Source organism: Rhineura floridana, chromosome 1, assembly GCF_030035675.1.
Source record: "Rhineura floridana isolate rRhiFlo1 chromosome 1, rRhiFlo1.hap2, whole genome shotgun sequence".
Classification (NCBI taxonomy): Eukaryota; Metazoa; Chordata; class Lepidosauria; order Squamata; family Rhineuridae; genus Rhineura; species Rhineura floridana.
This window is the reverse complement of record NC_084480.1, coordinates 87,617,247-87,689,335: the sequence shown is the minus strand read 5'-3', so window position 1 is coordinate 87,689,335 and position 72,089 is coordinate 87,617,247. Positions and strand designations below refer to the sequence as shown.

At 40.9% G+C, this 72,089-nt stretch overlaps 1 protein-coding gene across 1 annotated transcript; it reads right to left on the bottom strand.

The window, feature by feature from the left end:
- Positions 1 to 15,950: 15,950 nt before the first annotated feature.
- On the bottom strand, positions 15,951 to 65,296 carry SPTLC1 (serine palmitoyltransferase long chain base subunit 1). Its single transcript, XM_061625644.1, has 15 exons — positions 65,107 to 65,296; positions 62,881 to 62,988; positions 54,078 to 54,172; positions 46,768 to 46,861; positions 46,175 to 46,247; positions 42,179 to 42,311; positions 32,211 to 32,340; positions 31,413 to 31,502; positions 28,127 to 28,234; positions 26,652 to 26,747; positions 25,826 to 25,922; positions 24,607 to 24,661; positions 19,420 to 19,537; positions 18,006 to 18,079; positions 15,951 to 17,401 (listed from the first exon to the last, which is right to left on the bottom strand). Exons 1-15 carry the CDS (start codon positions 65,170 to 65,172, stop codon positions 17,308 to 17,310), a joined length of 1,431 nt encoding a protein of 476 aa, XP_061481628.1. The 5' UTR covers positions 65,173 to 65,296; the 3' UTR covers positions 15,951 to 17,307.
- Between the last annotated feature and the right edge of the window lie 6,793 nt (positions 65,297 to 72,089).

Sequence of the window (72,089 nt, the reverse complement as noted above, 5' to 3'; positions counted from 1 at the left end):
CTGATTATGTGGAGATAGGCATACAGGCATTCAAAGTCACATTCAATGCACGTACCAGAGGGAGGGAGGCTCCACCTCTGACCTGTGTGTGTTCATTTTAATGCCTGTCATGAAAAGAGCCCCTATACATACCACAATACACGTGGCAACTTTATTTTATTTTTATTTTGAAAAAAAATTATAAACCACTTAACATTTAAGAAAAATTACAAAGCTGCATACATATAATAAATATATCAGCACATAATAAAATAATACAATAAAATAAAAATAACATAATAAAATAAAAATACAGTCATTTCACATATCCATTGTACCCAGCTGTATACTCGACCCAAAGACTAATCCCACAGAAAGCCTGGGTCAAACGAAATGTTTTTAGCATGCACTCAGAGCACATAATCGTTGGCAGATGCTTTGTTTCCAGGGGAAGGATGCTCCAAATAGCAGAAGCAACTGGATGAATGGCTCTGTACCAGGTAACTCTTAGCATCCAAGGCAGGATTGGGGCACTCCTCCCTCCCCCTGCAGTGCCCCACACTGCTCAGGAGCCTGCCCACCCAAACCTCAAACTCAACAGAGGCTTTTCTGCTGGAAGACTGGGTGGGAAACTTTCCTTCAGTGAACTTCTTTAAGTTAACTTATCTTCACATCCTTGCCACTGTCTTCTTGAACAGCAGTTCTCCTCAGCACCGCATTAAAAAATAAATTAGTTATTGCTCATGTAATGTCAGTGCAAAATAAAGCCTATAGTTTTATCTCCCTTGCTTATCATTTTCAGTTGGCTCTATAATACAAATGAAAATCAGAGAGAAACTTTGTGGGATCATTCAACAGAATTGCCAAATCTTTCCCACTAGTATGCCTACTGTTATGAGTAATCTTGCATTCTTAAGCATTTTGATATAATGGATCCAGAGAAGTCTATTGTCCCCATTTTCAAATAATGTGCTCAAAATGTGCTCTCTAATCAGAGTTTCAGAGAGAGGGGTCCAAAAAGAGAGTGGACGGCATGCTAAGAAATGGTAAGAACCCTGGGAGACTGCCTCTCAGCTTCATGAAAACCCTATTCGTAGGGTCGCCATAAGTCGGAATCGACTTGAAGGCAGTACATACATACATAACCATGCAATTATGATTAAAAATAATTAAATCTTTTCTTATTTAAAACTTTTCAGAATCTTAAAATTAGGAATATTTTCAACCATAGGCATGAGAAGATGCACACACTTCTGGAGTCATAGTTTTGGATTTAAATAATGACCAATTGTTACACACACACACACAAGTTTTGTTTTCACTGAGTAAGAATGTAAGTTTAGGGCTTTTGTGCTTTGTTCTCTCCTGGTAGAAATGTGTTCTGTATTAAAGTTCCCGAATAAACTTGAACAGTCCCGAATCTCAACCTTCAGCTTTGTATATCACAAGAGCTAAGGAAAGATAGTGAATGTGGTTTTATGACCAACAGATGGTGTAATTGGTGTCAGAGATATTTTTATGTTAAGGGGTCGTAGGTTCAGCTTCCATCTGGAACCTTCTCAGATCTACTGTACATCTAAATGATTAAAGGAGCTACGTGTATACAAGGTCAAAGACATAACCACTTGCCTGGAGGGGGGAAAGTGTTACTTTTTCAATTTGGCAATTAATTAAACTTCAGTTATGCTCCATCCACTCCCTAGGATAGACCCTCTGTGTTTGCACTCCAAGAACAAGTCTTCTGTCCCAAATGAATGATCCCATGTGCATTATTTCTTTTTACAGGAAAGTGAGGGGAAAATCTTAAAGTTGTAATTTCCGATCCCAGGACAACTTTAGCCACAGTCATGTCTCAAATGAATTCATGGACCAATGGAAAATTTAATTACAACTAATTTCAGTCCCATTAGGATTTAGGATCCAACCTTGTGCAGATTTACTTGTGAGCAAGCTCCACTGAACTAAGCGGAGCTTCTGGCCAAGTTAACAGGCATGGGATGGCACTGCATATGACAATTTAATTTTAGCTAAACTGAAGCCATGGATTTTAAGATTGGTTGTTACACTGAGCAAATGATCCAAATGACTAGAAAATAGAATCCATTTCTGGAAAAATAAGGGCCAGTTCACTTATTGCATATTAGGGTATTGGTGGACTGGCTAAGACCTACAGGAGAGGCCCTACTTGTGGTTCACCTGGGTGAGTATGGCCAAGGGGTTCACTACTCTACATAGGGCCTTCTCAGTGATGGCACCCAGCCCATGAAACTCACTTCCTGTACAGGTCCTCCATGCTATTTTTTTGTTCAACTTAAGACCCATTTATTTTTACTGGCCTTTGGGGCATAGTAAGGTGAATATTGATATCTACATTGCTGAACTGTATTGCTGATTGTTTTATAATGGAGTTTGGTTCATGGTTTTTAATTCTGTTTTTAATGGGTATAGATGCTGTCAGCTGCCCTGAGCTCTGTATGAGGAAGGATGGGATTCAAGAAAATCAGCAGAAGCTGCCTTATATACCCAAAGAGCTTCAGATGGCCACTCCCCATCACATGTATATTGTTGGAGTGAAATAAACACATAGATCCACCTCATACAATATGGATTACATGATATACACTCTCTGTGTGTATATAACTTAAATATTTAATGTGTCGGACAGCTCTCAGCTCTTTATTAAAAACAGCTACATTTCAATACTTGCTAAACAGATACTGCTAGTGGACATTAGTTTTCTGGCATACCAGTCTTGCAGTGCAATCCTAGGTGTACTGTCAAGTATCATTATGTTCAATGGGACTCATTTCCTAGTGTGTTGTGGATTGCAGCCTACTATATAGTGATAGGGAATTCCAAAAAAAGACATCTTATGTTTCTACCTGCCACGCTTCTCACCTGTCCCACTTGTCACTAGGGTTGCCATTGTCACTAACACATACTGATGTCTCCTGTCAAAGATATATTTCTCAACCAAATATTGAAGCCAGTTTATCATTCTATGGAGAATTATGCATTTCCACATTTTTTTTCTTTCATTTTTCAATTTGAGTCATTAAAGATAAAAGATAGGAAAACTATAATGCATATTACAGACTGTAAATTATTATGGCATAACACAAAAAAATGAAAAAAGAATCACTCCAACAAAGCATTTTAAATCTTATAAATCGAAAAAGAGCTATCACAAATGATTTGAATAATCCATGCATAATATTGAGAAAACCACCATACCCACTAGTATAAAGAAATGTATCTGACTCTTGGAGGGACATTCTACTTTTCCTCTGGAGATTCTAGTCGCTTAAAAAAGGGAAAGCAAATTTGGAGGGCACACCTTTCATGTCCACTCCTGCCTTTGACTGGTTCATGACCATTGGACCCTACAACTTATTCATACAATCAAGATAAGCGTGTGCACTAGCCCACATAATTTTGGCAGCTAATTTATTTAAAAAGTATATCTTTGTGATGCATAAAGGTATAGTCAGTATCCATGCAGTTGTAAAGTAGCCTGTTATGAATTGCCACCCCCCCAAAAAAGAAGAGGATTTGCTTCACCAAAAAAGATGAAAGTGGGCAGCAATTTGCATAAAATTTGCATATGGCAATTTATAAGCATAGGCTCAGATTTAGAAATTGTGATGATTGATAAATCTAACCATAGGGGGGGAGACATCAGGTAACTTTTATTTATTTATTTATTTTATTTATTTATTTAATTTAATTTAATTTATATACCGCCCTAAGCCCGAAGGCTCTCTGGGCGGTGTACATAAAAGATAAAACAAGTGCAGTGTAAAAATACAATAAATACAATAAATCAAAAACCAAAAACAAACAAACAAAAAAGAACCAAACAATGTCCAAAATGCAAAATAATAGTGAAATACAGTTAAAATACACTTTAAAATGCCTGGGAGTATAAAAAGGTTTTCACCTGGTGCCGAAAAGATAGTAACGTCGGCGCCAGGCGCACCTCATCAGGGAGACTGTTCCACAGTTTGGGGGCCACCACTGAAAAGGCCCTGGTTCTGGTCACCACCCTCCGAGCTTCTCGACGGGATGGCACTCGGAGGAGGGCCTTAGATGTTGAGCGCAGTGTACGGGTAGGTTCATATTGGGAGAGGCGTTCCACCAGGTATTGCGGTCCCATGCCATGTAGGGCTTTATAGGTCAAAACCAGCACTTTGAATCTAGCCCGGAAACAAATAGGAAGCCAGTGCAGTTGGGCCAGAACAGGTGTTATGTGAGCGGACCTTCTGGTACACGTCAGCAATCTGGCCGCTGTAGTTTCCGAACAGTCTTCAAGGGCAGCCCAACGTAAAGCGCATTGCAGTAGTCCAATCTAGAAGTTACCGGAGCATGAACAACTGAGGCGAGGTCGGCGCCGTCCAGATAGGGACGTAGCTGGGCTACCAATCGAAGATGGTAAAAAGCATTCCGTGCCACCGAGGCCACCTGGGCCTCAACAGACAAGGAAGGATTGAAAAGAACTCCCAAGCTACGAACCTGTTCCTTCAAGGGGAGTGTAACCCCATCAAGAACAGGATGAACATCCACCATCTGGGCAGAGAAGGCACTCACCACCAGCGTCTCAGTCTTGTCTGGATTGAGCTTCAGTCTGTTAGCTCCCATCCAGTCCATTATCGCGGCCAGGCAACGGTTTAGCACGTTAACAGCCTCACCTGAAGAAGATGGGAAGGAGAAATAGAGCTGCGTGTCATCAGTGTACTGATGACAACGCACCCCAAAACTCCTGATGACCGCACCCAGCGGCTTCATGTAGATGTTAAAAAGCATGGGGGACAGTACCGATCCCTGCGGGACTCCACAATGGAGAGTCCAGGGTATCGAGCAATGTTCCCCTAGCACTACCCTCTGGTGATGACCCACCAAGTAGGAGCGGAGCCACTGCCAAGCAGTACCTCCAACTCCCAACTCCGTGAGTCTTCCCAGAAGGATACCATGGTCGATGGTATCAAAAGCAGCTGAGAGATCAAGGAGAATCAACAGAGTCACACTCTTTTGTGCTTGCTTGGTCTGCTTACCAGGTGCTTCTAACTGTTGATGGGCTACTTCAAGACTTCTGTTCCCTTTTCATGGTTCCTTATTGTAAACCAGATTTGGACTGTCCTTAGTAAAGTAGGACACATGGCCACCCTATGTAGTGGCGACCTATCAGTCTAGGACTGTTCTCCATAAGGTAGTACAAGATGTTACCACCCATTCCTAGAATTTGATCCCAAAATTTCTGCAGTACAGGCAGCCTCACCAAACCATCAAAGAAATTATATTCCTGTCTGACCACACTATTTCCTGTATTTCAAACTGTAATGTTTCTACAGTCTAGAAGATGCACAGAAATCATGTATCACCCCTTGCAATCTTTGCACAAAGAGTCAAGAGCCTTACTTTCCAATTAAAGTTCAAAATCCATGTCATGAGCAGCTATGTCTGAGATACAGCCTGAAGTCACAGAAATGCTTAGATAGTGCAATGTTTGAGAGCAAAAAGTAATTATTTGAACAAACCATCTGTAAATTTGGTTCAAACCCATTTCTCAGTTTACCACCCTTTCAAGATCTAAGGTAATGTGGTAGCTGCCACATCTTGAAGACAAAAAATCTCAAATTAAGTTTAACCATGTTTTAAAAACACAGAGACTAGTTTCCTTCCGTTATGTTTTAGAGTGGCCATAAAATATCTGCTTGTAAACATGATAAACTTTGAATATCTCTGTAGGATCTAGAAAAGCTTTATTGAGTTGGCTCCTTAGACATTAGGATATAATTTACTTATTCTTAATTCTACTGCAGACATGTTTGGTTTGGCAGACATAGTCTGCTGTTCGCTATAGTCAGGGCAAAGTTCCCTTGGATTGGCTCCTTCCTACCCTACATCAGTAGGCCACCGGACCCAGAGAATTACCTGGTGGCAGGCAGCAGCACTTTGATGGCATCATTCTGGGCAATGTAGAAAAACGAAATGATGAAACTCACACCCCATCACCCAGTCCTCATCAGAATGGAGTATCAGCTGCATAGGGGCCAAGTAGACAGCATGTGGGCTCTGTGAGGGTGCTGGAGCTCCAACAGCTTCCTGAGGATGCAATGCGCCAAGATCCAGCCTATACAATTGCCTACACTGGCTTTGCCTTATCTGCTTCAGAGTGTTATTTTATTTATTACATTTACACCTCGCCTTTCTTTTCATGATAGAAACCCAAGGCGGCTTACATATGGTTCCCAGGCACTTCCCATCCAGGCACTGACCAGACCTGACCCTGCTTAGCTTCAGCTGGGAGCTGGCCTCATGTGCCTTCAGACCATAGCCCAGGACCCATTAAAGTACTGTGAAGAGTTAATAAAGTCTGGGATGAGGAAAACAAGCAATGCACAAAAGGGAATCGAGATGAGTCTGTAGAGATGCTCAGTTCAATATTTACTCTTTTAGCCGTTGTATATAAAAGAGAGAGATCGATGTATGGTGGGTGGGGTGGGGACAGATGTTATGTATAAGGTTTATAAAAATCAATAAAATATATTTAAAAAATAAAGAGAAAAGTTAAAATTGAAATTATAGACTATGACTGATCTGCATGCCACTTTTAAACCATAGTTTAAAGTAAATTATGATTGAATGTGAACAAGCAGCAGATTTTGCACACTACTCAAAATCCTGCACTTTGCTACCTCTCTGCTCTTGCTTGTTCTCAGGCTTGAGGAAACAATCTTGAGGCTGGCTTTGCCTTACGTGCAAACCAGTGCTTATAGTTTGTTTCCTCCAAACAAACCACAAACAGGAAGCTAAGAACAAACTGCTTAATATGGGGCCAGTCTCTGGCCTATTTCACTACAGCTGAGAACAGGCAGGAGGGGAGGAGCAAAGACCCTAGGATTTCAGCAGTATGCACTGCCCTACTCCTATGGTTTAAAGTGATTTTGAAACCGGGGCAATATGTAACTATATAAAAGGCATGACAACTCCATCCCCTGGGAACTGAACATGTTATTTGAACTTCAACCAAATAATGTGTTTTGTCACATTTCACTGCAAGCAGCTACCCACCTACCTGCATGGTCAACCTGTAAGAACACAAAATATTCAGAGCCCTGGCTATAGGAACAGAGGATGCTGCCTTATATCTGGTCAGATTATTTGCCCAACCAGCTCAGTACTCTCCGCTCTGACTGGCACTGGCCCTCCAAGGTCTTCGGCAGAGATCTTTCTCATCACCTCTGACCTAGTCCTATTTGAGTGGAGAGGTCAAGCACTCAACCTGGGACCTTCGCTATGCAAAGCATGTGCTCTCCCACAGTTATTTGCTCCACTCAAAACTGACACAAGGGATCAGAGACCCAAGCCTTAGCTGTTGCAGTGATTGTGTTGTTCTGCAGTTCTGGTGGAAGACGTTTTGCCAGCTCGTGCAGCTGTTAATACCTCATTGAAGAGCCATATTTTAGCTTGCCTCATTAACATTGCAAGAGAAGCCTCTCTCAGTTTGCACACAGCTTTCTGACAGCTCTTCCATGCCAGGACTAGAACATGGCATGTTAAGTCTCTTCATTGTGCTGACAGTACGAACCCAAGCAACTGCTTGGGTTGTTTGAGGGAGCTGGTTCTTGTACCCCATACTGCTCTCTCTTGTAACAGAAGGTGTGTAAAGACCATTAACTCCCTTCCATTGTCCAGCTCATCACCATGCAATCATGTAGCTGAGGGAATGCCTAGGGGCCAGAGGCTGAAACACTCAAGGTGGCAATAGGCTGAAGATGAGCCATCAGTGTGGAAAAAGGCTAGAGATGGGCTGTCAAGGAGGAAACAGCAGCCTTTCTTCAGCTCTTGGATGTGATTCCTCATTAAGACAAAGGAAGAACAAGAAATGATGGCAATCTTAAAATGACAAGTGGTCATAAATAAGGCATGTGTGACATCTGTCTTTAGCCTGCCTTTAGTTATGTCCTCTTTGGGGAACGGGCTGCTTCTCAGTGGACACATGCTTTGTAAGCAGAAGGATCCAGTTAAATCTTGGAATCTTGTTCAAATATGGGTTGGGGACCTGTGGCTCTTCAGACGTTGCTGGACTACAGTTCCCATGATCCCTGACTATCAGTCCTGCTCCCTGGGGCTGACAGGAGCTAGAGTTCAACAGCATTTGGAGGTCCACAAATGTTCCTCACCCCCAGAGTAAGGCAACATGTGATGTGAAAGACTTCTCTACCTGAAATCCTGGAAAGCCATGGCCTGTCAAGGGTAGGCAAGACTGGCATAAGGCAGCTCCCCATTTATCACAAGTCTTTTTAAGAAGCAATGCGGTTTCTTGCAGCATGCCTATGATCGCTTCTTTTTCTTTGATCCACAGAAGTGAGTGCAAAGGTGAGTAAGTAGGCAAACCACACCATTCTGTCTCACAGAATTTTGAGATGATCATCTGCAGTGTGGTGCCTGTCAGAACTCACTGCATGGTATTTGCTTTATAGCATTTAAAAATCCTACTCTTCCTCCAAGAAGCTCAGGGTGGTGCACTTGGTGCTCCTGCCTATGACAGAGATTTGTTTAGCAGGGGGATTTCTTTATTTATACATTCTGCACTGTCAGTGTCCATGATGCTTTGCATAAGCAAAACATTGCCAGCCTTTCCTTCCAAGATGATTACAGATTGAAATTTGACAGTAGGAGGGAGGACTCAGGAAAGAGTAGGCCAGAAAAGGTTAGGGGAGGAAAGGATTAATTTGAGGAAATGCACTTATACGTACTGAAATTCATACCTCTTTGCTGTTTTGAAGGCTAAGGCCTCATCTGCACTATACATTTCAGCACTCTTATGCCACTTTAAACAGTCATGAGTTTCCCCAAACAAACCTGGAAGCTGCAGTTTGTGAAGGGTGCTGAGAGTTGTTAAGAGACCCCTATTCCCATCGGATAGATACAATTCCCAGAGTTCCCTGGGAAGACAGATTGATAGTTAAACCTCTCTGAGAAATGTAGGTCTGTGAGGGGAACTGGGGTCTCCTAAGCACCCTCAGTACCTTTAAAAAGCAACAGTTCCCAAGATTCTTTAGGGGAAGCCATGACTGCTAAAAGTGGTATAATAGTTCTTTAAATGTATAATGCAGATGGGGCCTGAGTAAGGGATTTGCACATAGAACACAATGCATGGATGCAAGTGTTGAACTCAGAGGCACCCAATAGCTAATTGGTACACAAGATCTGCAAAATTAAAAATATTACCATCCTCTGCATGGTAGCTTTGTGCCATTGCAGTAATGACTTGTGGGTCTGTGAACGTAGGCTCAGCCTGGCCTCATACCTTTTACCTCTTGCTCTACAAACAAGACAATAAGCCACATTTGTTGTTAGGACAAAAATGACCTATATACATACATGCAAAACTATGGCAGGAAAAACAAGTGTTTTATCTCACTGTTCTCAAGTTGTAATTTAACTTGTCAAGTTTCTGGCTAAAAGAGAAAGCAAACCTGAAACAAATTCCAGAAGGATGTTTCAAGCCAAGCAGAGGATAAAAGTTTTTTAAAAGCCCGTTTCCTCACAAAAGAGATTTAAAAATAAAGTTGAAGTCTATCACAACTAAACCAAAATATAAACAGCCTGGCTGTTAAATCAGCATAGAAACAGTTTTTCCCAAGAACAATTTTCTGTAACGATTGTGTTTGAAAATGGCATGCTACCAACACAGCTGAGCATATTTAATGTGAACACAATTCTGTTTAGTGTCGCTTTGGGTCACACTGCTTTCTGCTTGCTTTGTCTTGTACAGTAATACCTCACAGGACAAAGAAATCCTCCAGGAAATAAGCTTCTTTTAACAAAAACGTTTTTGGGTGCAGCCAGGGTGTGTGGGTGCACACTCTGAAACAGTCAGAATGTGGCTCCTTGTCTACTGGATTGAGGCTGCTGCAGGCAGCTCTCTCATGCATGGCTAGAATGGTGCTCCATGTCTGTGGCACAGGCACCCCTCCACAGTAAACAGTGCTTCTCTTCGGGTGCTCTGGAAGGAGAGAGAGAGAGAGAGAGAGAGAGAGAGAGAGAGAGAGACAGAGAGAGAGAGAGAGAGACCAAGCACAGGGTGGTAGTAGCGGTGGTGGCTACCCCTTGCCTGACTGCTCAAGTGTATGGAGAGGAGAACTGCGCTCAAAGCTTTAGATTGCTATAGCAAATTGTGTTTTAAATTGTTTTTAAAAGATGTGTTTTTAAATTTGTACATTTGTTTTAATGTTTTTAGTTACTCTAAACCGCCCAGAGAACTTCGGCTATGGGGCAGTATATAAGTACAATCAATCAATCAATAAAAGTCTAAGACTTTTAAAGTCTAATACATGAGGATAAGCCACTTTAAGACAGGCATGCCAACTCTAAACATTTGCGCCAGCATTTGTGGCTACAATATGAATGCTGCCATGCTGGTGTAACATGATTGTGAAGTAATGTTGGGATAGCTGTTGACTCCTCTCAAGTTTGTGCAGGCTCTCTGTTTCCCATGCTCTGTTTCAACGCCTTCTTCTAAAAGTGATGTCTGATACAATGTAATAATTGACTTAATAGTGTAACACCATGTTGAATAAATGATAATAGAAGTATATTAACCCATGGACTGAGTGGTTTTGGCATTCTAGGTGTTGTAGCATTATGCATGGAAGATGTAATTAAAATTGTGTGATATTAGCAGATAGGAAAAATGCAATAATCAGCTACATCCTGCCTGATGGGTGCAAACCTTGAAAGAAAGAAAAGATGGTTCTCCTGGGCCATGCTACCAGCAGTCCTCTAATATTGGAAATCACAGACCACACCAAACATCAAAAATTGTCTGCAAGACCTCCAACAACTCACAGCCCATGAGAAAATGTAGCTCAATAAACTACACAAGCTTCCAAGAGATCTAGAGTGAAATTTTAGAGTTCTTTGTCAAGTAATTCCCAAAGCCAGTAGAAGTAGGAGGTCCACTGCAGGGACTAAAAGTCTTCCATCCCAGACTTTACTTAGCTGGACTTTCAGCAAAACACTGATATTCTCCCTGTCTCAATTCTAACTTGAACATGTCAACCTGTACAATGTGTCAAATGGCTCCACAGCAGAAAGGAAAACACTATTCCCAACAGAAGGAAAGGGGGGAGGGGAAGAAGGGATGGAACTGGTTTACTGTAAAAAGAGTAAAACCCTCATAAAAGTACAAATAAATTTTAAAAATTGGCTGAATACTTCCGGTATAGGGAACCTGTAGCTCTCAGCCTGAATTCACACGCACTACAGAGATGGGGTGGGAGAAAGTGTTTATGCAATCTAGCCCTAATTGATTTATTATGGCATATTTCTGGCTTACGTTTATTGTGCATGCTTTGAATGAATCTGTCTATAGATGAAAGACCTTTGAACAAACTGGTCATTTTAAAACATAGGCTCTTCATACTGTGAGCAGAACATGTACACTACAGACATTTTCTTTTATTGGAGCTCTGAAATTGTTCAATACGCAAATGATTAGGGTTAAGTTAACGTTAAGTATTTCTTTTGCTAGAGTAGCATTTATAGCTCCTGTACGTTTTGTGAATCATCACAGGATGCAAGCTTGGTTTGCAGTAGCAACTTCAGAGTTCAGCAAACACCAACACCCCAGAACCCTTTTTGAAATAATAAAGACCAGATGGTGTGACAAAAAGAAAAGATGAAGACAGTCTACCATTCTTTGCAGTGACCAGGATCACATTTCAAAAGTGCAAAAGGAAAAGAAATGCTTTTGCAGCCTATCACCACTTCAAAATTAGTATTTTCATTGGGCATTATAGCTCTTAATCTTCAAACAAGCATCAATTGAGGATTATCAGCTTCACCTTTAAAAATCCCATCATTATTTTCCAAATGTTTATATTTACTTAGTTTTTAGGCACTGAGATGGTAAGAAACAAGGACACTCTCATTCACTTGCAAAAGAACTTCTGGCATCAGCTAGCTAGCGTCAGTGAAGCATTGACATTTTAAACATTTGCTGTCAAGTCTAGCTGCTGCTACAAAGCAATTAAAGCAAGGACTAGTAAATCTGTGGACAGATTTACCCACAAATATCTTACAGTGACTATCTCTTTGAAAATACTTCTAGTCATCTAGTATTTATCTAGATGGAAGTCCATACCGTTATATTTATTTTTGGCATTTATATACAATCCAATTAACTATGTCCTCTGGCTCATTCAGAAATTAAGCCCCACATAAATGCCACAATAACACAATCAAACCTAAAAACGATACGAAAACTATACACGCACAAAGATAATACTAAACCAGCATAAAAGCCATCAGGAGGCAGCATAAGATCATAAAACAATAAATCAGGACTTAGAATTGTTATTTTTGCTGAGTCTAAAAACTAAGCCTTAAATTATTAAAAAGCCTGGGAGAATAAAAAAGTCTTCACCAGGTACAAAAACTATTTTCATGAAAACGCCAGACAAGCCTCCCTGGGGGAGAGCATTCTGGAGCCAGGATGCTATCATTGAAAAGGTCTTATCCTACACTACACTGAAATGTATAGTTCCTTTTGGTCAAGTGGTTTTAACAATTAACTGCAGAGATGGAACCATTTTACTCACCAAAAGGGTGTTTCTCTGGGGGCACTAGGATATTGCCAAGGGGGTACTGTTTCCTCTCCTCTTGCTTGAGGCAGAAAAGAGTTAACACGCCAAAGGACTCTCATCTCAGCCCCTCCCACAGAGTATATTAGGTAATAAAACATGCATGAAAAACTCTGATTTCATGAAGCCAAACAGTAGCAGAGGCAGTTACAATCATAAAGTTGTCCAAGCATATATTATGGGCATCCCAGTACATTAAATGTGGCCTCCTAACACAGGGGTGGCCAATGTGGTGCCCTCTAGATATTTGGACTACTATCATCCCTGGCCACTGGTCATGCTGGTGGGAGTTGTAGTCCACAACATCTAGAGGACACCATGTGGTTGTCATTATTAATATTAATTCAGCTTATATCCTACACTTCCTTCCAAAGGAGCCACGGGTGACAAACACATCAACAACAAAACAAGTCTTTAAAAATCATTCTAAAAGCAGTTAAAAACATTCTCTCAGCCAGTGACTTCATGGTTGTCAGGAACAGTATCTTTCGACCATCAAATGCCAGGGTAAACAGGAATTTAATAATTTTTTCCCTGAAAGTCAATAATGAGGGAGATGGACACACCTCAATAGGGAGGTCATTCCACGAATGGGGAACTGTCACCAAAAAGGCCCTGACACATGTCAATGCCAACTGGGCAGCCCCTAGTTGCACCACCACCTCCAAGGCCTCACCTGCAGATCATAGGATCCAACATGCTTGAAACTGAGGAAGGAATTTGGGTCCCGTGCCATTTAGGGCTTTACATACTAGTACTAACATCTGGAATTTGGCCCAGTAGCTCACTGATAGCCAGTGCAGCGCTTTTAGGACCAGGGACATATGGTCCTGTTGGGCTACCCCATTTATCAACCTAGCAGCCACATTCTGTACTAGTTGCAGCCTCTTCAAGGGCAGCCTACACATTACAGTAGTCCAAGCTGGAGGCCACATGAACAACTAAGCCTAGGATACCCTAGTCCAGGAATGGTCATGGCTGGCAAATCAGCCTAAACTGAGCATAAGCACTCCTAGCCTCAGAAGTCACTCAAGACTAGAGACAAATTAGAATGTTGATTATCCAATGACATCCTAGGACAGTAGCTTCCAGTAAACCTGTCTAAGATCGTTGACAGATCATTCATCCTACTATTGGAAATTACTTATCTACATTTGTCTCAAGTTCCAATTGCAGAACTGTCATTCTTCTACTGAATTACACCTAAGCAATAAATCGTGCACCCGACTTTAGGGGTTGTTTTGGGCTCACAGCCAAAGAATCTTGGCTTAATCCCGAGTTTTGGCACTGAAGTATGTTAGCCCAAGTTCCCAAGTGAGCGTAGGTCAAATCTTCACTGAATGCCACATTAAACCTGGCAAATTGAGGACAGCAATTCCAATGTATAGTGAGGCAAGAGGAGGAAACAAACACCACTACCAAAATCCCAGAGTCACAAAGTCAGGCTGTGCAAAAGGAAGATACCAGCCTAGGGAATGCCTTCAGGCTAGCACTCCTCCTCAGGACTCCTCCAGAGTAGGCCAGATGGAAAATGAACTAGGGGTGATATCCAAACAAGTCATACTCAGAGTAGACCCACTGAATTCAATAGCCTTAAGTCCACTGATCTCAGTATATTTACCCAGACTATAACACTGGACATCACTTTAATGTCCATAGACATCATCGGACATTGTTAATATTCCTATCATGGAGCAGGGGTTTGGCTCAAGTTGTGCCAATTAAGACCAATAAGACCAATACTGAACTGTGTTGTGCAAATCAGGCATATTATCGGCTTCCACTCCTCTTTTGCTCGAGATAGTATCTTGCATGTTTAGGAATGGGGTGAGAGTACCCTGTCCTGGTGTTTTATGAATGCATGTATTGTCTTGACTATTTTCTGCATGGAGAACTTAGGGTGCAAGATGTTTTTGTTCTACTTCTGGGCTTCTAACTTCTGCTGATTAACATATGGGGCGGAGGGAGGAAATGGACTTCCAGGATGCCATTTAGTTGCCCAGGTGCTCCATTTGGGTGAGAGAAAATGTGGACAAATGAAAGAAAATTCTTAAAAGACAAATGGGTTAAAAACAATGCATGACATCCCAGGGAAAACTACCAGGGCAGCAAGAGAAGCTGTTGATTCTGGACAAAGAGTAAGGAACATAGGAAAACTGCCTTATACCGAGTAAGATTATTGGTCCATCTAGCTCAGTATTGTCTACCCTGATTGGCAGTGGCTCTCCAGGGTTTCAGGCAGCGGCTCTCCAGGGTTTCAGGCAGCAGTCTCTCCCAGTCCCACCTGGAGATGCTGAGGACTGAACATGGTACCTTCTGTATGCAAAGCTCTACCACAGCATTGTGGACCCTTCCTGTTGCTCCCATAGGCCTGTCTAAGAGCACATCTAGAGGTCACCTAGGCCCCTGTTGTTAGGGCAGATCTGCCTCCTTGAGGGCAAGTCCCTCTCCATCATGAGAAGCTTGGTTGAAAATGCAAAACTCTTGGCCCAACTGGACAGAAAAAGCACACCAGCTGCCAAGGTGTTGACAGAAAAAGCACACCAGCTGCCAAGGTGTTGGGGGAAGGACACACTGACTGCCCTGCACATAGATATTTCTGTTTTCCCTATTGTTAAAAGTCAATGGGGTTAGAATGGGGCAATTCAAAGCTTGCAACAAACATTGCTATTTTAGACACCTGGCTGTTAGCCATGTTGTTTTGTTCCATTTTGTCTTAAATGTTTATTAGGAGTCCTCACAACCCCAAGAAACAACTCTGTCCAAAGGCATAAAATTGACTGGACAGAAGAGTGGGACCTCTGAAATGAGACGTCTCCTGGCCCTGGAGGTTGGAGCCTTCTCTAGACTAGCTGATGTTTGCTAGTCTAAACTAGCTTAGACTAACCTAGTTGTTTCCACAAGAAAAGTTGGCAATCCACAATCCCCAAACGGTAAAGTATTTTCAGTTTACAATTTATTTATTTATTTTATTTATTATTTGATTTATATCTTGCCTTCCTCCCAGCAGGTAGGAATTTGCACAACCTTAAGCAGCTGATAAAGTTACACTAGACTATGACATATTTGGCCACAATCCTGAAACCAGAAACTTATCAGCGTAGCAAGTTAAGTAGCTTAGATATTGACACCACTGAGTCTCTCACTATATGGAAGGGCAGTAGCCAGATTTTATACCTCAAAGTACTGAAAGACAAGTCTTATACTCATCTCAAGTTAAACTGAAGCACTTTAAACTGATTTAGCCCCACTAAGTTCAGGGACTATAGCTTTCATCCCTTAAAAAGATGACAATATACGAAGAAATAAGGATGACAAAAATGGAATCAAATATACACATTTATTTTTTAAAAAAAATATGTGTCAAATAGAGGACTGGAATCCAAGTAGCAGCAACCAAAAAAGGCACAGGAGTGTAGAAACAACCCAGACATAACAGAAAGTCTTTAAAACAACAGTCTTCACCAGAAATCTAGAACATTTATTATGGCCATTCATAATATGCCAACTTTTTAAAGGGCAGAAGAAGTTCTCCGTCTCTAGGTAGCTTACTGAAACTTCTGCAGTATGAGTAACTGCTGCTTTATCTGTATTCGACGGCACATCTTTACCGCAGACCAAAATGGTGGTCTCAGGCAAGTCATTTCAGGAGAGATGGTTTGGAACTTCTTGATTGCAAGAGGGGTATGTGCCCATGCAACTAAATGCTAAGCATTCCTAATTTAGTCAAGATTTTGTACTGAGCAACAAGCATGAAGACAGAGATCATTACTGACCTAATTTGCTGATCAATTTATGCACCTATCAGATTATGGTAAGAGATCAGTATTTGCTTGGTTGGTTGAAGACATTCTCCCAGCATCTCATGTCTCATGTACACACAGATTGGATATGCTGGTTCTCTGACTCTATCCAATGAAGAGTGCCCAGTCCAATGAAACAAATATGGAGCTTGGTATCCACATTACAGCTCCAATGGCTGCATAGCATTGGTGACCAGGACACTGATATAAAAGTTAAATGCATGGGCAAATCAAGGAAGAGGCCAACAAGTATGGGGTAAAGGCACTGGCATGAAATGAGACATTTGATGTAAAACTGACAAATAGAAAAACCGCTTCTTTGGGGAATTTCAAACATTAAAAGGTCTAAAAAAAGTAAGTGTATAAAATTCCCATATACCCAGTGTAATAAAAGCTAAGTACATCATTCAAAAGCATAATTCCATAACAACATTTAACTGTCCAGTTTGACAGTAATAGGAACCCTTTTTATTTTTGAAAAATGTTATTAAAATAATACATTTTATTGAGAGGTTATATTAATGATATTCTTTAAGTTTTTACATCTTTTTCATGTTCATTAGCTTTACACATAAACTTAAAAATAGCTTGGTTTGTTTTACACATTTAGAGAACTAGGGAAAGGAATAGGGCCCTTAAGACTGGGGTGATCTCCAATTTAAGTAGTACTGAGTTCTGTATATAACAGCATATGTTTAGTATTTCCATATTTGTGACTTTTTTGTTCTGGAATGGCTCAGGGGAAGTTGACCTTTCCGTTCCATCAGATGATAAATCAAAGAGCTTGAACTTTTGGAGTGCAAGCCAATCCACCATACAGAAGAAAATTGGTATCCCAGTGTTGTGTGAGAAACAAATAGCCAAGTAAGCAGGCCTCAATTCAGTACGGTCTCTGCAGCTTCCCTGATAAGTGAGGCAGCTTTGTCCAATTCCAGTTCTGTCTGTTCTACTGTCACTATTACTCGAATGCTGGTAAGGGCAAAAACAGAGTAGTCAGTGAACCTTTTTTTTTTAAACTGCACAACAAAAAAAGACTTATGCTCTGGAAACTTGCTGCCAGTCAGAGTAGACAGTATAGAGCTAGATAGACCAATGGTTGGGTTCGGTATAAAGAGAGCTTCATATTATATTCTCACTCCAACAATACTTTGCTTTGGCTAGCTCATCTTTACATGTTTGTTTCATATTACAGTACTCATAGATCCCCTTGTCAACTCGATAATGTAGATTATGAAGTCTAGGATTGGTGGCTGGCATGGTTCAGCAGCTAGAAAATGTACAGTGATGTATACATTAAGAATCATCTTTCTCTCCATCCTGATCTCAAGTTGTTAGCATTTTATAGCCATAATTATTTTTTCTGTTTTTTGAAAAATTCTGTAACTTCCCTGAAGTCCGTATAGCGATAGAACAATAATCTAATGAGCAATCTTATAATATGACTTATAATGCAACACGGATCTTTAAAATCCAGAGGTTCCAACACAAGCTACAACAAGCTTTCCACCACACCCATTATGCATGCATAGGACCTGATTTGTTTTGATAGTAAGGTAGGCAAGTATCTACTAACCTGGGCGGTGGGAGATATTTCTCTTCTTTCTCCAAATAGTGCGCCTGAGTTAATGCAATACCTCTGTTCATACACTGAGGAAGAAAATATACAACCAGGGACATCAGATGCTTAACAGTTTGATAACACAGTAGTGTGGCAACATGCGGCAGCATGCTACAAGAAGTTAAACAAGTTTTTAATCCTAGTTTCCAAAACTACTCTCCTCCTTCTAGTCATCCCCAAAACATCTTCTTGCCATATGGCAACTTCTCCTCTCCTTCATCCCTCATCACTACTCCTTTCTCCAGGTTAATCAACACGCTTTCCATGCATTTGGATGCAACACTAAAGAACAGGTTAGCATTACGTGCACTAGTCTTGGCTTCATCAGCTCCCCCTCACATCTCCTCCTCCAGTGTGATCATGAGATCAGAATCTGGGTATATAAGGGATAAGGCAGTCTCTCAAGTAACCTGGTCCTGTGCTGTATAGGGCCTTATATGTTAGCACTAAAATCTTCAACTTGACTTGGTTGCAGATTGGCAACCAATGCAAATTCTGCAAATGAGGTGTTACATTCTGGTGGCAGTTTGCCCCCACAAGCAGCCTAGCCACAGCATTCTGCACTAGCTGCAGCCTCCCTCAAAGGTAGTCCCATATAGAGCACATTCCAACCGTGAGGTTATCAAAGCATTGATAACTATGGTAAAGCTATCCTGATTATGGAACAGTCACTGCTGCCTTACCAGCTGAACCTGGTAAAAGACGCTCCTAACTACCTGTTTCTCCAGTGACACAGCTAGATCCAGGAACACCTTCAGGGAGAGTGTAAGCTCATCCAGAGCAAGCAATTGACCAACTTCCTGGACCCCAAAGCCACTCATCTACAGAGCCTCCATCTTGCCAGGATTCAGACTCTGTTTATTAGCCCTCATTCAGCTTATCACTGAATACAAACATTGATCTAGGGCCTGCACAGCCATTCCTAATTCAGATGGGAAAGAGAAATAGGGTTGGGTATCATCAGCATACCGATGACATCTCATCCCAAATCTCCTATAGATGTTAAATAGAACTGGAGAAAATATAGTGCCCTCTGTCACCTCATAGCTCAAGAGCCAGGGGCCTGAGAAATACTCATCCAATTCTATCCAGATGGTGTGGGGGGATGCCATAGTTGATGGTATCAAAAGCTGACAAAATATTGAGCAGACGCAACAGGATTACCTTCTCCTCATCTTTCATATGCCTTCTAAAAAAATAGTGACCAATCCTAGAAGGTAGCTGTAGGGATCTGCTCTTTTCAAATGCCATATAACCCCAGTTCAAAGAGCAATTCTAGAAGACAGTGCTACAAAGAAATAGATACAGAATGCCTCCACTACTTCTTTTTCATTGTTAGGCTTAGAGGACTGCAAAAAAGATTTCTTACATAATCAACAATTTCCTTCAGCAGCCTCGTATCACTCTCTCGAGATCCAGTGCTCTCTTCCAAATGAAGGTGTAACGCTGGAGAAAGTGATTGCCCCACCACATGTAGACCAGGAATCCTGAATAAAGCCAACACATCAGAATCAGTGACATGATCAACAATTAAACTGAATAGGAACTGAGGATATGTGAATTAACATTCATTTTGCTACAACAACGAACTGAATGGAATGCACAATTTCCTTTTTTTTGTAAGAGAGGGGTGAGGAACCTTTTTGCTCAATGGGATAGAATCTTATCAGGATCTGCCTTGTGGACCAAATTTGATAGGTGGGCATGACTGTCCATCTGCCAATCACACAGCGTCATTATATCATCACATGATTGGCAGGCAGATGGGACTGCCCACTTGTCAAAATCTCTTTCACTTTAAGTCTGCATGATTGAGTAGTTAAAGGTGTGTTTGGGGAGACACTTGGAAAAGCATCTTCAAGTCTCTCCTCCTCCCCTTTTAAGTCCCCAATCATGGAGAATTAAACAAAAACATGGGGAGACTTAGAAAATGCTTTTGCAAGTCTCCCCCTCACTCTAATTCCTCAATCATGGAGACTTCTTGAGCAAACAGGAGGGCAGGAGGTATTTAAAAGCCTTTGCAAAAGCCTCTTTGAAGTAACACACATACACGTACTGCCTCAAAGGGCACTTTTTCACAGGGCTTTAATCTCTGCTCAGTGGCAAGGGGGTATTAAAGCCTGCTGCCTTGCCTGTGCAATCTTGTTTCCTCCTGGGAACAGGACTGCACGGCCCAGGCAGAATTAAACCTTGTCCTCCCACTCATCAGCTGATGTCACTAGAGACATCAGCTGTGGGCATGGTTTGGAGAAAATAGACTCATGGGCCGAACTGAACCCCTTGGTTGGGAGCATGATTGGCTCGGAGGCCAGAGGTTCCCCACCTCTGTTATAGGATTACAAAGTTGGAACAGCCGACAACCATGTCAACTCAAGGAAGATTTTCCCATCCACTAGGACCCACCTGCTCCCTCCCATCTATTTATTAATAAACCAGCCACTGATGCAGAAGCAAACAATTTGCATTAAAGTAGGTTGCCAAAACAACAGATGTCCTACCTACAGACTGGCAAGATGAATAGCCCTCCCATCTCTCCAACCCTCACTTACTCTTCTCCCCCTCTGGATTATATATATACCAGCATCCAAAATATGTACCTTGGGAAACAGAACTACTTTCCTACACACACAGCATTACATGTTTAACCTCAGCAAGAAGAGCTTTTCAGGACTAGGCGAGTCAATTTATATGACATCATCTAGTTCCAGAAAATCTAGAGTGGATAACACAACATCTGGAAATGGCCCTGAACATTCTTAGCACAACTCTAGTTTTCTTGCCACAACTTCTCATCCCCCAGCTAGGTGGATTCCTGCTCTAGCTGCCAAACAAAATGTGCTATAGAGTGCCCAAGAGGAGTAAAGCAGACACAGTACCGGGCGTACAGAATCTGATATAAAAAAGGAACAATATATGGGATTTTATGAACAGTTTCAGCTCCTGCTTGACTTCTATTGCTACTGGTAACAGAGCCAGTAGCAGCTTAAAGTGGAGGGTGCCTAAAATGCACTTCTAAATCAAGAGGGATAAGAAAAAGCACGTCTTTGAACAGTGGCAGAATATATATTCTTCCTATTAGATTGACATGAATGCCCTTCCTGCCCAGAGTCTTTGACTAGCCAAGCGGACAATGATGTACATAAGACAAAGAGATGCAACAAAACTGCACACAGTATATTAAGACTTTTGCTTAACTTGATCTCAAATGGCATCCATTTTATGTCCAGAGACATCTCAGTTTTTAACAGTTGCTGGGAAAGTATGTTTCTACAAGTTTGCAATGCTGCAATAGTTTGTTGTGAAAGCCAGTTACTGATAGGAAATAATTAACAAGAGGAATATACATAGGAGCAGTACTTGGATAACAATGCAATAAAGCAAGCGATTATCTCACAAACAAAAGCATGTATGCAGCTCCAACATGTAGCTCATTGGGCAGATGTTTATAAAAGCATATAAATCACTGTAAATCAGTGTCTTCATTTGAACATGAAAATGTAGGGGCAAGATATTACTTGTCTATTATGCACAAGTTACCAAATCATGTTAACATTTAGTGGCAGAGATTTCAATCCCACAGGTTTGATCCCTCTGCCAGGAAGACACAACCAAGAACTGCAATTCATTATTTGAAGTGGAATAATTCAGTAGTGGCATAGAATCACAGGTGTTCATAATAATGAATATGCCATCATTAAGAGTAGTCTGGAACAATTTTGTAAACTGGCTCAAACAGTGGCTGAGGGTTGTCATTAAATAAGTTTCAAAATTGTCACTTTATTCAGTGGACATGAAATTTTAAATCATGACTAGACAAACTGCAAGCATTTAAGTCACTACCTGGAAAAATAGCCTTTTACCAGGTTCTAGGCTATGGTCTGAAGGCACATGAGGCCAGCTCCCTGCTGAAGCTAAGCAGGGTCAGGTCTGGTCAGTGCCTGGATGGGAGACCACCTGGGAACCATATGTAAGCCGCCTTGGGTTGCTATCATGAAAAGAAAGGCGGGGTATAAATGTAATAAATAAATAAATAAATAAATACCAAAGGTGATTATAGCTTATTGGAAAGTAAAAATGAATATAAACAAGACTTCTGGGAAGCAAGACATTAATGCTTCATGTCAAATTCTAACAGATCTTTATGTTATAATATAGACCTTCAATATGCGGCAGAAATGAAGATAACTGACTGCTGCAAAAGGAACAGTTAAGGTAGTTTAAAATAAGATGCTACCTTTGAATCTCAGCCAATTCAAGCCTTTGACATCTGCAGATTTTGCCTGACAGCACTTTGTCATAAATATACTTAAGTTTCTAGAGGATGCTTGACAAATCCTAAGTTGATATCTAAGTTCCTTTTGTCAGTTACTTAAAATAAACCAACATCTGACTCAAGTACATATCCAGCTATAGAAGAACAATAAATGAAGTGTCAGACATAGCTCTTCTAGACAAAAGGTCAGCTAAATCTTGCCTTCAAGAAGAAGAAAGTCTGGCTTTGTCTGTATACCAACCCTATTCTAAAGGATATTTCAACTAGGCAGAAATAGGGAATTTGGCACAATGAAATGCATGCACAATGAAAAATCATGCTGGAGAAAATGTAGTAAACATGGGGTTAAGGCTGTAAGGAAAAGCCAAGGATAGCAGATAAATAAGATGCACCTGACCGGGGAAAAGAGAATGATAGAATCATCTACAAAAACAGGCACCAATATGCAGGATACCCCGCTTTAACATATGCAATGGGACCGGAGCGTGTATGTAAAGTGAAAATGTACTTAAAGTGAAGCACCACCTTTTTTTCACATCGATGCATGTACTGCACTGCAATCGTCATATATAGGCATAACTGATGTAAATAACGCATTTATAACTGAAATAAACATAAAATAAAATAAGCTTCATATCTAAGGTGATAGATTTACGACTTTTCTTTGTATCTGCCATTATGTACTGTACGTAATACTGTACAGTACTGTACTACAGTACCTGTACTGTACTGAAGGCAAGGGAAATGCACACCCCACACACCAGTGCACACCCCACACACCAATGCACACCACACACACACACAAGCCAGCAGTGGCAAAAGCCAGAACTAATGATAGGCAGAGAGAGAAAAGTATTCAATTAAAGCAGGAAAGGAAGATGGGACAATGGCGAGGTATAAAATGAAATCAGGGTGATCTAAAGAATTTTTTTTATTTTTTTATCACAAACAATTACAGTAAAGCAGATGGGACAATGGAGAGGGAGAGGTATAAAATGGGACAGTAAAATGAAATCAGGGGGATCTAAAATGAAATCAGGGGGATCTAAAGAGCACAAGGTGCCCCCTCATACACACTGCCACCACCAACCTAGGCCGGGGCAGGCAGAGCTCCGATTGCTCTTTACAGTGCTGTAAAGTAAAGTACTTAAAGGTAAATGATTTACATTTAAATGATTACAGTTCTGTCTCCAAGGCAGCAGCCACTCAGATCGCTAGATCGCTCCGCCCCGATCGCTAAGATGACGCTTCGCAACGCACGTGGAATGCAAGTTCCATCAGTGTCCGTAATTGCGAAGCACGCGTACGTTAAAGTGGGGTATGGTGGCGTATGGAGCATGTGTGTTATAGCGAGGCGACGTTAAGTGAAGTGACGTTAAGCGGGGTATGCCTGTAATGATATTGCCAAGGGCCTTTTGTGATCTTGAAAGAGATGTCCCCCAATCCAAGTATAGATGTTTAACCCACCAGTGAATTCAGAAACTCTAATCAAAACTTGGAGTACATTAATCCAGAACCTCTTGTGCTAAATCAACTGAAGTGCATGGAAATTAATTTTACATGAGAAGTTCTAATTACTATAACTGAAATTTTGATAGTGGTGTTAGCATAGATTCATGTATTAAGTGTCTATACCTGGGAGTGCTGGGCATTCCTTTCAAGGTGACCACAGAGAAGAGCCTTGGCAATAGGGTTTTATCAGTATCTATTTTCTGTAATGCTTATGCCAGTTACATCTTAATTCTTACCATATTTACAGGCAGGCATTATATCTTTGGAAACAGCCAAATATTATACTCCCAAATTCAACATCCAGAGAAAAACAGGTATGAGTGCCTACAAAGGCTGTTTCACACATGGCATGTTTATCTATCCCAACTATAATTTAATATAACACTATTGAAGGAAGTGTAGTCTTTTAAACCCATGTCTGACAAGGAATAGCATTTTAAACTCAAGATACAATATGGGCAGTTTACACATAATTTATTGCAAGAAATTGTTCCCTACATTAATTGCAACTGCAATCAAAAAGCAGAAGCTGTATTTGCTAAAATGGATCAAATTTCAACAGAGCTTAATTAAAAAACCCCCACTAAGAGTACAATCCTGTACCATTCTTCACATGCCTATTCAAAAGTAAGCCCTGTTGAACTCATTGGGGCTTACTCCCAAATAAGAGGATATAGGATTGCAGCCGAACCGCCTGAACCACTGAACTTTTAAAAAGTAATTTTCTGTTCAATGTGGAGTTTTAGGTAATAAGACAAAATATTCACTTACCCTTGTAAAGCCTTGTGTATTCGCTTGCATTTTTGTTGTAAAATCTGAAAAATGCCTAGACAAAACAAAACAAAGTTTCAGCTTTGGTATATAAAACTGAGAAAGAAATATGAGCAGCTGTTTAAGTCTTGTGCTGGAGTTTGCCCAGGCCACTTCTACCAATCTGCTGTTCTGCCACTTCAGAGGTCACAGGGGAGGATACAGAGAAAACAAACTCTTAGCCACACAAACACGGGCCCCGCAGATAGCATCCTGTGCCATTTTATTTATTTATTTATTTTATTATTTGATTTATATCCCGCCCTTCCTCCCAGCAGGAGCCCATAGCAGGAGCTATGAGGAACAGATGACAGGTACCCCAGAACAGAACACATGGTTTCACAAGCAGGTCAACAGTGGAACATTTCTGCCTCTTTTAAGTCCAGTTCATTACAAATGAGCTTCCTTTTCTTTCTACCAAAGATTTGGGGGAACGGTTAGATAGCAAAAAGGCTACAGGGACTGTCAAGTTTGCAGCTGTACACTTACTTGAGAAAGCTCTCTCTCATCTCTACTTCTGGGGAAATAGAGAAGGTTGATGACAGAATAGTCTAAAGGAACAATTCTCTTTACTGAAGGAGAGCAGCATAAGGCATTTACAAAGAATGGAAGAGTAAAGGCTTGGAGGAAAGATGCATTATTCCCCACCAGTTGTTTCGAATCCTTCCTGTCAATAATTCATTACAACTAGAACTGTACACAACAGAATAGATATGACCATTCTGAGATTTCTAGAATACCATTATGCTACTAGCAGTTTTCAATCCCTTTTATAATTCTCTGAATTTGCCCTTTTCTGGAGCATCCTAAACAGGGAAACTTTGCCACTAAAGATTCAAGATCTCTTTCCAAGTAATCATTTTTCTTTTCTTCTACAATTATATGATAGCTCTCTTTGGGGAGATTTCCCCACTCTCAATAAGCTGGTATATCTGCAAACTTTCCTACTGCACAATGCACTGCTGCACTATTATTTGCCCTCTCCATATAACCTATGCTTTTTTCTTTTTTTAAAGGACCATGTTGGCTATCAAGCATATCAAAATGTGAACTGCAAATCCTACAGTTAACCTATGAGGAATTTTGAAAACTGACTCATATCTTGCAAATCTCAATGAATTTTCAAAGCATTGCTTGCAATTTCTGCTAAACATTTCTCATGTTCTTGAAAAAAAGATACCTGGGTTTTCTTCCATGATACTGAGGCCCTCAATGGCAGCAGCAGCTAGGAGTGGAGGCAGAGAGGCTGAAAAGCAGTACCCTTGACCGGATAATCTCTGGAGAGAAAAAAATAGTACTGAGTGACCAAACATCCAGTTATATAGATATAGATAATTCATTAGTAAGCATTGGAATTTATTTAGATGTTTAAGCTTGGCCAGTTCCAAGTTGAATCCCAAGTTGTTTCTAAGTCCACACTAACAACAGCTATATGTATGCATCATGACCGGGTGGATCTCATTAAGGAACATGATATGCATCATTCTTAAGTTCCAAAAAAGTCACAGCAGTACTGTGAGCAGGCAGCCTGGGTTCCACTACTGCTGCAATGGAATACCTCATGGCCAACGTGAAGGACGAAAATTCTTTAATGTACTCTCACCTACCTGCTGCCTCAATGGCCCTGTGTCTATCATAAGAACTGGCCATCAGGTCAAGAGAAGAACAGGCTAACTGCTTTAAGATGTTCCGTGTACTGTCAAACTCGTTCTTCCCACCTCCTGCCTGGTCAGCCATCTTTCTTTATATACCCTGGGCAATTCAGCCATGGCAAGAAGGAACCACCTCCAAAGTAGATGCTGATGTACCATGTTCCCTGGGGCTCCCCCAGATGACATTATCCTCAATTAACGTTGACAGCATATGCCCCCACCTGCCCCCACAACATCTGTGAGACTGGCAGAGTGTGACCCCTCCCCTCTGAAACCTGTACTGGTCACAGCATTTTATTGGAATTTAGTTCCACAACATACAACATAACTTGTATTTCAAGATTCTACACATACCTGGTGATCAATAACAAAAGATCGTCCACAGCAAAATCCTCCAATAGAAGCCAGAGAGCTTTCCATATTTGCACTTATAAGATCAATGTCATCAATCTATTGCACAAACAAGGTAATTACAATGTTAAAAAAGGAGTGTTGGGTAACTAGCCATATAGCTGTAGAAAGGTAAGATTGGCTTTCCAAAATATTTAGCCCCTCTGAGATACCCACCATTAAAACCACACACACACACCCTTTAAACTGATCTAGCACAGGGATTCCCAAGCTGTGGTCCATGAACCACCAGTGGTCCACAAGTTTCATTCAGGTGATCTGTGACATGTCTATGGATTTGTAGCTGAAGACAGGAAACAGATCCCATTGGATTAAATATTTATATTGATTTTAATTGTATTTTTATTGCTTCTTTTATTTCTTATATCGTATTTTATTGTTCTACATTTTTAATTCTATGGAATCCAAACTGTAGTAAAATAAAAGAAGAAATAAAAATGCAATTAAAAATCATACAGGGTCTAGCATAGCACTTTAGAATTGCTACAACAGCCATAAAAGCCATTAAATGTTCCGCCAAGACCCTCAGCAATTTTTAAGTGGTCTGTGGTGAAAGAAGTTTGGGAGCCACTGATCTAGTGAATAACAAACAGTGAGTTACAAGAGAAGAGATGCAAGTGACACTCAATGTAAATTTCTGATGTCGGTGAAATTCCTGCAAGGTATCCTCGATTTAAAATTTCTTCTATCTATTCATAGAGAACTAAAGGAATTAAATGTATCTGAAGAAGTTCTCTACTCAACTCTGGAATACATTTAGTTAATACATTTGACTCAAGTATTACTGTACGATTGTAGATTTCTACATGGTCCTTATAGAATAATCAGGATGAAATAACTCATCTGGAGTAATAATGCTCTAGGATTGAAAAGGCCCATGTACAAAGCACTCTCCTAGCATGTGAAAGGGGGCTGCTGACTGCCCCTTCCAGTGTTGGCTCGGGATTGTCCAAATACTGCTCTGATAGCACTTCACTCTTTGGGGCTGTTCCTGGAAGAGAAAGACTAAAAAGCTCCTGGACATCCACAGTATACTTCATGTAGCCCCCTGGATCAGTGTTTTGTAAAATGCCCTGAGGATTTATATCAAGTCATGTGTACATTTACATCATGGGCACCGTGCAGGCAAACTCATACATAGGGCTACCTTTTGTTAAGAGGAGGAATGGCATGTTATTTGTGCCAAAATATTCTTCCATTCATTTGTCCAATCCCAAAACAGATTCTTGATGAATTCAGAAAAAGTCTAAGCAGTTACTAAAAATGCAAATGGGTAAATTACAGTAGGTTGTTTTAAAGGAAATATTTTGGTAAGATTTTGAAGATACTTTACAAGTTTGTTGCTAGTAATAATAGCACCTATAGTTAACATTTCTATGCAAAACTAATCACAGAAGACATGTAAGCCATGCACTTACATTTATTCCAAAATGTTCGGTAACTCCTTGTCCATGTTCTCCCAATACTCCAAAAGAAAGACTTTCTTCCAAAAATAGCCTCACTTTGTATTTGTATTTTAATTTTACCTGTAGATTTATTCAATTTGCAAGTGACACAAGACAGTTCAAGATTACTGAGTGCTCAGGACAAGGAGGCACATTCATGCACAAGTTGTTAAATTATCTCTACTATGGGCAGATTATCAACTTCATTTTAAAACATAAACCGTCTTGGTTTTTAATTCCTTGACATTGTTATAGTACAGCCTTTCCCAACCTTTTGGTCCCCAGATGCTCTAGACTACAATTCCCAACCACTGGCCATGTTGTCTGGGGCTGATGCGAGTGGTAGTTCAGCAACATCTGAGCACCCAAAAGTTGAGAAAGGCTATTGAAAGATACAGAATATTTTCCCACAGATTATGCACAGGATGTAACTTTCTGTGCCTTGAGTAGCTTATTTTTTTGTAATTGGGGGAAAGAAATATTGAAGGTATCTTTGTTTTTCTAGGCTACAACAATGGTATTTTACGGTATGTATATATTTAGGAAGATTTTAATAGTCCTGATTTTACAGCACTTGTACCCTTAAAATGATGGGAGAAGGTAGGAAGAGATTTCCTTCAAGGAGCAAATGGAATGCCCTCTTACTGTGCTGTAGTTTTAACACAACTAATGTAAATAAACTAATAGGCAAAAAACAATTGTGGTTTGAGAACGTACCTATAGCCAACAGATATTTCTATCAAACTTTAAAAAGCAGGGAAATTGGGCACCTATAGTGAATGAACCAAGGGTGCAGGAGACCTGACCTCCTCTCTGAGATATTGTACTGCCCTACAAATTTGTCAAAATACAAACACAATTTGGGTTGGTCTTTCACAGTCCAGTCCACTTCCTGTGTAGCTTGGAAGAATTTGGTAACATGCATCTGTGAAAATATGGTGAGTGGTGGCAACACCTGCAATCAGGTCTGCATCTCCAAATATGGAGAATTAGATTTTTTGTATGTTTTTTGGTGTTCTTCTTACTTGGAGTAGGAAGGGGAGGAGGAACAGAAGAGGAGGGGAGGGGGAGGGGAGAGGAAAGGGAGGTTTGATCATTTGCATGCTTATTGAGTTCAATGGGATTTACTATCATATAATCATTACTATCATGTAATCATGCTTAGGATAGATGAAACTGTGCATGGGGAGGAGAAGGGGTGAGGAGAAGGGGAGTGAGGGAGGACTGGAGTAGGGAGGGGAAGGAGACAGGGGAGAAGGGACAGGGAGGAGGAAGGGGATAGGGGGAGGGGAGGTTTGATAATTTGCATGCTTATTCAGTGGGATTTAACCCCATGCAATGATGCTTAGGAAAGGTGAAACTGACATGGGGGAGAAGCAGGGATAGGGAAGGAGGGGAAGAGAGAAAGCCCCTTTCCTTTCCAAAAGGAAAACATTGTTAATAGTATCATTATTTTGGGGGGTTTCCCACACCTTTTTATTCTACAGCAGGCACACGTAGCCTCCCACCCAAATTTAAACCAAAGGTGTCCTTCGCCACATCCACACCAGACCGTTATTCCAATTTAAACTGTCATGGCTTCCCCCAAGGAATTCTGGGAAGTGTAGTTTGTGAAGGATGCTGAGAGTTGCTAGGAGACACCTTATTCCTCTCACAGAGCTGCAATCATCAGAAGAGGGGCTGACTGTTAAACCGCTCTGGCCACTGGAGCTCTGTCAGGGGAATAAGAGTCTCTTAACAACTCTCAGCATCCTTCGGAAACTACACTTCCCAGGATTCTTTGGGGGAAGCCATAACTGTTTAAAGTAGAACAATGTCTGGCGTGGGTTGGCCTCCTGATTAGCCAAGCAAAACAGCTGTGAGTCTGGCTTTTAGAATACTGACAGTTCATTCTTACTGAGCATGCCCGCACTTACCATAGACTTTAATTTAAGAAACACTGATTAAAAATCAGCCATGCATTTTTTTAAACTTTTAAACTGTGGAAGATGAAGGTCAGAGTATGGGGCAAGGTCAGTAATAGGATTACAGGTACTCTGTGAACATGGCTGATTTTTAATTAATTTCAACAAATTATGAGAACACTGACAGAAAAAAGTCCAGCAGTGGTCTGGATTTTTTTTCTCTTGTTTTATACTTTGACTCTCGATCCTCCCTGAGTGTTTTGTGTAGCGCCATGAAAACTTAAAGAATTGTTAAGCAAGTGTTTCTCAGTCTAGGACTATATGTTTTGTAAGATTTTGTTTTGAAATGAGCTTATGGGAAGCATCAGAATGGCATGGGGGTATTTTCAATTTAATATGGCAGAATGGGAAAAATCCATGCTGGCTATAGTATACAGCAATTCTTGTGACTGTATAATTAGTAATGGAAAGCAGAATTTTAGGCAGCAAAACCTTTTTTATTTCACAAAGTTTTTATTTCCCCTGAGTTTTTATCCTCCTCCACACCCTGTTCATTTTTAACTGACTCAGTTTTATGCTCTCTACTCATTGCAGTTTTAACTAATGTTAAAGTTCTGTGTCTTATTTGATAAAGAGAATTGTATTTTTGCAGTTTTTATTGTGTGTGTGATTTAAGATGAAAGCCATCATGGGGATCCTTTGTTAGGCAGAAAGGAAGGGTAGAACTGTTTCAAACACAAACATTTAGAACACTATCCTATCAAAATAGTCCTAGGCAATCATCTATGTCTTCTACTTGTGGGTCCTGACCTACCAGTTATGTGCCAAGTTAAGGTGGATCACATCAGTCAAACCACCAGTTTCTACCTCCCCCTCCCTTTTAGGGAAAGAACATACAGAAATGGGTACAAAGATGTCCAAATTAGAAACTGTCCTGTGTTGCAAGTTGGAATAGTGATGAGTTCCCGGTTTGCAGATGTGGGCTACTGACCTAGACTGTGCCTCATCTTTGCCTTGCACTGTTTAGTTCTGTTGGAAGTAAGCCATTTGTTTTAAAAAGAGCAACCCTTAGGTAAAAGTAATTCTATGCTGTATTCTATGCCATGTGGTGGACTTGTCCTCTTACAAAAAAGAAAATAGTGGAGCATGGTAAGGCTTGTAATGGAAAGAATGTACTGAGCTCTGGAAACTCATATTTACAGTGTGTGGATAATATTAAATAGAATAAAACAAAGAAAGCTGCTGCTGCTGCTGCTATGAATACCATGATTTCTCTGCACAGTGGAACACATAAAACCTTGACTTACGGAATAATGAAGTCCCTTATTACTTTTAAACACACAAAAACTACTTACCAGTTCTGGAAGAGGACAAATATCTCCAGTATTAATATACAAACCCTCTACCACAATAAACCTTCGGGTTACACGGGCTTTACGAGGATTCTGCAGAGAAACGTACAGTTTAGTATGAATAGTAACAGCCACTTGTTACACAAGCAGCTTGTTTAGATTACCATTTAAATGCCTTCAAATATTGAGAACAAAATCTCAAGCTTACGCTACCAGAAATCAATTGTCTCAAACATGTTTTTAATGAGAAGACACTTTGGGGGTTAAGCACTCTTTAGTTTCAGCAAGCTCTTCAGCTGGTTGGAACACTTAATGCTATTATCTTCTAGCTTTTTAACAATTATTTAATGTATGAAGAAACTGCATAGCCTTGTTTTTACCACCTTCACTACTTCAATAGAAACTTTGTCAACAGGTGTTCTGAACAAAAATGGTGCTCACAACGTTGCTGTGAAACAAAATGAAATTTTATACTGTGATGATACTGGAGTGGGGTGTGTGTCTTCTGGTCATTTTGAGTTTATATTTTTTAAAGTGTGCATAGTGTTTTTTAAGGAAGAAATTGGTGGACTGTGTCTCTTACAGTTCCACCTGTATATTTTTCAACTGCTTAAGTTACACACACCAAGCATTATAGTCGGAGCAAATGAAACACAGCCTCCAAATCTACTTCAAATGTTACACAACATTCATTTGCAGAATAGCTTACAAGAAAAATAATGAGCAATGAAGCCATCCAAATATGTTACTCTGCTTAGAAATACAACTGACAACACACTAGTTACTTCAAACGAATTGTACCTTTTGATCTTCAATCTCCTGCTCTTTTAGCAGATGCTCAAGGTCAGCCATATCATTGTGTTTAAAAAACTTAATGTTACTTCTGGATGCCTGTAAGCCTTTCTGAATAGCAAAGCAGGCTGCTTCATCACTGTAAATACACAGAATTATGTCAGTTCACTCTTAGTTTATGCTGCCTTTCTGAAGGCTGATCTCTTTCCATTTACCTTTCATACAGCTGCTACATAATATATTTTTGACTATACCAGCAACCGTAACAGTCTCCAGCTATGCACTCAAGGACAATAAGGAAGCATTCAATTAACAATAAACTCCAGTTTGTTTTTACATGAATGGGCTCATGTACTCTCTCCTCTCTCTGGAATGGCCACAAGGAGATTAGACGCTTTTGCTTCCATTTTCAATCACTTGTGAACCCTGAACTGTGTTAATCTTATCTATGGTTTATTGAAACAAGCCAGCTTCATAAACCATGTTTTAGAGCTGACCTATTTTAACAACAACAACAATAATTAGTTTTTGGTGTCCGACTCTCACCTGGAATGCAGGTCCGGAGACGGGTTACATACTTTAAAAATACAAAGTATACATAAATCCATACAGAAATTTAAAAATACAAAATCATACAAAGAACCATACATAAGCAAATCCATAAAGTCCTTAAAAACATCATTAAATGTTAAATTTCAACTTGAATGAAAATTTAACCGAATGCTTCTATAGAAAGATGGGTCTTCAGTAGCTACCTAAAACGGGAAGAGAGGAGGCTGATCTTACCTCACTGGGGAGGGCATTCCATAGTCTAGGGGCCACGACAGAGAAGGCTCTGTTGCGAGTATTCTCCAATCGGGTTTCAGATATATTTATTTATTTATTTATTTTATTTAATTAAGCTTATATACCGCCCGACTAGCAACAGCTCTCTGGGCGGTGAACATTAAAAATACAATAAAAATAACACAATACAGTATATCACAATACAAAACTGTACAAAAAACTGTACAGTCTAAAATCAAAATATAATAATTTAGAATTAACAGGAATTAAAATGCCTCAGAGAAGAGAAAGGTTTTAACCTGGCGCCGAAAAGATGATAGTGTCGGTGCCAGGTGCACCTCCTCGGGGAGACCATTCCATAGTTCGGGGGCCACCACTGAGAAGGCCCTAGATCTTGTCACCACTCTCCGGGCTTCCCTATGAGTCGGAACCCGGAGGAGGGCCTTCGTAGTAGACCGTAGTGTACAGGCCGGTTCATATCGGGAGAGGCGTTCTGACAGATATCGTGGTCCCGCACCGTATAAGGCTTTCTAGGTAAGTACCAACACTTTGAATCTGGCCCGGAAGCATATTGGAAGCCAGTGCAAACGGGCTAGCACAGGTGTTATATGCTCAGACCGCTTAGTTCTTGTTAGCAGTCTGGCCGCCACATTTTGCACTAGCTGTAGCTTCCGAATCGTCTTCAAAGGTAGCCCTACGTAAAGCGCATTGCAGTAGTCCAGACGCGAGGTTACCATAGCATGTACCACTGATGTGAGGTCCTCCTTACTCAGATAGGGACGTAGCTGGGCTACCAACCGAAGTTGGTAGAACGCATTCCGGGCCACCGAGGCTACATGAGCCTCGAGTGTGAGGGAAGAGTCTAAGATGACTCCCAGACTACGCACCTGTTCCTTTAGGGGGAGTGTAACCCCATCCAGGACAGGGTATATATCCACCATCCGATCAGAGAAACCATCCACCAACAGCATCTCAGTCTTGTCAGGACTGAGTCTCAGTTTGTTAGTTCTCATCCAGTCCATTGTCGCAGTCAGGCAACGGTTCAGCACGTCGACTGCCTCACCTGAAGAAGATGTAAAGGAGAAGTAGAGCTGCGTGTCATCAGCATACTGATGACAACGCACTCCAAAACTCCTGATGACTGCCCCCAGCGGCTTCATATAAATGTTAAAAAGCATGGGAGACAGAACCGAACCCTGCGGGACCCCACATTGGAGAACCCACGGTGTCGAGCAATGTTCCCCAAGCACTATCTTCTGGAGATGACCCGCTAAGTAGGAGCGGAACCACTGCCAAGCAGTGCCTCCAACTCCCAACTCCGCAAGCCTCTCCAGAAGGATACCATGGTCGATGGTATCAAAAGCCGCTGAGAGGTCAAGGAGAATCAACAGAGTTACACTCCCTCTGTCTCTCTCCCGACACAGGTCATCAAACAGGGCGACCAAGGCAGTCTCAGTGCCAAAACCAGGCCTGAACCCCGATTGAAATGGATCTAGATAATCGGTTTCATCCAATAGCGCCTGGAGCTGGTCAGCAACCACACGTTCCAGGATCTTGCCCAGGAATGGAACATTGGCTACTGGTCTGTAGCTGCTGAAATCCTCTGGGTCCAAGGAAGGTTTTTTCAGGAGTGGTCTCACTGCCGCCTCTTTCAGACAGCCAGGGACCACTCCCTCTCGTAAAGAGGCATTAATCACTTCCTTGGCCCAGCCAACTGTTCCTTCCTTGCTAGTTTTAATTAGCAAAGAGGGGCAAGGATCCAGTACCGAAGTGGTCGCACGAACCTGTCCAAGCACCTTGTCCACGTCCTCGAACTGAACCAACTGAAACTCATCCAACAAAACATGACAAGACTGTGCTCCGCACACCTCAGTAGGATTAACTGCTATTAAATAGGAGTCTAAGTCCCGGCGAATGCATGAGATCTTATGCTGGAAGTGTTCAGCAAATTTATTACATTGAGCTACCGATGTATCTGCCGTATCTTGTAGGCCTGGATGGAGTAGGCCACGAACCACTTTAAAAAGCTCCCGTGGGCGTGAGAGAGATGACTGAATAGTGGCGGTGAAATGTTTTTTTGCCGCCCTCATCGCTCCTACATAGAGCTTAGTAGAAGCACGAACCAGCTCATAATTGCATTCGTCGGGAGTTCGTCTCCATCTCCGCTCAAGCCGCCTCCTGTCTTGTTTCATCGCTCTCAGCTCCGGAGTATACCAAGGAGCTGTATGAGCTCTACATAGGAGAGGGCGCGCAGGAGCGATCGTGTCAACAGCCCCGGTCATCTCTGTATTCCACAGATCGGCCAGGGCTTCGACAGGAGCGCCAGTCTTATCAGCCGGAAAAACCCCCAGAGCCTTTTGAAAACCTTCAGAATTCATTAGTCTCTGGGGGCGGACCAATTTAATAGGTCCCCCACCCTTGCAGAGGGAAAAGGCTACTGAAAGTCTAAACTTCAGCAAGCAATGATCTGTCCATGACAACGGGAGAGATGTAAAACTCCCCACATCCAGATCACTATCCCCATGTCCGGTAGCAAAGACCAGGTCAAGAGTATGCCCCGATGTATGTGTTGGGCCACTAACATATTGAGACAGCCCCATGGTTGTCATGGCGGCCATGAAGTCCTGAGCTGCCCCAGACAAAGTAGCCTCAGCATGAATGTTGAGATCTCCCAGTACTAATAGTCTGGGGGATCTCAACAGTACCTCCGAGACCACTTCCGTCAGCTCAGTTAGGGAAGCCATTGGGCAGCAAGGTGGGCGGTACACCAAAAGGATTCCCAGTCTGTCCCTCTGGCCCAGCACAAGGTGCAAACACTCCAGACCAGTGATTGCATGGACATGGTGCTTGGTGAGTGAGATGGAACTCTTATAGACAACAGCAACCCCACCTCCCCGACCCTCAGATCTACCATGATGCTGAACCAGATACCCAGGTGGGCAGAGCTGGGAGAGACTAACTCCTCCCTGTTTGCCCACCCAGGTCTCGGTTATACATGCCAGATCGGCCACCTCGTCCACAATCAAATCATGGACGAGGGAGGTTTTATTATGTACCGATCTGGCATTAAAGAGCAGCAACTGGAGATCTGAGAGTTGGCTGATAGGACAACCAACAACCCTGTGGGTATGAGAAGGACCAGAACGCGGCACAGCCACTACATGTCTGGGCCGCGTTCTCCTTACCTGGCACGTCCCTCTCATATCACCATACCTCCCTCTACCCGTCACTACGGCAATTGGGGCCCCCTCAGGTCTCCCCTCTTGATGATAAAATCTCTTCCCGAGGCACATGATAAACTATAAATACAAAAAACTCATATACATAAAAATACACATTCACTCACAACATACACTCATATAACACCCATTCATCCACTTCAAACCCACACAGAAGACACAGTCCCGTATTCTGTGCGCCCAAACGCCAGCTCTAAGACCGTTCTTCTTCCCACGTAAAACACCACCTGGGGCCTGGTCCTGCAAGGTGCCCACGTGCAGAGCAGGAGCCCAAGAAGGAGAGAGCAGAGATGTTGGCCAGATATAGTAGGCACTGGCTCTCATGCGATGGGCATGACTAATGAGGGGAAGGCAGGCAGACAGATTCTGAGGTCCCAAACCATTTAGGGCTTTAAAGGTCGAGCCAGCACCTTGAATTCTATTTGGAAACAAACTGGGAGCCAATGTAGCTCTTTTAGCACAGGCGTAATGTGCTCAAAGCGGCTCTTCCTGGTAGCTGCATGTTGAACCAGCTGAAGCTTTCAAGTAGTCTTCAAAGGCAGCCCCACATAGAGTGCATTACAGTAATGCCAGCATGAGGTGACTATGGCATGGGTGAGGATAGTCAGATCTGAGCGTGTAAGACATGGCCGCAGTTGGTGCAACAGCCAAGGCTGAGCGAAAGCCCCCCTGGCTGCTGCCACTACCTCATTTTCTAGCAGCAAGGCTGGATCCAGGACTCCCAGACTGCAGACCTGCTCCTTCATGGGGATTGGAATCCTATCCAGAGTGAGCCAACAACCGCAATCCTAGTTAGCATTTCTGCTCACCATCAACATCTCTGTCTTAATCCAAGGTAAGCTACGGAAATTCTAAACTGGCATTTATGAAAATAATGAGTTCTGAAGTAGACTAAGGTGAATAAACCAAAGTTTAATGAAGAAAAAATAAGAGCTGCTATAAATTGTGGGTTCTGGCAGCCTGTAAAATGTTCAGCCAGTTTGGGACAAGATTCCTTCTTTTTTTAAAAAAAAGCAGGTTTGCAGCTTGGCAGTATTCCTAGACTGAGCATTACTTCTGGACGTTCAGATGGTAGAAGTGGTTACAAGTGCATTTTGCAAGCTTTGCCTAGTGGAGCTGTTGTTCTCTTATCTTGGAAGGCAGACCTGGACATAGCCTAGTCACTTCTAGTTGATTACTGAAATGCTATGTTGAGGCTGCCTTTGAAGAAAGAGCAAAAACTTTAATTGGTTCAGAATATGACTGCCACAGGGCTCGCGGGAGCTAGTAGAGCATAAAACTCTGATACTGCAGGATCTGTATTAGCTACCAATTTGTTTCTGGACTCAATTCAAACTGTTGATAATAGAGTCTGTGATTCTATAACCAAAACTTAAATTCAGTCCAGAAACAGAGAACAAGTGGCGAAAGACGTGCTGTGAGGCTGATCAGGCATGAGTAAAACATCATAACCATGCCTACACTGGGGCGATGAGGGTGGCGAAGAAGGCCCACTTCTCTGCCTCCATCACATCCTCAAGTAGCCGTCCAGTGGAGCTTTTCCGTATTGTCACAGGTCTGTTGACATCAACTCCAGGAAATGGAGATTTACACCCGTTGGAGGCCCACTGTAAATTGTTTGCAAGGCACTTTGAGGGTAAAGTTGTTTGCCTCCGTAGCAGTCTTAATGCCCCATCCACATCTACTGTAGTCCCCAATGAGGTGTCCAGAGCAACATCTCCTGCAACTTCTTGGGAACAGTTTCAGTTGATGTGGCCTGATGACGTAGACAAGGTGCTTGTGATGATGCAACCGGCAACATGTCCTCTTGACCCTTGCCCTTCTTGGCTTATTAAAGCTTGCCAAGTGGGGTTGACCGAGTGAATCCAGGGTGTGGTCAAAGCATTGTTGTGGGAGGGAGTGGTTCCAGTCGCCCTGAAAGAGGCGGTGATCTGACCACTCCTGAAAAAGCCCACCCTGTACCCACTGGTTTGTGACAACTACTGACGGGTTGCAAATACCCCTGTCTTAGGGAAAGTGATTGACAGGGTTGTGGCATAGCAATTGCAAGTACTCTTGCATGAAACAGATTATCTTGACCCATCCCAATCTGGGTTCAGGCCTGGTTATGGGACTGAATTGGTCTTGGTCGCCCTGATGGATGACCTTTATTGGGAGAAGGACAGGGGGAGTGTGACCCTGTTACTCTTACTTGTTCTCTCAGCAGCTTTTGATACCATTGACCATGGTATCCTTCTGGGCCGACTTGGTGAGATGGGTACTGGAGGCACTGTTTTACAGTGGTTCTGATCCTATCTCCGAGGTCGTTCTCAGAGAATAGCATTGGGTGACCGTCTTTTGGCCCCTTGGCAGTTGTGCTGTGGGGTGCCGCAGGTACCATCTTGTCCCCCATGCTGTTTAACATCTATATGAAGTCCTTGGGAGCGGTCATCAGGAGATTTGGGGTGAGGTGTCAGCAGTATGCTGATGATACCCAGCTCTATTTCTCTGTAACATCTGAATGGGAGAGACCGTGCAAGGCCTGGACCGCTGCCTGGACTCAGTGGTGGGCTGGATGAGGGCCAATAAACTGAGTCTGAATCCTAGCAAGACGGAGACGCTGTGGGTTGGTGGTTCCCAAGTTTAGATAATTGGTCAGTTGCCTGCTTTGGATGGGGTTGTACTCCCTCTGAAAGAGCAGGACCGTAGTCTGGAGGTGATCCTGCATCCATCATTGTTGCTAGAGGCCCAGGTGACCCAGTGGCTAGAAGTGCCTTTTACCAGCTGTGGCTGGTAAGGCAGCTGTGGCCGTTTCTGGACCTAGACAGCCCGACCACTGTTGTCTGTGTGCTGGTAACCTCCAGGCTGGATTACTGGAATGCGCTCTATGTGGGGCTGCCGTTGAGGTTGGTTTGGAAGCTGTAGCTGGTGCAAAATGCGGCAGCTAGACTGCTCACTGGGGCAGCGTATTGCCAACATGTCACCCTGCTGCTGAAAGAATTGCACTGGCTACCCATTTGCTACCAGGCTAAATTCAAGGTTCTAGTCTTGGTATACAAAGTCCTATACAGCTTGGGACCAGAATACCTGAAAGACCGTCTTATCCATTATATACCCAGTCAATCACTGCACTCTGCAGGTGAGGGCCTCCTGCAGATACCATCTTATCAGGAGGTCCGTTCGGCACAACATAGGAAACAGACCTTTAGTGTGGTGGCACCCACACTGTGGAATTCCCTCCCCTTAAATATTAGACAGGCACCATCTCTGTTGTCTTTTTGGTGCCTATAGAAGACCTTCCTCTTTCAACAAGCCTATTAAGTGGAGACCTTATCCCAGTCTGCGACTGGGTTGGAACTGCTTTTTAATATGTTTTTAAACTTTAAAAAACAATATTTTTACACTTTAAAAAACAATGTTTTTACACTTTTTAAAAACAATATGTTTTTAACCATTTTAAAAACAAACATGTCTTGAAAACTTAAAAAAAATGTTCTTAAAGGTGTTTTGTTTTAATGTGTTTTAAAGTATGTTTTTATGTTTTAAAGTGTTTTTAGTGCTTTTGTTTGCCACCTCCTGGGAGGAAGGGTGGGATATCAATAAAATAATAAATAAATAAATAATATGTTTTTAAACCTTTTTTGAAAATATATATATTTTTAAACTTTTTAAAAGATGTTTTTAAAGCTTTTAAAAATATGTTTTGTTTTAATATATTTTGAAGTCTGTTATGATGTTTTAAAGTGTTTTTAGGGCTTTTGTCTGCCACCCTGGGCTCGAGTACCAACTACCTTCACTCATACAAATTTGCCTAACCCCCAAGGCCCTACTCCATAGCTCTGCATGGTCTGAAATACAGAGGAAGGAAACTAAGGACAGAGAGTTTTCTGTGATGATGCCAAGACAGCCACAGCCTTCTGAAAGGTTCAACCAATGAGTATCTAAAACGTTCTTTTCTAGTGGGCATTTTTAGGTATTGTTTGTTGAATGAACTGCTGCTTTTAAATATTTAACTGTAGTTTTATACAATGCCTATTTTGATGTTTTAGTCATTATTTTAAGTTTTTTTTAAAAAAAATGCATGGCACCTTGCGGTGTTTAAGGTAGGATAGAAATGTTGAATATAAATAAGGAGAAATTGTCATGGCTAGGCAATATCCAGCTATTGTACTCACTCAGTTCATATGTTACATGGACCAAAATGGGAAAAAAATAAGGCTACTTAGGCTGTAGACCTTTACATACTTATCTGGGAATAACACCCATTAAATTCAGTGGGAATTTCATCTAAGCAAACCTACATGGGACTTTGGTTAGTATCAACTGACTCAAAACCAGCACAAGCATTTCAGTAAGAGTGACGTAGAGGAGATTTTTGTCTGACATTAAGCAAATTCATTCTAACCACTCATCAACTGCATTTCTTTGCTTGGTATAACCTATGCGGACACTGACAAAGCTTTTCAACAGCTGTTAGTAATTTTTAAAGAGTTTATTTTGAAGCAGCAAATGATAGTTAAAACCAAATAGTCATTTTAAAAGCATTTCATAAGCGATTAAAACGATACTTCAACAAGCATTTAAAAATGGTATCAAGACACAGCTTTGAAAATGGCAAGATCAAATAAGTGATCTTAAGCAGTGTCTAATTTACATCGGTTTTAAAAAATTGTCTTACCATTTTCCTAACAATTACATTCTGACTTTTTTTCTCAGAGAAGGCCTATTAAGGTACTTTTATAGTGGTTAATATATCTAACTGTTCCATTTAATTATAAAATTGGGGTTTTGTCCTTAAAAAAGCATATAACACATATCTATAAAACAGACCACAGAACCCACTAAGAGCTGGTTCACACATACAAGCAGCAATTGGTTTTTTGTCCCTGTAGGTTGTCCCTCCGAAGCATGTAGAGAAAGAAATACAGTAAACTTGGTTGTACACAGATGTTGCCAGCGGTGGCTGGCAACAATTCCTCAGATTGCAGCAGAGGGGAAAAGTGTTACCACAACTTTGGAAATTGTTCAGTGAAATGCCTCCATGTACAGCCCAACCCATATGCCTCTTCCTCCATGCAGTTTTGGATCAACAACTAGTTGGGAAAGACTGCCTGAGGAAGACACACAGCGTCTGCTTGGATATGTCCACCGATCACATTATACTCTAACCCACTTTGGAAATCCCTTTCTCCAAAGCTCATCCAAAGCCAGCCTTTCCCAACCAGTGTGCCTCCAGATGTTGTTGGACCACAACTCCCATCAGCCTCAGCCAGCATTGCCAAAGGTCAGGAAGATGGGAGTTGTGGTCCAACAACATCTGGAGGCACACTGGGTGGGAAATGCTGTCCAAAGTTCAAACCTGTACATCTTTTATAACTGCTCCAAGACAGTTTTTATTTATTTATTTATTATTTATTTACTTACTTACTATTTGATTTGTATCCCGCCCCTCCTCCCATTAGGAGCCCAGAGCGGCATCCTGGGCCAAGGAACCCAGTTTTGTCTAAACTGGCTTTGACTAGAAACGGTCAAAGCAGGGAGAGAGGTTCTGCAGCTTTTGTTCAAAAGAAACATACTTTCTCAGTGATGGATAGGGTCAATGGTTCACACAAAGGTTCTAGGATTCTTGGATATGTATATGCATGACCAAAAGACATAAGCCAGGCAAGTCACAGAGTAAGCATGTTCACAACTGCAGTGACACTCCCCCCACATACACTGTTCCAGTTCTTATCGATTTCACTGTTCTTTGTTCATGAACACAGTGCCCAGGGATCCCATAGTAAGGATTCCTGTTTCAACAGAAAGTGCATGAACTGGCTCTAATATTATAAGTGTCTATGGCATATGGCACCTAAACATTTTGCTATAAATAACATCAGCCTTACAAAGAGAAGTAGGAATACCACCAAGGTTCTGAAGAACCCTCTTCAGAAACTTATCTGTAATATAGAAAATGTGAAGATTACGTACACAAACACAATGTCTCCTCGTTTTGAATAGGCAGGAATAGCACTGGCAATTGTAGCAAATCCATAGGAATATATAATAGCTTCCTCAGTCCTCATAAATTTGGCAAGCCGTTCCTCCAGTTCCAAATGTACATCTGTTTGAGAAGTTTAGGTCATACATTTATAACAGACTGCTTGTTTTAAAAGAATCACACAAGAATTCAAAGTAATTAACACCATGAAAATCCATTCAACTTTCTCCCTTGTACAACATTGTAACAAGTACTGACAGACAATCCCATCATTCTAACCAGGAGCAAAGTAATTCATTTCAGTGTATGCATTACCTTAAAAGGGCACTTATGTTTTGTGAGTAAGCCATACTGAAATACCTGTCAGAAATATTCAGGAAAAGATTAGCAAAATGTGTCTGTTGTTGGGAAACCAGAAACAAAGGGAATCAATAGTGCAAAGTTTCAGAGGCTTGTTTAGAAAGCTAAGGGGTAATTATCTTCATTCTATATTAACATAGTGCATTCCAAGTGGCATTCCCTAAGCAGTCTACAAGCTAGATGAACCAACAAAGCAATCAGTAGAGTTAAATCTCTTCTACAGACACTTATCTCTATCTTGCATTTTTTCCACATTTTTTGTTTCCACTTATCCCCTCCTGCATTCCCCTCCCCAACTGTTTATTCTGCTGAGCTTCTTGCATTCAGAATGAGACATTCACATCTATTATTTACTATGAGCATTACTTCAGATCCACTCTTTATTAACTGTATTAACTGCTATCCTAAAACATTATTTAAATCATATTTGAAAATGTGAATGAAGATTCATCTTATTCTGAAAAAAAGGGGGCGTGACTACACAAAGAGGAGTTCCACAGAGCTCAATATAGTTTGGCTTTTTTCCCATCCCTTCTCCAGCCAATACGAGGAAATGGTAAGAAGCTCAGGGAGCACTGCAAAGAATGGGAGGTCTCTGCATGCCATTCTGAGCAAAAGGTGAGCGGTGGGAGTAGCGGAAGACAGCTTTATTGAGCCCCATGGAAGTCCTCCATGAGTGGCCACAGTGCATAGAAGGATGAGTCCAAACTTGTTTCTCAAACCTATCAGTTTAGATCAACTCCTTTAAATATAAAGACAGGTGTCAGAATTAGAGAGACTGGGGAACCATGTCAATCACATCAGCAACATATTTGTAACTCATAGAACAGATTAGGGAACCTTATGTATGCATTTTCTAATGGCTATGGTTAAGACTGGCATCATATCTTCAGCTCAGGATCTCAGTTCAATAATCAAAACATGCAGTCTTTGCCATCAGGCCCATTGTAAATGACCAACATTCCAAAGGAAGAGATGGGAGAAAGCATAAATCTTATACTTCAGGTATTTCTATGCATGTTAGATACTGGACTATCAAGCAAGAGCATGACAAGATGGCACATAAATTGAAAAGAACAGTTGAATCACCGAAGTAGGAAATCATTCACCCGTACTGAAAATCATATGGCTTTAAAGTTAAAAGGTCAAGATCTGTAGACAGAAATCTAGTCAAGGTAATGTCAATTATGGTCATGGATAGAGTTTCACAACTCTGCATCTTCCACCAACAAGAAAGTTAGAGATAATTTTACCACTACTCAAATGGTTAAAAGAGGCCAGGGGAGAGGTGGGACAGAAGAAATGGTTCTTGTGAACTATCAAATCACAGTGCGAAAAATGCCACTGATAAGACCAATAGTTTGCCTTGTGAAATCTGAACTGCCCCAAACACCCCATGGAAGCCATTTTTAATCTTCTAAGTAAAAACACAACAAGTCAAGAACTTCCCACTAGCAAGACAGACTAGGGAAGATAAAGCAAAAGTTTAGGTTCACTGTATTGTTGTCTCTAGAGCACTCTGTAGAGACAGAAGAGGAATGTGAAACACCCCGATATCCTGTGATTAAACAGACTAGGAGTTTCATAGCAGGATTTGTATTACAAAAATGCTCTGCTTGAGGTTTGAATCCATGCCTCTTGATTACTACACAGATATAGTATGTTAGCAATATGCGCATTACTGTGTTTGCAATAAGCAGTTAGATGTTTCATCCAGAAATCAGACTGCCCTCTTGTGGCCTCTTTGAAGCAGCAGCCCAGTATTTGATGTATCTTAAGTCTTTGCTTCCCCTCTCCCAATTATTTCTCTACGACATTTAATGAAGTAAACATATTGTGCGGTGGGATTATCCTAAGCAGCGTTCTTGGAACGAGCTTAAGGTATTAATCAGCAAGGGCTTCCATGTATTCTCCTCATACACAAGTCGAATTTTGTAATCAACACACACTTGCCAATTTAAGGAAGCCATCTAAATGTCCTTAAATGATGAGCTACCACAGTTTCATGACAGTGGAAAGAGCTGCTACTTCAAATACAAGCAGAGACTATGTCAAGGCTGTTACTATGAAAAAAGCAGTAACTGGTCTGGAAAATATAAGGGAGGCACAGGGAGAAAGTGAAATTAGAAGCTGTTCCAACTATCCTGCCACAGATGGGTTTGCCTTCAGATCCAGCAGCTCAGGCCAGAGGAAGTCTGGGAAAGGCAGATCTGAGTCAAAGGAATCCCTTTCTGAAATGATTCCAGGCCAGTAGCCGAATTCTTTAATTGGAAGTTGCACAGTCCCTGCCCATTCCTTGCTACTGCCATTAGAAGGTATTTCAAGACTAAGATTCCCTCACAGAACCCAAGCCCCTGGCACCCCGAAGTGGAAGGTTAGTTGTAGGGTTCAGTAGTATCTCCGGACTGCATAGATGATATTTCAGGGAGAGCGAGGTCTCTTCCATCCTAAGTACATGTATACCCAAGTGAGAGAGCCAGTGTGGTGTAGTGGTTAAGGTATTGGACTACGACCTGGGAGACCAGGGTTCGAATCCCCACACAGCTATGAAGCTCACTGGGTGACCTTGGGCCATTCACTGCCTCTCAGCCTCATGAAAACCCTGTTCATAGGGTCGCCATAAGTTGGAATCGACTTGAAGGCAGTACATACATACATACCCAAGTGATTGGTTTGCTTTTGTTTGGATAATTTGTATTGGAATTGTTTACATTGTTGTATTTCTGTATTTATAGGCCAATGAACGCCTCTAGAGCTTTAAGAAACATTTTTAAAATTTTTGAGTGAGAATTCCATTATCTTCTTTTAGGCTTCAAAATCTTTCACATAGCCCATCTGGGTCTAGCTTATCTCAATTGTAACACCCTGTGGTAAGTATTGTAGCTTCACTTGCAGAGATGCAAAAATGATCTGTTTTACTCACAAAGCTCAAATTCTTACTGAAAAGTACTCCCCCCCCGAAAGATTGAGCATACAGCCATGGGAGTCCTCCTGGATACAGCTTTATAACTGTTCATTACTTTTTAGGGAGGCCTGTTTAGACTCAGATGGAGCATCATAGTCTGGGAATATCTTCTCAGCAGTAGCCAAAAAAAAAAGCCAGGAACTGTGATAGTTGCAACAGAAGGATTCCAGAATCCAGAACACCACTACAATGCAGTCACTCTGTTCCTTCAGATCCCTTCCACAAACCCATCTTTTCTCCAGTGTCTTTGGCAGAACCCCTTAGCCCTCATTTGCTAGTGAAAGAGGCAATTCTTTACCAAATTTCCTGAGAGTAAGCCCCACCAAACTCAATGGAACTTACTTTTGAGTAGACGTGGAAAATTTTATGCAAGTATGTTTAACTGAACTGAGGGCACATTCTTCCTCCATTAGCTTCCTCTTTGTTGCCTCCACATATCACATTCCAGATTGTAAGCTTCTCAGGGCAGAGACCTTGTTGTCTTGTTAGTACTTTAAATGTTGTGCGTGTTAATGGTGCTATATAAAAATCAAGGTTGCATACCAATTCATCTGAATTAGGAGTACATCAGCATAGGTTCACATTTCCCAATTCCTTTACTTGATTCCTAATATTAAAATAGTTACTTTTGATACTGTACTGAAACATTTGCAATACGTACCAAAAGTTCCATAAAATCCTCTCGGACCACAAGTGCCCACACCATATTTTGTCAGAGAAGCCTGGGCTGCATTCTTTGAAGAAGCATAACAAGAGAACAGCATTAAGCACCATAGAAATGAAATCGTTACTATGCTCTTCTATACTGTTAGTACTGACACTTTCATGTTAGACACAGCAAGGATGAATGCAAAACAGTTAGCCTACAAACAAGGTCCTAGAGAATGGCCTGAAGGCATCATATATAATTTAGATTTCTACAGCAGATGCAAAGATGGCTAAATGAGATTGCCTAGGGTCCTCAGATACCCTGCTCAAAATCTATACAGATAGTAATCAGTAAAAATCAGGGCTGAATTGTGGTTTGGAGTTCAAGACTGAACTACAGCTTCCCCTCTTGGGGCTGAAGAGAAAACTATGATTTAAAGTAATCACAGTAACTGAAGCAGGTGCGCAAAGGGAGGAGAAGAGAAGTGCAGGGGCATGTTGCTCATTCTCTGCTTAATAAACCACAGATTGTTAAGCCAGGATCGCCACATCTGAACTGGCCCTTTGACACAGTAACTACATTTCAGCAACTATGCAGGCACTTACCTTGACCCTTTCATTATCCAGAAGCCCAAGAAAATTAAATGATGCAAAGTTTATGCATTCCTTGCCATTCACAATAATGTTATGAGTGGGAGGCCTTAAAAAGAAAAGAAAATTAAACATTGTTTAGCTTACTAATACCAATAACTTTATTTCAGACATAAGACCTGTATTTGGGAAGAGCACTTTGTTTAATTCAGCATAGCGTTGGGACTCACATGCTAAAGTTAAATGGATACACCAAGGGCAGAAACTATTTATCATTTATTAAATTTATATCCCGCCCTTCCTCCCAGAAGGAGCCCAGGGTGGCAGAGATTAATTTTTCATGTAGAGACTAATATTTTAATTAAAGGTTTGTCTGCTTTTTTTGCTAATACCAGCCACTAAGTAGTTTAACAAAGCAATCGTAGTATCAGAAACAGAGGCTGCTTTTCAAAGTGCTGCATTCCTGCTGATGAACCATGCCTTTGCACTTTTCAGAAACGTTGAAAAATGTAGGTTTCACCTACTTTTTAAATGAATGAATGAATAAATAATACACACAATATAGTTCTAATATTTCCTACGGGCAGTCTAATAAAGGATATTGGAGGACATATTATGCATGAAGCAAAGACAAAATTATATGATAAATAAAAGTTTTAATGTACAACTCAGGAAATTGTTATGTTTTAAAACCACAGAGTTTCACTATTAATTCATAAATACAGAATGGATTCACTTTAATGGAGGCAGTGCTGGGTTAACTGCAGTGCTGGGTTAAATGCAAACTGCATTGTGGGAAAAACCATAAAATGACTACATTGAGAAAAAATGTACTACAGAAATCACCTGTAAACAGGTTGTGACAATAATTATGTACTGTACAATTAAAATACCACAAGTAGTTACTATGGCTTGGATCCTAGGACTCACAAGCAGAAACTCCACTCACACAACACCCTGTTCCCCCTCAGAGTCTCAAGTCAGGCCCTCCATTGCTGGTCTTGAAGGTGAGTGAACCCTCTGGAATGGCACTGGATGACATGTTTTAGAGGAAGGGAAGAACTAGGAGAAATCCGCAGGGCTGCCTTGTGCTAGCAACAGCACCTTTGACTCATTTAAGAGCACCTTTGTATGCAACTCACGTAAACACAATTGAAGTCAATGGTCTTAAGATCACTTCATTCTGTGCTGGATCATGGCCTAAACATGCCTCTTTCTCCCCTCCTACCAAGTTTGGTTAGTTGATGATGCATCACTGAACCCATTGAAATGTGTTTAAAATTTCTAACACTGAATAAACGCTTGACCGTATACCAGCACCTCAGTGTAATGCCAGACGTAAAACCCTTCATTACAAGTTTAAGATATATTTAACACCAAACTGAAGAACTAATCTGTTCTGCCAAACCTTATTATTCTCCAGCAGCAAAAGGTGTCTAACATGGCAAGTCATTCTTTTCATTATTCAACCCCACCGTGAAGAATAGCCTTTATTTTTAAAGTCAGCAACTTCAGTACATCACAGCTAAAAGGCACCACTTTACAAGAGTGGGATTAGGAACCAGGACACAATAAATACGATTATTGAGACTATAAGGTAAGAGGGAAGGGCTGTAGCTTAGCACACAGAAGGTTCCAAGTCCAATCCCCGGCATCTCCAGGTAGGGCTTGGAAGAGAACCCTGCCAGAAATCCTGGAGAGCTGCTGCCAGCCAGTGTGGACAATGGTCCAATGGTCTGACTTTCCACGTTTCTTTATCTGTGTGGGAAAACAAAAAGCCTCCAAGAACCTGACCCTATAAATCTGAATAGCTGTATCTAAATGCAGGGCCAGATCACCACTAGTTACCAATCCATAATAGGACCCATCATCTTCACCTACCAATGAGAACTAAAAATAATAAGTGGCTCTGTTGAATTACCAACACATGGATAGCATTTCCACACATTAAGAGACACTTATTATTCAGCTAGAGTAAATTAAATCCCATTTTATAGTACTTGTAAAGGTAAAGTTCCCAGACGGGCATAATCATGTGCTTCATGTTCACATATTGCACTAAGCTAAGGGATTCTACCACATATCACAGTAATGGCAAGAAGTATTACTCAAAGGTCCTTGTAAATACCAGCAGTTAATGCAACAACTAGACAAACTTTAATTAATTCCTTTGAAATTCCTCTGATGATTAACAGTAGGGAAGGCCAATCCCAAGAAGCAGGAATACAACACAGAGCCTTCCATTCACAGTAGGTCCCAACAGTGACATATATTGATCAACTTTGTTTATAACTCAAAGGATCATCAGAGGCATACCAAACTGGTCAGCAGTTTTAGGGTTGCTGAAAAATCAAGGTAGGGTAAATACCACACATAGGGTTCTGTCTCATACTGTTAAAGGCACAGAAATATCCTCAAAAATCCAATGTTTAAGGCTGCAATCCTTCATACACCTACTTGGAACCCAGTTCCCCTGACTTTATAGGACTTAAGTCTGGGATTGCAGGCACAGAATTTGGCATTTTTGGACACTAGTTCAGATTCAAGAATACATATCAGAAACATATTGGCGCATGGGGAGAGGGCGGAAAGAGGATGAATCTTCTGAGAGATGTCTGAGGAAGCACAGCATTACCTTATGACAAGAACGGTAATGAAAACCTACCCTAGTTAAACATTGCTTGCCTTTTAGCAAAGCTAATATAAAGAGGTTTCCAACTTTGCTCAATGATCTATTTACTTGTTTTTTATTATTAAATAGTGAACTGTTGCAGCACATACAAGGTAGAAAACATAGAGATGTAAAATTTCCAGAAATTTTGAAGCCATGGAAAAAACCCCGTTTCCCCCCAGTTTTTTCCAGAAAAAAAAGGAAATTTTCAAAAAAATTGAAAAAATGCAATATTAGCACTTTTTACAGATTGAAAGTCACTTTGTTACTTCAGGAACATAAAATGTAATTATGTACAAGTTGGTTCGCATATCATTATTGTTGGTCAGTGAAGCATGCTGTGAGACTCACAGACAGGGTTTTTAGCAGAGAGAGTGAAACCTGAAGCAGAAGGGTTAAACTGGAAGAACAGAGCGCCAGTTTTGCCAAGGTCAGAAGCTGGCTGGGAAGTAGATAAGAGACATCTTGCTGTGTCTTAGAGTGTGGGGGAAATGTCTGTGAAGAGAGAACTGTGTCTAATGTCTTTGCCTAGTAAAGACTCTTACAAGAAACTTGCCTGGCCTATCTTATTCCTGTTCTAAACGGCTCTTGGATTCCATCCGTGTATGATCTATACACGCACACACGCAACAGGGGTTATGGGCCCAGCTTATCATACATGGTAGCGGGTTCGAGAGAGCTGTTGATGTGGCGTTGTTGCAGACAGAAACAAAGTGTGAGAAAGAGGCAAGTAAGAGTGGGCAACATGGCTGTAAACCTGTCATCCGGGATGCCGATGGAGAGACTGAGTGCTGTAAACTACTCCAGCTGGAAATGGAGAATGAGAGCAGTTCTGATTAAAGAAGAGTTGAATGATGTCGTAGAAAACCCCCCTCCGGCAGCTCCTTCAGCAGCGTGGTTGAAGAAAGATGAGAAAGCGAAGGCTTTTATTACTCTGGGGCTATCTGATTCTCAACTGTTGCTGGTGAGTAATGAGCCGACGGCTAATCAGATGTGGGAAAAGTTAAGAGCTGCACACGTACAGCAAACTGCGGGAAGCAGGCTGTGTTTAGCACGGAAACTTTATCAGATGCGTTTTACAGATGAAGTGACTATGACAGAGCATCTGGCTGAATTTCGGAGATTAAATGCTGAGCTGCAAGATAGAGGAGTGCATCATAGTGACATTCAGATGGTCTATATCCTGTTATCTTCATTTAATCAAAAATGGGATGTGCTGGTCTCGAGTCTGGAAACTTTACCTGACGGACATCTGAATTTGGACTTTGTGGAACAGAAACTTCAACAAGAGTGGCATAGAAGACAAGAAAATAAGAAAACAGAGATAAAAGAGACTGTGACTATGGCTGAGCAACAACAATCTCAAAGAAACAGGCAAGAGACTAAAATATGTTACTTTTGTGGGTCACGTGGACATATACAGAGACATTGTTTAAAGAAGAGGAATAACTGGGGCTTTGAAAGTCAGAGAACAAGCGTGAACTTTGTTTCTAAGGAGGACAATAAACTCATTAACTCTAAGTGGCTTCTTGACAGTGGAGCGTCTAATTGCCTAATCACAGACTCTAGTTTATTTTACACTTCAAAGCCGACGCAGGAGAAGCTTTATCTGGCTGACGGATCAACTCAGGACGCGATTGCAACAGGCACGCTGAAGATGGGTAATCTGGGAATTTTAACAGATGTATTACTGGTGTCTGGTTTTAAATATAACATTCTATCAGTGAGAAAATTGGCTCAAATAGGTTGTAAAATTACATTTGAAGGGGATAGATGTTTTGTGAGAAAAGATGGTAAAATATGCATGCAAGGGAAATTATAGAACAAAATGTTCATGGTTGAGTGCAAGCTTGATAAACCCATGTGTGCTTGGATAGGAGTTAATAAAGATAAACATGATAATTGTTTCCATGAATGGCACAGAAAACTGGCACACGCACATTTTGAAAAGATAATAAACACCCCAAAACATAGTCAAGATTTGAAGTTAACACATTGTGAGCATGTGGATGAGTGTGAGGTATGCTATAAAACAAAAATGACTGTGACTCCGGTAAATAAGAGCTGTGAAAGCACAACCACTGAACCTTATCAGCTCATACATGTGGATTTGGCTGGACCTTTTCAGTGCTCAAAAGGTGGAGCAAGGTTTTATTTAGTGATTGTGGATGATTTCTCCAGATTTACACATGTGTTCTTATTGAAAAAGAAAAGTGATGCAGAAGAGAAATTAAAGACATTCATACAGAGAACAGAGACTCAATATGGGGTTGTTATAAAGAATATCAGATCAGATAGAGGTGGAGAATTTACCAGTAATTCATTTCAAACATATTTGGAAAAGAAGGGAATAATACAAAGTCTCACTGCTCCCTTCAGCCCATCCTCCAACGGAACTGCAGAGAGGAGGAACCGGTCATTGCAGGATTCATTGAGAGCAATGCTTGCAGATGCTGATATGAATAATACTTATTGGGGTGAATGTATTCTGTACACTGTTTATATTCAGAACCGCCTTATGCACAGAACAATAGGCATGTCTCCCTATGAGAAACTGACTGGAAGAAAGCCCAGGGTGAAACACATAGAACGTTTTGGGGCAAAATGCTGGGTACATGTTGCAAAACAGTCAAGAGCTCAGGCAGGACGCATTTTGGGATTTCAGAATTCATATTATAGAGTTTGGTTACCTGAGAAACAACAAGTAGTGTTAAGCAGAAACATAAAGGTGATAGATAAACCTTGGAGAGAGAGTCAAACAGTGATCCTAGATAGTGCAAGCAAGCAGGAAGCAGCTGATGTTCCTTTTGGACGACAAATTCCATTAAAAACTGCATTGACTGATTTAATACATAGTGGCAAACGTACTGTAAAAAGACTGAGAGGTGAAGACATGACAATGCAAGATACAGAAATGCCAAGTACAAGTGCAGGCACAGGTGCAGGTCCAAGTAAAATAGAGAGTGAAGAAGAAATGGAAATAGATGATGTCAGGAGATCAGAGAGAACAACGAAAGGTCAACCACCTCAGAGATTCACATTTAATGTTACACGTAAGAATGATGAGACAGATGAAATTCCAGTAGAATGGGAAAAAGAAGGACCAATAGATAAAGAAACAATGGATCTAATGTGGCAATTTTGTATTGAAGAATGAAATGTAAATGTATTATCAAATGAAAGTGAACAAACATGAATCTGTGAAATCTGTGTAAATAAAGAAATAAAGATACAAGAACTGAACTGAAAATGTAAATAGAAACTGTAAGAACACAAACCATGTACTGAAATGTATTGTAATGAAAAAGTTAATATTGTAGAAATGTAATAATTGTAACATGAAGTTTTGTAATCTGCGAGTCTCAGGTGGGGGCTGTTGGTCAGTGAAGCATGCTGTGAGACTCACAGACAGGGTTTTTAGCAGACAGAGTGAAACCTGAAGCAGAAGGGTTAAACTGGAAGAACAGAGCGCCAGTTTTGCCAAGGTCAGAAGCTGGCTGGGAAGTAGATGAGAGACATCTTGCTGTGTCTTAGAGTGTGGGGGAAATGTCTGTGAAGAGAGAACTGTGTCTAATGTCTTTGCCTAGTAAAGACTCTTACAAGAAACTTGCCTGGCCTATCTTATTCCTGTTCTAAACGGCTCTTGGATTCCATCCGTGTATGATCTATACACGCACACACGCAACAATTATCACATTTGGTATATTAAAAGTACATTTTCCTATTACAATTATTATAAATTGAATTTACTTTTTAAAATTTTTACTTTTTTTGTAACAAATGGATATACAAGATCCTGAACTGTAAGGAACACCTGAACTGTAAGGAACCTGTTTCGTTTTGCCAGGCAAAAAACAATTAAAAAAACAGAAGAAAACATCAACATTAATAACAAAGAAAATTATTTATGTCTCCGCTAGTCCTCCACAGTGTCAAGCATACATAAAGCATCCATTCCCATAAAAAGAATTGAGGGGGGGGGGCAAGATTCAATGAAACATTTTATTCATCATGCTAAAATAAAACATTCTATAATCCATTTTTTCTTCATTTTTTCCAATTTTTTCAGAAAAAACAAAAACGGCTTTGGAAAAAACAAGGCCTTCACATCTCTAAGAAAACATCAAACCTTCAAGCTTAACTACTCATTTTAGGCACCTTATTTGGGGACCAACATTAACATATTAAAGGGACTATAGGTTGTGCTTCTCATCCACTAAAATCTCCTCAGTTTAATAAGTTTAGATCTGATGAGACAAATGTTCACAACAACATTTCTGAGAAGTCGACATGCAAGTCTCTACCACCATTTATGCAGTTTAATGTTTTTAGTTACTGTAAACCGCCCAGAGAGCTTTGGCTATGGGGCGGTATATAAATACAATAAATAAATAAATAAACTAAGTGGCCTAGCTGCCAAATATCCCTGTGCCTCCTTGAGGTTTTCATAAAATTCAATTGTATGCTAAAATTTCAATCCGTGCTGTTACCCAGTTCTCAAAGTTTGCAAGAGGATAAATCATAGTATCAGGGCTGCAACATAAAGCTAACTAGGAAGCAAGTACCTTTGAAGTCAGCAAGACTGACTTTTAAGTAAGCATGCAAAGGATTGAGCTATTTAGTTTAACATGAAACTGATTCATTCTAGGTTTACCCTGAAACAACATTGTAGTTGAGAGCTGGATGGTCTTTTGATACAGGAGGAACGAGAGGTTCTGGCTGCCATTCTTCAATCAACTCTTCCTTTTCCTAAAAGAGACAGATGCCAAAATATTGAGCATTATTAACTTTACTGAGAAAGTGAGGAATATATTTTTGATCAAAGTAGATGGCAATGCTTACACACATTTGGTAAGTTAAAAGGATACAAAACTTTAACTCATTCATATTAATACATTTCTCATTTTGTAATCCACATATTTCCTGGATGTAGTATGCACACGAATTGGTGCTGTAACAGCAAACATATTGATTTGCATTGGGAACATATGTCAAAGTCTTTGATTATGCAGCCAAAATGTCTTTAGCAATATGGAACTATGTCAGCCTTTCAGGGATCCTAGAGAAATTAATGGGTTTCCCTGAACGGATACACCTTCACTCACTTGACATCTGGTATTATTAGTATCATGTTTATTTATTCTTTGACTTTATGATGAGAAGGCCTCAAGGTAACATGAGTTACCTTGATATGACACAAACACAAAACTAAATTCAAAATAAGTAGAACCCCCTCCAGCTGAAGTGGTCAGAACTTCCTAGAAGAACCAGCATTTAGTGCACACAGATTTTGTCCATGAAAGAAAATACCCACACTGTTGGGTGAGTAATAAATATCTATAATTTCAGAACTGAATATACTGAAAAGTTCAGGTAGTTATTAGGTGTAAAGCAGGATTACAAGATTACTCAGGTAGAACCTATGGAAAATCCTGGTGAGATGCAAAATTGCGTCTGCTGGGTCCCAGAGCCTGCAATGACACACTGGTCCCTAGACACACTGGACTCTCACAAAAATAAGCAGAATACATGACATATTGTGTCATATTTATAACTTTTCCTGGGAAAGTCAGCTATTTTTCCTACACTGTTGATTCTTTTATACAGAAGTACATTTGGTAGAATGCCACATTTAATTTAGATTAGAAGTGTAGCCTTTTGTATACTTGCATTAAATTTGGATTTCATATTAAGCCACATTTTTTAAAAAACAATGACTACAGTTGAAACATAAAAAATAGAAAACCCAATTTAATTTTAAAAAACATTTTCCAACGAATGATTGATTTCTATCAACCTTGGGAAGGAAAATGAAACATCACAGAGCATGTATTATAAAAGAAACTTAAGTTGCCGTAAATTCTAAAATAATATCATGGTTCTGCCTAGAAGTGAAAGCCTCATCTTAATTTTACAATAGACCAGGGACATAGTCACTTCTTATTTTGGGAAATATTGCTTAAACAATTGAATTAAAGATGAACACATAAGCAGGGTATGGAAACTCAAATTGTGATCTACTAAACCCAACTGGCTATAAAAGTGGCAACAATTAATTCTGTTGTCACTGCAACTTCAACACATATTATGTTTAAAAGGTTCTGTCTCACTTGTAAGCAAGGTGTTATTACCGTTAATTACACAAAAGGAAAACAGATGGCTATTTCCCAGGGCTTAGGCAACATCATTAGATCTCTGAGGTAGTTATAGTTCCTCATACTTCAGTGCTAACCCCTACTTTCAAAATTAGAGGAAACACAAGTGATTAAGGAAGATAAATACAGCATTTATCCTGGATCTCACTAACCACAGAGCAGCAGCGGTTCAGGAAGGTGCCTAACAGCCTGAAGAAAGACTTCATAAATTTCCTGCTTTAATATGGAATTTATACCAAAGTTTATAACAGGTACTAGATTAGATTTTTTAAAAACCTGGGCAAAACACCTATCGTTAACCATACCATAACGGAGGCTTAACGTTACAGACAGTATACTCAGTGGCATCACTAGGGGGGTGCGGGGCATGCGGACTGCACCAGGTGACACCATCAGAGGGGGGTGATTCTCAGCTTTAATTTAAAAAAAAAATTAAGTTTCTAGGTGGTCCGGTTCTCAAGATATACATAAAAACGTCAGCCCCCCCGTTAAATCTTTTTTTTAACTACTGTATAGCACTTTGTAGCTTTAACCCCGCCCGTTCAGGATTGCAGCCAATCAGTGAAGTGTTTGTTCGACCTGTGGCAGTGTCTAGTAAACCTCACTGCAAGGCCAGAAAATGGTGGTTCCCCCCCCCCCCCGTTTATCTGAAAATCTCATAAATTGTGTAAGTATATACATTTCAGTTTTTTCCCCTCTTGTGTGCAGGAGTCATATCCTGGGCAGTGTTTTCAAAACCTTCCCAATACTTGTTTTTGTGGGGGTAAAAGCATTGCTAATCCCATATCTCCAGAGTAAATCCCATTGAATTCAATAGGATTTACTTTTGAGTAGACATGGTTATAAATGTGCTGAAAATCAATGGGACTTTGGAGTGAATGTAAAAAAGAATTGTGTTTGTGTTCTCTTTCTGTCCCCCCCCCCCAGTCCTATTTTAAAGCAAGTAGGCAGGGCTTACTTAGGTATTACAGTTTTTATTCTGTAGGAAACAAATACTGATTTTTTTAACACTAATACTGATTTTTCTGCAATGACCAACTGGTTTGACAATAAACTATTATATGGGCTGTATGTATTTATACATCTGCAGTGTGTGTGTGTGTGTAGTCTTTCCAACGACCCTGTGAGGTAGGGTTGGAAACCAAGGCAGCTCACAACAAGAAATAAAGCCATTTAAAATCTAATAACCATAAAGCAAGAATAAACAGTTGGAAAACAGCCTAAAGAGGCATGATTCTGAATTTTGGGTTGGGTGAATGAAGTTTATTTATTTATTATTTGATTTATATCCCGCCCTTCCTCCCAGTAGGAGCCCAGGGCGGCAAACAAAAGCACTAAAAGCACTTTAAAACATCATAAAAACAGACTTTAAAATATATTAAAACATATTTGAAAATATTTTTTAAAAGCTTTAAAAAAACATTAAAAAAAAAAAAGGCTTAAAAACATATTAAAAAGCAATTCCAACACAGACTCAGACTGGGATAAGGTCTCAACTTAAAATAACAAGTTAAAAGAACAAGTTCCTTATCACTTGAGGCCGTAGTTCTCTGCACACTTCCCAGTTTGAGTAAGCCCCACTGAATACATTGGGACTTGCTTCTGAGTAAACAAACATTGGATTGCACTATAAATATATTTACAGATTGTGTAATTCATAAACATATTTGAGAGTCATGTTTATATAAATATTTCTTCATACTGTGTCCCAATAAGTATTTGATTTCACACTATGGTTGTAGATGATTTTTTCCTCTACATTTTAAGTGTGCCCTTCTTCCTGGGGGTGGTCATGGTTCTCCATTGTTTTCATCCTGAGGGGAGGATAGGCTGAGAGATGGTGAGTAGCACATTTAAGGTCTCTTCACCTCCCCCCCTTTTTTATTTGTATTTATTTTATATTTCTCCAATATCTTCCCGTGGCTGTTTTTATGTATTTTAAATATTTTTAGATTAAATAAATAGGAAATCATAATTGTGAACCTCCCTAAAAGCAATTTACCTATCCTTATGTTTTGGCAAAGTGATGGTGTGAAGGCATGCTGGTAGAACAAGAGACCATGTTTGAGGCATGTTGTAAGGTGTTTGAGGACTTTGTCACACATTACTTTTTGAGACCTGTAGATTCATGTTGGAAAGAACATGTGCACGTATTGAATGGTGGCTTGGGTGCTGTTTTTTCAGTCTACGCTGCATGCGTAGGGAAGGTGATACATCATCTGGCAGCTAGCTTCATAACGTGAGAATGAAAAACATTTGGATCACCATTCACTTGTTTACTTTTCTCACTATTGAGACCACTTCATATATTATTTTTTCATACACAGAAATTTAATCTTTGTATAGGAAAAAGTATTTTGTAAAATATGAAGGACAGTGGCTGACCAGTCAGTATAACCACTGTACAAGATCTACTCAGCCACTGTAATTACCTTTTTGTTTTGAGCGCCCTTTTGTCTGGGTCTTGGTTCAGGTGTGTATCCAACTGTGATGTGCTTATGGAAGGGGTGTGCAAGTAGTGCCCCCCCCAAGTGTGGAGGCTTGGACAAACATTGTGTTATGGAAAACCAAAGTCTGTGTGAAAGTAGTAAGTACATATTTGGGAATGCCATCAGTGTAATCCTAAACACACTTAATAAATAATATTGAACTTGCACATCACAAAATATATTACGGTCATGTCCATAAGCACCAGGAGGGTAGTCGCCCAGGGGATCTTAGTCCCTCTGCGTTTTTGGGAGCAGGGTCGCTATGTCTCCAAGCATCCTACAGTCAGCATGAAAAGGGAGTGTGTTAGTCACTGAGAAGAGTCTTCTAATATGCTTCCTTGCCTTTTCTGCTGATTGGAGCCAATCAGAGTGAAAGGAGGTGAGTCAGCCACTGAGAAGACTCTTCTCAGTTGCTAACGCTCTCCACTTTCATGCTGATTGGCTCCTAGAGATGTTTGTTGTTGTGAGAGAATGCATTAACAAAGATCTCATTCTTAATCCAGGAGCAAAAAAGGGTGTACGTGGCTGTAACTATCATGAAGGGACCCTGCAGCTCTGAATTTTCTACTAAACAACTGATAAATACCTATGTAACTTTGTGTCTGGAGACTTATTATTAAGAATCACTTTCCATAATTGTAAGGAGGTGTGTCCACACGCATGCATCCCAGGCACCTAAATGAGGGGAGAGAGCAGCATAGGGACATAAGCAGGTGTCTTATTCCAGGGGTTCCCAAACCTTTCTTCTACATAGACCACTTGAAAATTGCTGAGGGTTTGAAAGTATCTGAAAATTTACTATGGGCATATGCAAGATAATTAACTCCCATTAGTAATAAGAGCAAGAATTTGAGCTGTGCATATGATATTGTAATTTAAAGGTGTAATTTTAATTTTGCTAGTTGTTTATGTCACTACTATTGCCATTACATTCAGTGATATATGGGAATTATGATTTACGAGTAACATTAGTACAAAAAACATTACTAAGGATTCTGTATGGTCTGATACGGGAGAAGGTCCATGGGGGTGACACCATGAGTTACTGCACCAGGTGACACCAACCCTAGTGATGCCACTGAGTATACCTCTTAGCACGTTGTATTGAAGTCACCTTCATACCGTGATTGTGAACCTTCCAGATGTGTTTGGTTGGTTACTGTTGGAAACAGATGTCAGACTAGATGGACCTTTGGCAAGGCATCCTTACGCATCATATAGTTAGAGCAGTTTAAACAAGTTGGAGAGAAAAAGTACACTGTCTCACAAGTTGCCCCCAACAAACTAAAGCTAAATTGCAGCTACAAGTGTTTAAGTAGTGCACCTACTTATTCCTAATGTACTGTGTGGATACAGCCAGCATGTGTTTATTTAGCTAAAGGCATCTACTTCAAGGGGTCCTGTGGCCCTCTAAACGAAGCTCAACTACAACTCCCATCGTCCTCAGCCACGCCAACTAGGGCTGATGGGAGCTGGGGTGAGCCACCCCTGCTCTTCTTTATCTTAAAAGCCCACCATAGGCTGGCCCTTCAAGATTGCCTCATTCCCTATGATATCCTATGTCAGCTACACTCTGTGGGTCAGGCCTGCTCCAAATATCCTTACTTTAAGAATAATAATCTGCTGCAAGGAGGTAAATATGGTGAAACTATGGCCTTTTGTAAAATTTATTATCAACAGCATATGGCTGATGATTTTGTCCTTTTGTTATGTTGATATTTATGTTCTCTTAACTGCTTACGTAGTTTGAATATATCAATTTAATTATGGATTGCTTAGCATTTTTATTGATTTATACTTTGAATTTGTTAGCTGCCTTGGCCTTTGGGAAGGTAGAGTATGCATATTTTAAAACAAGAAGAGAGTTATGAGCTATGAAGGAACTAGTCATTTAGGGAAAAGGAAAGCATTTTGCAGTCATGCTGCCATCATACCTGTGCTCCTGCGGAAAAACACAGCATGACAAAATTATGTACTACGGATAGGGCTTGCTAGTAAAACAAGCAGGATTAGTGAACTGGACAACCACCTCTCAGGATATCTTAGGGCAGCGATGGGGAAGGGGATCAAGCAGGCAGCTGAACCCCCCCCCCCCGGACAGTCCAAGTTTGACAGATAGATGGTGTCACCCACCTGTCAAACACTTGACATCACAATGATATCAGGTGTTACATTTTTGCCTGCCTGGTTTGAAAATAAACTGTGCAGGCAAAGGCACAACCTGCAAAGCACCACTGTTCAACTGACTGCCACATCTTGCGAAGCACTGTGCACTGGGCTTCACAAATGCCATGATCAGCTGATCACCGGATCTTACAAAGCTCTGTGCACAGCACTCTGTAAGCATTGCCTATCTGCTGTTAGAACTTGAGAAGTCAGGCACAGCTGACTGACAGTGCCTACAAATCCTCTTTTGACTCTATGCTCTATAGCTGGTCCACATATCATATATAATTTCAGCAGTAAGCAGATGTGTGTGGCTTGGCCAAAATGGCATCACAGGCCAAATGGGGAGGCCTGGTTGGTCTAATCAGACCTGGGGGGCTGAGGCTCCCCATCACTGATATAATATTTGCTGTCTTATACACAGCCAGAGTTTATAAAACTAGAAGAGACGTTTTTCTTGTGGGATGACCTCTTCACAGTAGTCCTTAATGTGGTATGTGCCGCTGCTCAAGATGATTGTGGAAATCCAAGGGCAGGAACGTGCTTCTAGCTAGGGATGTGCTAAAATTCCACCCAATTTGGTTTTGGTACTGAATTTTCCATTAATTCACTTATTCACTGTTGCTGCAGATCAGATTATTATGTAGTGATTTTCCACAGCTATTTTTGGAAACTTTTAAAAAATCCATGTTTAAAATATTGATATTAATATCAATATTTTCATCAATATTTCCTTCAATTTATCATAATTTCCTTTAGAAATATTGACATTTCCCTTTTTAAAAAGGCATCCAAAAGGCAGCTGGATAGGCAGCTGGTATGCTTTAACTTAGATTCCTGCATTGAGCAGGGAGTTGGACTCGATGGCCTTAAAGGCCCCCTCCAACTATTCTACGATATTATCAATATATTTTCCGAGGGGGAAAAGATGGATTGGCAAAAGTAGTGGCTTGCAGACAAAAAATGAACGTGAGTTGATACCAGCCTGTTAGGTCGACAGAATGCTTTCAAACCAGCACCGGCCAATGAATCCTATCCTTACTTCTAGTCTACAGCTATCCATTTCAGATTTATGATACTGGAAAACTAATATTTTCTCTACTCCTAAGTCAGCACTTTCATAGTAATTACAATACAAACATTTATGCTATACAGAAGCCAATAGCACTGTTGAATGTAGCATCCCTAAATACGGCAACTTATCAGCAGAGCTTGGAAGATTATTTTTAAAAAGTAATAAATTACAGTTACATGGCCCAAAAAAGTAGTAATTACCGTTACAATTACAATTGCTCTGAAAGTAACTGATTACTTTACTTTTCCTCCAAAGTAATGACTACAATTACATTTCAGTTACTTTTAAAAAAAAGCCTACAAGGTGCTGGCCTTGGCTGCTGCACATTTACGTAGCCTAAAACAACATTAAAAATAAACACACACATACAGAGGTAGCAGACTAATTCTTTTTATCCATAAGATAGCAATGGTGGTCTCTCCACTGGTAAGGGAAGAGAGGAGGAGGCAGAGGCCTCAGATCTTTGCACATCAAGCCAAGTGCAACCCCCCCACTCAGCCAGCCAGCATAATCTCTCTCACTTAACCACCTCTCAGACACTGCCCTGCCACCAACTAAGGGACACTCACTCAAGCAAACATTTTCCCGAGATGCAAAAAAGTTAAAATACTGCAAATGCAGCACAGTAGCCAGAGAGTGGTGGAGGCCACTTTGTGTGCCAAGTGCAAACACAGTATTCTCTCTCTCTCTCTCTCTCTCTCTCTCTCTCTCTCTCTCACTCACACTCACTCACTCACACTCACTCACTCACACTCACTCACACACACAGAGTCATCTTTCACCTCCACAGTTCTTTATCTCCATTCAGCTGCTGCCTCCTTCTCCTCCTTTATCCATGTTCTTGACCTCCGGATCCTTTTTCACTCCACTCCATTCTTCACCACCACTACGCATTCTTTTAAATAATTGTTTTCTCCACTCCACCCCGTCTCATTCTCCGCCTCCTCCCTTGTCGCCTCCTCCCCATCCACAGAGCATGAGGAAAGAGCGACACTGAACAGAAGCCCAGTTTGAGGCACATGATTTTCATCCACAAATCAGAGGAGGAGAAGACTTCCTCTGCTCCCCCCCAAGTAATGCCCAAAAGTAATTCTGGAAACGTTACAATTACTCCACAAAAGTAGTAAAATTACTCCTAGTTCTATTACAATCAAAATGTAAAGGAATTACCCACTCGTTACTCAAAAAAGTAATGAATTACAAGTAATTCGTTACTTGTAACTAGTTACTTCCAAGCTCTGCTTATCAGATAGGCTTGGAGCCAGAAAAAGACAAGTGTGTGCGAGATGTCAGCAGCACCCCATGTAGTATGAGGGGATGCTTACTGCCAGGTGCTATCTCCTCCCTTATGCACACAGACTTCTCTAGAGCCAAGCCTCTAGGGATATGAAATAATTTAACACCACCCATAATCCAACACAGTGCTGTTTTCTGTGGGACTCCATCAAAAACAATAGGACTTGTATATACAATTCTGATTACACAGAAGTGCTTACTTCAAGCAAGACAGCCATCAAATATATATGTTTTTGTTACAGCAGTGAAGTGTATTAAAACTTTGAAATGTCAAACCTTAGGTGTGAGGTCAGATCGTTCCTGAAGCTTGTACGTCTTAGAGAAAAGTAGTCTGATTATCCATAGGATTAGAATACCTTCCAAAATAAGATGGTAAGTTGGGGCCTAGAAATTAAGCAAAAATATTGACTGTACGTTACTAATTTGTCTAAGATTATCTTCTGTTTTAGAAGTGCCCAAGTTAAATCCACCATTTCTACTATATTTTAGCTCAACTTGTAACATGACTGTAATGACTGTATAAGAATTACATACAGAAAGCTCAGCATTGTCTGATCATAAGGTTTCATGAGAGTTTGGACAGGGGCTGGATGTATTCCCATAAATCTCCCAGAACGGCCTTGTAAATAGGCCTGCAAAAATTACGAAGGCCCCTCCTCTGCACTGAACATGGAAGGCTACTAGCCTCTTTGTGGGCTTGCAAAAGACAGCCTTCTCTGAAACAGACTGGTGGAGAATACAGAGCAATCTGTCCTCTCTCTACCAGCCTGCTCACTGATTGCTTGGACTTCCTGGTCACCTATGGCTACCAAGCAAGTTGTTAAATAGAAGGCTGTCCTTCAAATCTACAAATCATGTTGTCAGGTTTCTGATGTTACACCTCACACTCACCTAAGGCAAGTATAATCCCTTGCCAAATTCTTTGGCAGGTGAACCAAACTTCTTTGTGGGCTGGTACAAAATTATTCCAATCTGAATTAAAAGATGTAGTCTCTGAATACAGACAACAATAACTCTGCTGGAAGTTTGAAATTTAATTTTAGAAACATGTTTTTAAAGACTTAAACTAGAGGGACTATAGGTGGGTCAACCCATGGTAATGGGATTTTGTACTGGGTCAGAACATTAAGACCATCCAGTGCAGCAGCATCTGTTCTGACTGGAAGCGGTTCTCTGAGATCTCTTGAGGATGCGCTATGCACAGTCCTGAAGCTTGGGCACCTGGGGTATGAGCTCTGTCACTGACCTATGCTATAAACAAACAAAATCCTGTTTATTTAAAACATAATGCCCTTCATCAAAACTGATCCCAGGGCAGTTTATAAGGAAACAAACAAACAAACCCACATATAAAAGATGAGCCAGCAGATAACAGTTAAGAATACTTAAATGTATGCAAAAGTACTTTTAAAAACCTGGGTAAGAAGGTTTTTGCTTGCCTAAAGTGCAAAATAAGTCCATGTTGGAGAAATGGGAGCACAGAACTCTAGAAAGGCACCCAATGAATGATAACCAAGATTAACCTTATACATAGAGTCCCTTTCTGTGGATTAAGTGGGACGTATAACCTGAACCTATAAATGTTTACTCAAAAGTTCAATGGTGCTTATACTGAAACAATCCTAGTAAGCATCCTTATAACTGTAAAATTCAATGTAAGACTTCTGCCACTCTGACAGGAAATACGGAGCTGGCACAGAAAGTCACCTCACTCCAGTTTGATCCTTAATGAGCAATAGTAGTTCTATGGAAAAATAGCAGATCTAGGAAAATGCCATAGCTCAATGGTAAAGCATGCACTTTGCATGTAGAAGGTCCCAGGTTCCCGGCATCTCCAGGAAGGGTTTGGAGTGTTCATTGTCTGAAACCCTGGAGCACCACTGTCAGTCAGTGTTGACAGTACTAAGCTAGATGGACCACTGGTGTGACTCAGTATAAGGCAGCTGCCTGTGTTCCTGTTCTTGAACATCAGTAAAATTTACAGCCCAAACATACACATACAAGTTCCATAACAGTCACTGAACGGCTCTGATCCAAAATCCATATAATTCAGGTATTATTTAACTGGAAATCCACAAAGTTTGGTTGACACACAGGCAAAGATACTTTCTTCTTCCAGACAGACAAGAACTTTCTTGGAGGGAGAGCGGAAATGTATTCTGTCCTATCCATTGGGGGCATCATTTAAAAAGTACTTGGTGTGAAATTGCATGTCCATAACAGACAGGTTTGAGGTCTCTTTACTCTCCCTACCCAAGCTCCTCTTCATACGGTAGGGACTCCTTATAGGCGCCCCATCGCTTTCTGTCCCGACGGTGCCTGAGCCTCGGCGCCTCTCACCCACAGCACTGGGGGGAGAGGAGGGTGGTGCTCGCCTGTTCCTGGTCTTTCCCCAGCCCCGACAATGTCTTTCTTTAAGGGGGGGAAAGGCATGATCCGAAGGGCTCCGCTTAGGCTACCCATGCCCACCAACCGCCCCCTGAGGTCGCCTTCGCCACTCACCTCATAGAAGGCCTGGACCATTTCCACCAGCACCCACTGCTGCCCCATGCCCTCCGCTGTCGCCATCGCCTCTAGCTGCTTCCGGGTCCCTATATGCGCGGCTGCGTCACGCTGCGTGGAAAGGAGGGGCAAAAAGGTTAAGGCAAAGCCTTATCTCTCTGTCCTGTAGTTCCTGTTGGAGCCTGTCTTTCAAGGGCTGGAGGAAGCGCAAATTAAGGCAGCAAAGCTTATGCAGACTTACGTGGAACGAAATGGAATTTAATTAGCCTATCACTAACCGTATGCGCGCTTGCTTAGGAGCAAACCCCGTTGAAGTAAATGGGAAGGGCATTCTGAGGAAACACTTTGGGATCATGTCGTGTGCGTCCTCGGTGCGATGTACGGTGACTTCTGCTTTATTTGTGATTCTTTCTTTGGTAGTACTTGGTGTTCGGGACTGCTGTCCGGTAGATTTCTTAAGCCTCCATAACAAAGCTATCACTGGCCCCTTCTCTTAATATTTGAGGATGGATCCACCCTGTACTATTGTGCTCGTTCAATCGGACCTGGATAGGGCTAAGCCTATCCTTTCGGTTCAAAGCTTATCTGGAAAGGGTCTAGTCTAGGACACACAGCTTGTTATGAAAGAACAACAAAATCGTAACTTACCAAGAGTGAGTTACTCAGATTTAATGAGAGTAGAATATGTGTGACAACAGTATACTTCAGTCTGCAAAAGTGTACCCTAAAGAGTCAGCAATTGTTCCATGTGTGACAAGTAAAACTAAACTAGGAAAAGTTAAACAAGAAAAAAAATCCGGTACTGGGAAGAGCCATGAGGGCTGGATTATTAGTCTAAATGGTCTCTATTTACTATTTTATACAGCAACTAGAATCCATGTACACTGGACGGTGACCCATACATTTAAAGCACATGGCTTCCCCCAAAGAATCTTGAGACCTACAGTTCCCAGCATACTTAGCAAACTACAGTTCCCAGGATTCTTGAGGGGAAGTCATGGATGCCCTAAATAAATGTGAAGTTAAAATACATCAGTTGAAACCACATCAGGGTGTGTAGATATAACCATTCACATCCCCAATCCCAACAGCCCCCCTCTGTCATCACTGGTATGAGCTATGGTGCCAATGGAAGCTGCCCCCATTTACTATTACATAAAAGAAGTGTTTTCTAATGACACATTTCCATGTTCTACTTTGGACCCTATGTTATAAATCTGACTCCAAGCATGAAATGATGTGTGGGTGTAACATGCCTGCTATAAGGAGGGATGGAATAGTAGTGACTTCTCCAGTTCTGCAACTCCTGTTCTTCGTGCTGCTATCCAGAGAGGAAGGGTGTTTGCTTATCTCATTAATGCTTTTTTAAATAACTAGTATGCCTGTGGCATAAGAAAGCAAGTCAGCACCTAACCAAACTGGGTCCCATATTCATTGGAACAGAGAAACACAAATCATGTTTTGAACTGGAAATGGACTGCCTTCAAGTTGATCCTGACTTATGGCGACCCTATGAATAGGGATTTCATGGTAAGCAGTACTCGGAGGGGGTTTACCATTGCCTCCCTCTAAGGCTAGTCCTCCCCAGCTGGCTAGGGCCTGCTCAGCTTGCTACAGCTACACAAGGCAGCCCCTTCCTTGTCCGCAACTGCCAGCTGGAGGCAACTGGGCTTGGGACTATGCACCTTGCCCATGGCTGCACAGGTGACAGGGCACGTAACCCCTGAGCCACTCACTGTGGGGGTGATCTTTAGCTGGCCCTTGACACCCAGGAGACACAAGCTGGGATTTGAACTCGCAGACTCTGGACTCCCAGCCAGGCTCTCCTCCCCACTGTGCTATTAGCAACTCTGATATTGCAATGCTAAATGGCTATGAACTCAATGAAACTTTATTTCTGTATAAAATTGAAATCCTAATCTCATTTACTTGGGAGTAAACCCCATGGAATTCAATAAGACTTCTAGACTTGGAAGAAACAAATCACTAGGTACAGATGGCATACCAATAGAGTTGCTACAAGCTACTGAGACTGAATCTGTCCAAATTTTGACAAACATTTGTCAAGAAATATGGAAAACTAAACAATGGCCCACAGACTGGAAGCATTCCATATATATCCCAGTTCCAAAGAAAGGGGATCCCAGGGAATGCAGTAATTATCGAATGATTGCCTTAATATCCCATGCAAGTAAAGCAATGCTCAAGATTCTACAACAAAGGCTCTTACCATATATGGAGTGAGAAATGCCAGATGTCCAAGCTCGATTTAGAAAGGGAAGAGGCACCAGAGATCATATCGCAAACATACGTTGGATAATGGAACAGACCAAGGAATTTCAGAAGAAAATCACCCTGTGCTTTATAGATTACAGCAAAGCCTTTGACTGTGTAGATCATGAAAAACTATGGAATAGTTTAAAAGAAATGGGGATTCCACAGCATCCGATTATTCTGATGTGCAACCTATATTGTGGACAAGAGGCTACTGTAAGGACAGAATATGGAGAAACTGATTGGTTCCCAATCGGAAAGGGTGTGAGATGGGTGTATTTTATCACCCTATTTATTTCATCTGTACACAGAACATATCATATAGAAAGTGGGATTGGACCAAGATGAAGGAGGTGTGAAAACTGGAGGGAGAAAGATCAATAATTTAAGATATGCAGATGATACCATACTCTTAGCAGAAACCAGTAATGATTTGAAATGAATGCTGATGAAAGTTAAAGAGGACAGCACAAAAGCAGGACTACAGCTGAATATCAAGAAGACTAAAGTAATGACAACAGATTTATGTAACCTTAAAGTTGACGATGAGGACATTGAACTTGTCAAGGATTATCAATACCTTGGCACAGTCATTAACCAAAATGGAGACAATAGTCAAGAAATCAGAAGGCTAGGAGAGGGCAGCTATGAGAGAACTAGAAAAGGTCCTCAAATGCAAAGATGTATCACTGAACACCAAAGTCAGGATCATTCGGACCATGGTATTCCTGATCTCTGTATATGGATGTGGAAGTTGCACAGTGAAGAGAAAAATCAACTCATTTGAAATGTGGTGTTAGAGGAGAGCTTTGCACATACCATGGACTACAAAAAAGACAAATAATTGGGTGTTAGAACAAATTAAACCAGAACTGTTGCTAGAAGCTAAAATGATGAAACTGAGGTTATCGTACTTTGGACACATCATGAGAAGACACGATTCACTAGAAAAGACCATAATTCTGGGAAAAACAAGGGAGTGGAAAAAGAGGAAGGCCAAACCAGAGATGGATTGATTCTATAAAGGAAGCCACAGACCTGAACTTACAAGATCTGAACAGGGTGGTTCATGACAGATGCTATTGGAAGTCACTGATTCATAGGGTTGCCATACGTCGTAATTGACTTGAAGGCATATAGCAGTAACATATTTGAATTCTTCCATTACATACTAACTCTCTTCTCCCATCCTGCCAGCATTTTGAAATAACAGGTTTTCTTGTTCCTTCCACTCAGCTGTGCAATATTTCCTAAGAGAAAGATTAAAGCTGAATCAACGCTAGTACCACAGTTGTAATAAATTAGCAGTATCTCCTGCACATCACATCCAGCACTTTGTGAAACACCGTAATTTCAGTCATTTGCAATAACACCAGATGGGAAGCAAAGTGTATGGGGTGGTGGTGGTGAAGTAATAATGCATTTCAGCTGGTGGCTAGGGGCAAAGCAAGCAGAAAAACAAGAGTGCAGTTTTGTAGTTTCAGATCAGCCATACCCTTCTCTTGCCTGTGTTGGTTTGTATAATATGGAAACAATCAGAACTAATGAGCTTATATATGTATGTATAATTATGCATGTATATGTATGAATGCTCCTCCATTTACATGCGAGAGGATGATTTTCACACACACACACACACATACAAAATCAGGATGAGTCTGCTGAAATATGCCATTATAATGAGAAATCAGGGAAGTAGGTTCTATGGTTTATAAGTTTAAAATGATGGCATGGACAGATTTGAAACTTGCCAGTATAGAAGAGGTAAGTTTGAGGATGGGCTATGTTGAATTTGGGGTAGAAATGATAGGAGATGGCTTATGAAGTTACGTAACTTCAAGAAGTTGACAGGGTTTTTTTATATATATGGACTTTGATTTTCTAGAAAGATTTGTATGTTTTTGGAAAATGAGTTTTTATGTTAGATCGGGGAAAAAATCTAGTATGTGTTTTTCTCTAATTGTAATGTAACACATTAGTAGTTTATATTACAAAGGTGTTTTTGTGGCCAATTTTAATAATGGGAATTCATAAGGATGTCTCCTGCACGTGCTCATTACAAACCTGTTGTAAGAGAAGGTTAAGTACAGTGGAGCTGAAGATTTTTGGTTGGATCCGATGGTAGAAGGGGCTGATAGAAGGGTGAATAGTTATAGGAAGAGCAGGCAATGAAAACAGGAGGACCCAAAGGTTCAAAACATCACAACGCGGTGAGATGGGGAGGAAAGCCTCTCTCCCCAATACCCATCAGAATAGAGATTATGGAAAAAATACAAGCCAGCTACCAAGTTCCCCTGACTGCAAAAAGGTATAACAAATGGAAGAGGTTGTGCCTTGAAGGAGGGATAAGAGCGTGATATGAAGACATCCATAGTTCTATTGTGGTTCTTTCTTTTTGTATTGTTTCTGCACTTCCAGTTGTGTGCTCAGAGCTTGGAAAATTTACTTTTTAAAGCTACAACTCCCAAAAGCCCCAGCCAGCATGGTCACTGGATTGGACTGATGGGAGTTGTAGTTCAAAAAAGAAACTTTTCCAAGCTCTGTAGCGTGCTTACATACTAAACGAGAAATGCAGAGCACTCCTTAGCAGACTTGCCCTAGGTCAATATGAGCAGAATTTAGATCTAAAATACATATTTATTCTGTATAGCAATAACGCATGAGCCATCCTACCAGGAATTAGAGCCATGAATCTTTCACTTATAATCCCAAGAATAACCCATAATAGCCATTGTAAAAAGAAGCTGTAAGGTATATGTGTTTTTCTTTCTCCAGAGAGTTGATGATTTAGTGTGGTATATCTTTCCAGAAAGTTGGAATGTCAGTGTGCAGTCTCAGGTTTTTCCATAGTGCTAAAATGTTCTATGTTCTTCAGTATTGTATAGTTGCTCAAAATTCAAATTCCAGAGTGCTGATGCTGAAACCACTAGACCAGCCTTGATATCCTTAAAATCCATTTGTCAGCTGGAAATATACTAACCAGGAGATCCTGCTGGTTTACTTAAGTTCATAAGGGCATTGCTGTATTTACAGATCATGTAATCCAGAACAGAAGGCAAACAGGAATTTCTTCTTCTTATGGGTAAAACATGTGTGAAGGTGGTGGCAGAACAAGTCTGACAGACACAGTGACAACATTAGAGTGCTGAGAATGGAATATATTAAGTGAAGAGATTATGGATTTTCACTGTCTCCATTCTTGAGAAATACAGGAGTCATCCTGAGAAAAGGCTGAGCAATGACTTCTATGTTTGATTCCAGAACTAGGCATTGCCCAATAAAATACATATTTCTTTGTTCTTAGACCGGAAGGTATTATGCCATAGATTTGTATCACTCCATTGCAGAAAAATCTTACACTTTTTGTGACTAAGGGCCTATAACAGCCCTTGAGTATGGATAGTAGTGGGAGTGAGCTTACCTGCTCAGTTTGCAATCTACCCCTAGGCTCTGCTCTCCCAGCAATGCACAAGAGTTTCAGCATCTTCACCACAGGGTTCTGTAATGCTACTATACATTACAGGGGTCATCAAACTTTTTCGGCTCATGGAAACATTTGGAATTTGAAGAATGCTGTGGGTACCATTCCTTCTGGTTGTTCATCTGCCCCAGGGTCATTTTTTCTCTCCACCCTGTGACAGAGAGTGGGACTGCATGCATGCATGGACACAAATGTGTCAAGGGATCCACTAGAATCATCATCATCATCATCATCATCTATCCTGCCCTTCCTCCCAGTAGGAGCCCAGGGCAGCAAGAATTAAAATAGATCCTCTCAAATTTGCTCAATTTTACGTAGGAACCCCCCAAAAGCCAACATCAAAGTAAAGCTTACAGTGGTAGACTGTACAGTAAAACCATAAATCTGGTGCTTGACAGCACCACTCTTTTGATGGAAGGCATGGATCTTCCTGACATAGAATAACAACCCCACCAACAAAAAAATTACAGAACACATCTGAGGCTTTGTTGTAGAATCTTGAGCATTACTTTACTTGCATGGGATATTAAGGCGATAGTTTGATAATTACTGCATTCCCTGGGATCCCCTTTCTTTGGAATTGGGATATATATTAAACATTTCCAGTCTGTGGGCCGTTGTTTAGTTTTCCATATTTCTTGACAATTTTTTGTCAAAATTTGGACAGTCTCAGTAGCCTATAGCAACTGTATTGGTATGCCATCTGTTCCTGGTGATTTGTTTCTTCCAAGTATTTTAAAAGCAGCTTTCACCTCACATCCTAAAATTTTTGGTTCTTCATCATACGGTTCCTCCGTGAATGAATCTGTCATCCTGGCATCTCTTTTATAGAGTTCTTCAGTGTATTGCTTTCATCTTCCTTTTATTTCATCTCGATCAGTTAGTGTGTTTCCCTGTTGATTATTCAACATCCCTACTGTTGGTTTAAATTTCCCTTTCATTTCTCTAATCTTTTGGAATAGGGCTCTTGTTCTTCCCTTTTTGTTGTCCTCTTCCATTTCTATACAATAACTATTGTAATAGTTCTCGTACTAGTCGCTGTATTGCTGCATTTAGGGTTCTGACCGTGTTTCTATCTCCTCTTTCGTTTTGCTTTCCTTCTCTCTTTAACCATTTTAAGAGTTTCTTCAGTCATCCATTGAGGTCTTTCTCTCTTTTTAGCTAGAGGTATTGTCTTTTTGCATTCTTCTCTGATAACGTCTCTGACTTCATCCCATAGTTCTTCTGG

What these genes read in the sequence shown, in the direction of transcription:
- SPTLC1 (XM_061625644.1), bottom strand. Translation starts at nt 65,172, where the DNA reads ATGGCGACAGCGGAGGGCATGGGGCAGCAGTGGGTGCTGGTGGAAATG. An exon ending in CGAGGAGACATTGTGTTTGT is followed by an intron (nt 32,341 to 42,178) that starts GTACGTAATCTT and finishes GTGTATTTACAG; the next exon opens with TGATGAAGCAGCCTGCTTTG. An exon ending in AAATATCTCCCACCGCCCAG is followed by an intron (nt 17,402 to 18,005) that starts GTTAGTAGATAC and finishes TGCCCTTACCAG; the next exon opens with CATTCGAGTAATAGTGACAG.